At 35.0% G+C, this 55,909-nt stretch overlaps 1 long non-coding RNA gene and 1 other non-coding gene across 2 annotated transcripts; one reads left to right on the plus strand and one right to left on the minus strand.

The window, feature by feature from the left end:
• Positions 1-5,726: 5,726 nt before the first annotated feature.
• TRNAN-AUU (transfer RNA asparagine (anticodon AUU)) lies at positions 5,727-5,798 on the plus strand. The gene has a single exon. It is a non-coding gene; the product is annotated as a tRNA-Asn (tRNA).
• A 13,490-nt stretch (positions 5,799-19,288) lies between these two features.
• On the minus strand, positions 19,289-26,654 carry LOC138691831 (uncharacterized). Its single transcript, XR_011329971.1, has 2 exons — positions 26,470-26,654; positions 19,289-19,874 (listed from the first exon to the last, which is right to left on the minus strand). It is a non-coding gene; the product is annotated as an uncharacterized lncRNA (long non-coding RNA).
• Between the last annotated feature and the right edge of the window lie 29,255 nt (positions 26,655-55,909).

Consider the following 55,909-nt stretch of genomic DNA (forward strand, 5'->3'; position numbering starts at 1 on the left):
GAACATTAAATCCAGACGTTTGAGATGGACAGGGTATGTAGCACGTATGGGCGAATCCAGAAATGGATATAGAGTGTTAGTTGGGAGGCCGGAGGGAAAAAGACCTTTAGGGAGGCCGAGACGTAGATGGGAAGATAATATTAAAATGGATTTGAGGGATTTGGGTTTTGATGATAGTGAATGGATTAATTTTGCTCAGGATAGGGTCCAATGGCAGGCTTATGTGAGGGCGGCAATGAACCTCCGGGTTCCTTAGAAGCCAGTAAGTAAGTAAGTAAGTAAGTATTATTATTGTTATTATTATTATTATTATTATTATTATTATTATTATTATTATTATTATTATTATTATTATTATTATTACAGTTTGTACAATTTTAAGACTATTTTTCCGCAGGAATGCTGACGTTTGAATTAGAGTTTACGATCTAAGGTAAAGTCATTACAGTAAATATTTAAATGTTAGCCAAGATGTGACGCCACATCTCGGATTTACGCATTGTTGTCGTACGCAAGGCTCTGTATTGACTGCCTCGACTGAAGGACGTATATCCTGCAGGTGATTTACCCAAGGAAGGATACTGTGGGGAACTGTAATTTCCTGTTAATTTCATACCGGAGGTATTGATAACGACAGATTAAGGAATTATAATAGACTAAATTATTATATCCCGAGAAAACCAGTTCCGACACCGTCTGTGGTAAACACAAATCTATGTACTAACGGGATTTGAACCAGTGACGTTCTCAGTGTCCCGCCGACAATGCGTCCACAGACTCGATAATCACTGAACAACAAATTTTTGCTTTTTGTCTTACTCCGAAATAAAAATAGGTGAATATCTATACTAATAATAAATCTGTAGCCGACATTTTTCTGGTAATTTTCTATTTTCCAAAAATAATTGGTCCTAACATATATAATTAACCGCCCTGAAACCGAAAATCGCTTTTTTGAAATTTTTGTTTATATGTCTATCTGACTGGATGTTTGTTACCTTTTCACGCGATAATGGCTGAACCGATTTATATGAAAATTGGAATATAAATTAAGTTCGTTGTAACTTTGAATTTAGGCTATATGGCATTCAAAATATTTTATTTAAAAGGGGGTTATAAGGGGGCTTGAATTAAATAAATCGAAATATCTCCCTTATTATTAATTTTCATGAAAAATATTACATAAGAAAAGTTTCTTTAAAAATAATTTCCGATAAGTTTTATTCCATGTATAATTTTGATAGGACTGATATTTAATGAGATAAATGAGTTTTAAAATTACAATAACAACGTCATCTAAGGTGGTGTAATGAAATAAAAAACAAATGACTTCGTCTGTAAGGGGCCTTGGACAACAACAATCGAAAGCTATGCAACATAGCCTACAGATAATGTTTCTGTCTTTGTATGAAGTAATATCGGAAGCTAAATTAACCGATTTCTATAATTAATTATTAATTCACCATTGGAAAGTGTAGTTTCTCTAGATGGACATAATGCTCTAATGTTATTACAGTAACTTCTGGGTGAATCGAGGACAGGTAAGATTAAAATAACTTCTTATGCACAGAAAACTTGATAGGCATTCGTTTCCTGTATTTCCTAAAATAATTTTTATGACCAAATGAGTGGTCTCTGGATCAAAATGATCGCATTTTAATTTGTTAAATACATTTGAATTAAGTAACATAATAAACGATTTATCCTTCTATCAAACACGAATGTTCCCTGGATCAAATGTTCTAGTTTAATTACGTAATTACTTTATACCGATATTTATTTCTAACGGGTGCAGCGGAGCGCACGGGTACGGCTAGTTACTAATATGTGTGCCCTAAATCTGAATTTAAAATTCAAATTGTTCCATCACGTACCATATTCCGGGGAAAATGCTACTGATAAAATTACAACACATAGGAATTCAAAATTCCTCATAATGCTTAAAAAATGTGTACTGGATACAAAAATGATGTTACATAGTTTAAAGGACAACAACAATAAAAATGTTTCATGCGTATAATGAGAGATATCTCGGAATTTGAACTTACATTTAAAAGAACTTTCTGGATGACTTCTGTTTATAACTAGACCCGTGACTGTATTTTACAAGGAACCAACAATAGTCTGCAAGCATGCTGGATGATGATCTTCCTTTATATCGCCTTTCTATTTCAGATATTTCTTGATGAAATCTTTCCCCATGCTCGTCGCTTACTGCTCCAAAGTTAGAGGAAAGAAATCCAAGTGAGAATGTAAAAAGTGTATTTTGAAAGACATATTACACTCCATTTTGTGATATGCACTTAACATGGTTTCCACAACAAGTTCTATGTAGTTCTCTGCTATAGAATTCCCAAGGAAATTTTAGCAAATGTCTTTGAAAGCGCGTCATGTCATTCTTTCTGTAACAAAGGGTCAGCCATAACTTTATGAATTTGTGGACCGATGAAAATGCCCTCTTTTAATTTTCCTTCACTCAAACTGGTAAACGTTTCCTTTAAATAGTCAAAACCAGACCCTTGTTTGTTCATTGCATAGACCTCATTTTGAACTGTTATGAAATTTACTTAATAGAAGGGACCAATATCTGTTTGTTAGAAGTACAAAAGAACATGCCAAAAACCATAAGAAACCAGAAATAAGTCATAAACTCCTAAAATCCATTACCTTTTGTTTTGGTTTATACCCCCAACCCGCGCCAGACATTTCATGGGTGAGCGCTTATCGAAAAGTGAAATCAAGTAGAACCCCGATTATCCGTCACTCTATTAACCGATCGGCGGATTATCTGACTGTCTTCCTCACGCTTTTCTTTTTTTGCTGCAGAAAAAATACGAAGTTCTGTAGTTTATATTAGTACCGGTACTGTACGTATTTTTTCTAGAGAGCGTTATTTAGTACATTATGCAACGAGCCTATAATGGTAGTAATTAAGATGCGAGTATGTTTATGAAACGAGAGCAAGCTCGTTTCATAATTTTCATACGAGCGTCTTAATTACCATTATAGGCAAGTTTCATACGACGTTTTATGCTCGACCATATTTCTAACTTGAAATTATTCATAAGTACCTATTCATGTTATTCTTATCTGACTGAGGAGCGGAACTGACCTTGTGCAAGTACCTCGTAAATTGTGAGATGTGCGCAGACGCGAAAGTATTGATTTTTTCCGAGAAACAAATGTCATTGACCTTGGTATAATCTAGAGAGTAAACTAAACATTAATCTTGATATAACCTTGAAATAGAATTAGACATTGAAAAACGAGATGGCAAATTGTATTTATTTGAATATTATTTACAATTAACGCTAATTATTATAGTAACAGAACTGACTTTATTTCAAATATAAGTGATTTATTGTGCAATTGGTGAAATGAATTTGCGGGAATGTGCTTTGTGAAAGGCTGGAAGATGACTGTGAATTGATGTTAATTTGTGTGTTGTTTTTTTCGACTGAGTTTAATATTGTATTTGAGATTTCAATTTTATTTTGGATCGATTCTTCAACATAACTTTCTACGACAGTATTGGATTTCCAGCCTCCGTGACGTTTCGCTAGTTGTCTTTCGATTGCATATCCGAGAATGATCGATACTTGCGCTTTCATGTTGCTACAATGGTATATTCTGATTGGTGGAATACCTGAACTTTAATGAATAGGTGTACTTTAATGAGGTCCATTAAAGGGCTGTACCTTTCGGCATGGTCGAGCATAAACAATCCTTTACGAATGGCATTACACAGTAGGCCTATGTAGTAGAAATTCTTCTACCGTTGTCGGCAACATAAACAGTAGTTACTTATGGTGTTTTTCAACGTGTAAAATAGTTAAAATCTGCTTTCAGAGAAATATCCCCAAGAACTTCCTCACAACTGCAAACCTGTGCACCATTCAGTATCTCCTGTTTGAGTGGCCGCCCTGTATTACAGTAATTTTTTATTGGTTATTTTATGACACTTTTGCAACTGCTATGGTTATATAGGTCCCGCGCCGTGGCGTCGTGGTCTAAGGCATCCCTCCTAGGACTCGCGTTACGGAATGCGCGTTGGTTCGAATCCTCATGGGGGAAGAAATTTTCTCATGAAATTTCGGCCAGTGTATGGGACCGGTGCCCACCCAGCATCGTGATGCACTTGGGGAGCTACGATAGGTAGCGAAATCCGGTTGCGAATACCAGCTATAACGGCTGGGGGGATCATCGTGCTAACCACACGATACCTCCATTCTGGTTGGATGATCGTCCACCTCTGCTTCGGCATGTGGTCGTGAAGCCAGCAGCCGGCTGGTCGGTCTAGGCCCTTCACGGGCTGTAGCGCCACGGATTATTATTATTATTATTATTATTATTATTATTACTATTATTATTATTATTATTATTATTATTATTATTATTATTATTATGGTTATATAGCGTCTGAATGAGATGAAGGTGATAATGCCAGCAAAACGAGTCCAACTCCGAAAGTTACCTAGCATTTGCTCTTATTGGGTTGAGGGAAAACCTCGGAAAAAACCTGAAGCTTTGAAGTTAAAATCTCCATACCAAGCCCTGCAAAAATCAATAATTACGGCTTTGAGGTTAAAATCTCCATACCAAGCCATGCAAACATCAATAATTACGGCTTTGAGGTTAAAATCTCCATACCAAGACATGCAAAAATCAATAATTACGGCTTTGAGGTTAAAATCTCAATACCAAGCCCTGCAAAAATCAATAATTACGGCTTTGAGGTTAAAATCTCCATACCAAGACATGCAAAAATCAATAATTACGGCTTTGAGGTTAAAATCTCCATACCAAGCCATGCAAAAATCAATAATTACGGCTTTGAGGTTAAAATCTCCATACCAAGCCATGCAAAAATCAATAATTACGGCTTTGAGGTTAAAATCTCCATACCAAGCCATGCAAAAATCAATAATTACGGCTTTGAGGTTAAAATCTCCATACCAAGCCATGCAAAAATCAATAATTAAGGCTTTGAGGTTGAAATCTCCATACCAAGCCATGCAAAAATCAATAATTACGGCTTTGAGGTTAAAATCTCCATACCAAGCCATGCAAAAATCAATAATTACGGCTTTGAGGTTAAAATCTCCATACCAAGCCCTGCAAAATCAATAATTACGGCTTTGAGGTTAAAATATCCATACCAAGCCCTGCAAAAATCAATAATTACGGCTTTGAGGTTAAAATCTCCATACCAAGACATGCAAAAATCAATAATTACGGCTTTGAGGTTAAAATCTCCATACCAAGACATGCAAAAATCAATAATTACGGCTTTGAGGTTAAATCTCCATACCAAGCCCTGCAAAAATCAATAATTACAGCTTTGAGGTTAAAATCTCCATACTAAGAAATGCAAAAATCAATAATTACGGCTTTGAGGTTAAAATCTCAATACCAAGCCCTGCAAAAATCAATAATTAGGGCATGCACGACTGCCATCTGTTGCACTACTTGGGAACACTCTGAAAATACTTAGCCCACATGTTCATTATTATATTATCAGTAAAGTAACAAGTTAAGATATTTGTAAAAACTCAAATCTTAGATATTTAATTATGGTCGAAAAAAAAAAGTCGTAGACATCTTGCCTATAATGGTAATTAAGACACCCGTACGAAAATTATGAAACTCTGTTACACATCACTGTTCGTTAATAGAAAAAGCACAATTCAAGTTACACAGAGGAATTGAGTCGGGTGTGGTAGAGTTCCAGGGTAGCTCAGTTGGTAGAGCCTTGGCGCATTTAGCCAAGGTCCCGGGTTCGATACCCGGCCCCGGAACAATTTTCCCCTTGAAATTATTCAAATCAGCTTCACAGGGAGCTATACTTGAAAGCTAGATTTACATAATACACATCACTTTTCGTTAACAGAAAAACACAATTCAAGTCACACAAAGAGTCTGTGTGCACTCAAAGTTGGTTGCTTGACGGTTGTCAGCCCAGTTTGAGGTCTGTGGATATAAAGGGAGAAATTGAGTTAGGGGCTGGTAGAGTTCCTAGGTAACTCAGTTGATAGAGACTGGGCGCGTTTAGCTGAAGGTCCCGAGTTCGGTATCCGGCCCCGGAACGATTTTCCCCTTGAAATTATTCAAATCAGCTTCACCTGAAAGCTACAGTTCCATAACACACATCACTATTCGTTAACAGAAGAAACCACAATTCAAATGACTCGGAGTTTGTATGCACTCATTGTTGGTTGCTTGACGGTTGTCAGCCCAGTTTGAGGTCTGTGGATATAAAGGAACAAATTGAGTCGAAGTCTGGTGGAGTTCCTGGGTAGTTCAGTGGTAGAGCCTTGGCGCGTTTAGCCAAAAGTCCCGGGTTCGATACTCGGCCCCGGAACGATTTTCCAATTGAAATTACTTAAAACAGCTTCACAGGAAGCTATATATGAAAGCTAGATTTGCATAATACACGTCACTGTTCATTAACAGAAAAACACAATTCAAGTCACACAGAGTTTGTGTGCAGTCAATGTTGGTTGCTTGACGGTTGTCAGTCCACTTTGAAGTCTGTGGCTATAAAGGAATAAATTGAGTCAGGGCCTGGTAGAACCTGAGTGCGTTTTGCCAAAAGTCCCGGATTCGATACCCGGCTCCGGAACAACTTTTGTGCGAGATCGTGCGCATTTGCTTGATTTCCGCACAAAACCAATCCGCGGAAAGTGTAAAATTCCACATTCAGTATTCCCAACCTAACACACATAACAATTTCCCTCTTCTTACCGCTTAAGTGACATATTGATTTTACTGCTTTAGGCTTTTAACATATTATTTTTAGAGACGTTCAATATGGTAACAGTTATAAATTGGAAACTTACCACTGCAATTTCACCTAAATTGCACTGTTAATTATTGTTTTTAAATATTTACAAAAATTAAGTAAACTCTACAACTCCACTAAAGTTACTGCATTGGTGATAGTAACATTAAGGAAGCCGTGAAAAAATTAACAAGATTACAGATGCCGATGTTATTACTGCAATATGTTATATAAATAATATTGTTAAAATATTAAAATGAAAAATAAGCCATTACATAACCTTACCGTTTGTTTTAAGTTCGCATTTATAGACTGGGGAAAAAAAAAGACAGACGTATATCACGGCCTGCTGGAGTATAGTAAACACAGAAAATATTTTAAAGCAACAATGATGAAGATAGATATTTTTGTTTTGCAAATTTGCCGTCATTGAACAGAAACCAAGATGGAGATTTCATTGCAACTAATTAGAAATTCCTCTTTCAAGTATGTAATAAACGATCTTCGCATAAAATAATGTACGATACACGAGCGGTATGTTTCAACTACGTTTCGCTTTTTCAAACTTTTCCTCGAACATGAAAACTTCAACATACCGCTCTTGTAACGCATATTACTATTACCTTGAAATTATTCATAACATAATCTTATTAAAGAGTATAATTTTCTTAGTACAAAGTGTAATCGATAAACCAGGTTTCCAAAATATGATCTTGGTACAGAACATGTATAGTTGGATGCTGTTCTCAGCTTTTCAGGTTTCCTTTTTTGTCTCTTAATGTGACATTGGAAAATTTCCCCTTGCAGCTCTTTCGCCGTCCGTTGGATCCACGTAGCCAGACAGATGCGATGTCATTATTCTTCATATGATATTTCTTTGATGCCTTTCTTAGCCCGGTGGGCTCCGGGAACAGGAATATCGCGTTTATTGTGTCTTTGTCGTGTAGGATGTGAGGAAATTGATATGTTATGTGTGGTCTTTGCCTTTCAACCGTGCACACTTCCTTTTGCAGAGAGACGACTCCCGCCAAACAGCCGATGTGAATCTGTCATTTCATGTGAACACTACCTAATAGCAAACGATACTGGGGAACATGTCTGAGGTTGAGTCTACACTTCTGACGTAGGAAATGCGACAAAAGTCAAACGTGTTTGAATTTTTAACATGTTACTTTATCGACGGTAGATAAAGACAGACGGATACAGTAAAGCTGAAGGAACAGACCAAGGTTTGAAATTCTTCACTTAATTTTTACTAGGAGACAAAAATGTGAATGTGGAAGTTAAGAATTAGATTATTAATGCTGTAACAAATGTAATCTTCATCTTACGATGTTTGGTGACGTGTACAAGTCCGTTGATGTGACATATTAATGAATTTAAAGACTATTATAGTCACAATTCGATTCCCGCTCAAGGTTGTGAAATTTTTCTTTCATACCATGGCATGATTGTGATTATAATAGTATTTAAATTCATTAATATGTCACAGCAACGGACGTGAGCACGTCACCAAACATCGTAAGATGAAGATTATATTTGTAAAGTTTCTTTCAACCCATAAGCAGTGCTGACTAGATATCAGACGCTATGGACAGTACTCTATAACAGAGTCGCCATTATGAAAGGATAATTCCAAGCATTTGGCGTGAGACGAACTCGATAGCTCAGTGGTGGAGCGCCTGACCGGAGTACAGGAAGTCACAGGTTCGATTCCCGCTCGAGGTTTTGAAGTTTTTCTTTCATACCATTGTATTGTATTGTATTGTATTGTATTTATTAACATTCCATGGTATTCATACATGCTTACAGCTAGAATATGGAACAAGTCAAAAAACTTAATACTATTATAAAATCTTAATTTATAGTCACAGTCTAGATGAAATATATACAGACGAGATTTACAATATAGTCTACTAGTACAACACATAGTTTTAGTATCAATTTCATGAAGTGTTATTGAATGTCATGAATTCACCTACAGAATAGAAGGCGTGAGAGATTAGGTACTTCTTTAATTTGGCCCTAAATAATTTTATGTTTTGAGTTTCATTTTTTATATCGATAGGGAGGCTATTAAAAATTTTTACTGTCATATAACGCACTCCTTTTTGATAGCACGATAGACTTGCCGATTGAGTATGAAAGTCATTTTTTGACGTGTATTTATGCTATGAACTGTTGAATTAGTTACAAAGTTTTCACGATTACATACGGGGAAGACTATTAATGAAAAGATATACTGACAAGCCATGGGCATTATTTGTAGTTTTTTGAAAATAGTCCTACACGATTCCCTAGATTTGGCACCTATTATTATTCTAATTACTCTTTTTTGTAATAGAAATATATTGTTACTATCTGTAGAATTTCCCCGGAATATTATTCCAAAACTCATTACCGAGTGGAAGTATGCAAAGTATATTGTTTTTAAGGTATTGATATTTACTATCTTTTGCATAGATGTAATAGCAAAACAAGCTGAATTTAGTTTGGGGGTAATTTATTTAATATGATTTTTCCAATTTAACACATTATCGATTTTTAAGCCAAGAAATTTGGTTGTTGTTGTTTCTAATAGGGATCTATTGTTCATTATTGCGCAAGAAATTTGCGACGTTGAATTTGGACAGGATTTAAATTGAATTATGTTAGTTTTGTTACAATTTAATACTAATTTATTGACTGAGAACCAGTCACATATTTTGAGGAGAATTTCCTCTGTTGAAGATGGGAATGTGTTGGAGTTATTGGCTGTAATTACTATACCTGTGTCATCTGCAAATAATATGGGATGACCTACATCTTTTATAAGGGGGGCAAGATCATTTATAAACACTAGAAAAAGTAGGGGACCTAATATTGATCCTTGAGGAATTCCATTACTAATAGTTCCCCATGTCGATGTAGATTTCATAGTTGTATTGCATGGCATGATTGTGACTATAATAGTATTTAAATTCATTTATTAATGCTGTGTTTGGGGTAAGTGGATTATAACAGAAACAAGGAAAAGTTTGTAGAAAACGCTGCCATTCGAATTTCTTCTATTGCCGAGATTATTTTGTTGTGCACTTAACAAACGAATAACATAACCTTATATAGACACCGGCGTAGCTCAATCGGCTGAAGCGCTTGCCTGCTGGTTTGGAGTCACTCTAGAGCCTGGGTTCGATTTCCGCTTGGGCTGATTACCTGGTTGGGCTTTTCCGAGGTTTTTCCTAACCGTAAGATGAATGTCAGGTAATCTGTTACGAATTCTCGGTCTCATCTCGCCAAATACCATCTCGTTATCATCAATCACATCGACGCTAAATAACCGAGTAGTTGATACGCGTTGTTAAATAACCAACTAAAAAAGAAATATACTATTTTTGCACGATCATCATAATTTAAATTTAAATAAATGAATTTCATGAGGATAATTTCACGCTAACGTTTTTCAGCCAATCACTAAGCTTCCACTCCAATAATATAGGACTATGTTTTTTTTTTCGACTAACAACTAATTCAGTAGTTGGCCACTACAATACGCTCACAACATGGTTAATATCTCAAATTTGCATTTTTTGTACTATGGTTCTTTAAAAGAAACCTTCAATTGATCCTTTCAAAGCAGCTAAAGTTATAGGCCTAACCGGAATAATAGATGTAGGTATTCCAAATCTCTTAAACCTGGCCTGCACAAGGTTTGCGCTCTCCGAGCCGGCTCACAGCTCATGCGCGGAATGCGGATATTAGCTGCTCTCTGTGTAAGGGTGGACTGGAAGAAGGGGCGACCTCATACAAAATATACACAAAAGAAGTATTATTACGAATGTTTATGAAATGAATTCCCGTTCAGTGTTTGCAAAACTATCTTGGACTAATATTAATTAATAAATAAATATTTATTTTACAGAAATAATAGAAATTCTATAGCTACTTATATGTATGCACAATATCATTTTGTTATATTTTTATTTATCAGTACATCAAAAGGAGGTTTTATGCTATTGACAGCTGAAATGAACAGTAGCCTACTGATCGTAATGAAACATCAGTTACAGATGTTCGATGTATGCCTTTATTAAAGTTGATTATAGAAAACAGTTGCTCAGAAATATAAATGTTGAGCCAAACATAGCAATCATTTTCACAGCCAGCCTGTGTAGTCGTGGATAGTATTGCTAATGTTTAGTCTTGTAAAACTCAACCAGGCTAGTAGGATTATTCAAACGATCTTTAGCCCTTAGGTCACATTGAAGATCAATAAGTTCCGGCTGTAAATCGTTAAATGTTAAATGTTATGTTCCGTCTTCTAGATTCCTCCATACTGTACTGTAGCAGTAGGTAAGCAACGTGAAACAGTTACTGAGAATAGGCCTACACATTACACTCCGCTAGATAACTGAATGGTCGTTTCCCTCTCCTCTACCTATCGCAAGTCTATGTCATTCTGACGTATCTTCCTCTCCGTTTCGGCGAGCGTTAAACATAGCTCACCCCGCTCCGAAGGAGCGCGCGCGCTCGTTGAGCGCTGTTTGTGCAGGTATGTCTTAAACACATCTTTCATGAACAGAGTAGCGGTACCTCTTGCTCCAACCAGAAGTCCGATTACTTCAAGCTGTTTTAGTCGTTAGTTTTGGAGGGAATGGTTGGATTTATTCATTCATTCACTGTTATGCCCAAGGGCAGGTCCTTCACTGCAAACCCAGCTTTCTTCAGTCTTATTTTATGCCTTACTTTTGTTTCCTCATATGAGCCATATATGTATGTATGTATTTATTAACACTACAATTGGGTATACACCCGGTGGCAGTGATATATAATATACAATAATACCATTACAATTATACAAAAAATTAAATAAAATAAACCTAAATTTATTTCTAACTATAAATAAATAGATGCAATAAACCTTGGACTATAAATAAAAACTATTCTATAATAACGCGTACAATAAGTAAGAGTAAATCTAACTTATAAGTACTTCTATTTCACCCAACTATTACCAACTTAAGTAATTACATATCACATTAATTAATTACAAACCAACCTAATTACATATCATCTTAATTAATTACGTATCACCTTAATTTATTTACATATCAACTAAATTACATATCATCTTAATTAATTACATATCAACTTAATTAATTACAAACCAACCTAATTACATATCATCTTAATTAATTACGTATCACCTTAATTTATTTACATATCAACTAAATTACATATCATCTTAATTAATTACATATCAACTTAATTAATTACATGACACAACTTAGATAATTACACTGCACCTACAATTACATTTTAGTCTAATCTTCTCAACCTTTCCTTAAATGTAAACCTTTACTTTCTTAATGTTATCATCTGATACCTTTTTCTACCCCGAACTCTTCTCCCGTTCAGTATTCCTTTCAGTGCATCCTTCAGTAGGCAGATAGTGGGATTGTAAATTTTTTAAACTTTATTCACTTCTGCCGACTGTCCCTCATTCGTTTCAAAACCCACAGTGGGATCAATATTGTTAATTACTTTATGCTCGACCATGCCGAAATGTAGTAATTATACACCTGGTAGCAGTCCTTTAATGCATGTCATTAAAGTACATCTACTCATTAAAGTACGAGGTGTTCAGCCAATGACAAGTCAGCTTTGTACCGTTATAAAACCGCAAGTATCGATTATTCTCGGATATGCAATCGAAAGAGAATTAGCGAAAAGTCACGGAGGCTGGAAATCCAATACTGTCGCAGAAGGTTATGTTCTGTTACTATAATAATTAACGTTAATTGTAAATAATATTCAAATAAATTCAATTTGTCATCTCGTTTTTCAATGTCTAATTTGATTTCAATGTTATATCAAAGTTAATATTTAGTTTACTCTGTAGGTTCTTATAGGCTGTCAAGGTCAATGTGGACATCTGTTCCTCGGAAAAAATCAATACTTTCGCGTCTGCGCACATCTCACAATTTACGAAGTATTGCTTAAGGTCAGTTAGATACAAATAAAATGAACAATTTCAAGTTAGAAATATGGTCGAGCATAAAAAGTCGTATGAAACTCGCTTATAATGGTAATTAAGAAGCTCGTATGAAAATTATGAAACTCGCTTGCGCTAGTTTCATAAACATCCATACTCGCTTCTTAATTACTATCATTATAGGCTCCTTGCATAATGTACTATTTCGAAATCCCGTGAGTCTTGGATATTTTTTAACTTGTTTAGCAACAAGGTTAATATTGTATACACGTTGGTGACATGTTTCCTTGATTCCTTCACTCCGGGCTTAACTTTGAAAAGCAAACATCTTTACAAATACAGGGACATCATTTTATTTTTACTTCAATTTTTATTGTACCTGAGTTTTTGAATGTACTTCACTCCTACCCCTTCTACTAATGAAGTTTCAACTGTTCTCCAGACAGAATCAAGGCTGCTTATAGTAAACAGCACTGATTTACTGAGTATAGTACGTTCCAGAAATATGTTCGCGTTTTCCAGTGACGAAATAATTTTTAATATTGACTCATATTTTCGCACAGGTACTGTCCGTTTTCCTACGTCGCATCCCGATTTCCCCCACCTGCTTCTGCACGCCCCTCTATAAAAGCAGGGCTGTCTCAGCTCTTTTCTGAAAACATTAATTTCTGTTAGGAATTGGACGTTTACGTAATATTATACAATTGTTTGAAATAACTTCAATAAAAGGGCCTCGCTAAGTAATTAACTGTCACGTGATTTCCCTCCTTTCTACGATCCTGCGGCATAACCACTTGGACGGACAGTAGATAGCATGTCTGAGTAATTTTATCTGTGCGGGTCGGGCAGAAGTGAAGACTGAATTTACAGTACGTAAGGTACTCTTTTATAGAGTAGGTACAGAATTATTTCAACATGACTTACTGGTACGAAGGACGAAACTGGCAATTGGAATTAGATGCAATAGTCTATAGTGCGATAATATGCACAAAAGAACTGAAGCCTGTAGGCTATCGAAATGAACGGCCACCATTTTCAAAAATGTGTTTAAATATCCATATTATTATTATTTTCCAATTGAACTTCATTCTCTATATTGTACGCTAATTGATGTAGACAGTATAAAATACAGTGCATAATGAATACGTTCGCATGAATAGCTCAGTTCGTGAGTAAAACCACTTATTCTTAATACAGTACTGCATTTTGATTAAATAAAAACCCAATGAAAATTTTCGAACTCAAAATCGCGATATTTCCTAGTTTACGTAAATGGATGAAGTACTTTTCTTCCCTCCTATACCTAGTAAAGTGATTTGTTTGTGTTTTACTCCAGTATCATCGAACTCCAGCTGTGGAAGGGGGTAGCGAACGGTGTTTCCGGTTCGCTAAAGGTATAGCCAGGTTAATATTAAAAATGTTAGCAAAAATAAAATCATGTCCCTGTACATCCTAGTTGGTTATTCTGTTTTTTCTTTTCTTTTCGTTTTTCCAAAGGTTTACAATTTTGTACTTACTCGGTTTAAAAAATAACCGATTCATTTATTACCTCTAAAAAAATTAATTTCCCAATGGTGATGTTTTTTTGGACCTTCCAAAGGCCGCGACTTCTGCGACTACTTCTGTAACCGTAGTAAGAAAATATAGCAAACGTAACCGTGAGAGGTATTCTGAACTAGCAAATTCAATATCGCGAATATGCCATGCACTGGAGATTCCACTTATAATTCCATGGCGGACCTGTGCAAGTCCTTGCGAGATCAAACAAATGAAGGCATCCACCTATATTATCATTTCCCTGCCCTGGAAGTTGGAGTGGACTTACTAGTAGTAGTATTTCGCTTGTCAATAGAGCGCATGGGTCTCGTCCACTCCCTGGGGACAACTCCGTGCCCAGCCAAACTCCCGACACTTGACAACCCCAGCCGCTGGCGAACTTTCCGCTCAAGTGTCGAGGCTCATATATAATGCTGGTGCTTACATCCGCATCGGGTTTCTCACTGACAGCGTTGAAACTTTCTCAGACTGGCCTTTTATTCTTGTCAGTGTTTGGATTGTTTTTAGACCTGTACAGTGATATATACTAGAAACACAAAAACCGAAAAAGGATTGTTATTATTAGTAGTAGTAGTTTTATTTTGCCTGGCAGAGTTAAGGCCATAAGGTCTTCTCTTCCACTTACTTACTTACTTACTTACAAATGGCTTTTAAGGAACCCGAAGGTTCATTGCCGCCCTCACATAAGCCCGCCATCGGTCCCTATCCTGTGCAAGATTAATCCAGTCTCTATCATCATATCCCACCTCCCTCAAATCCATTTTAATATTATCCTCCCATCTACGTCTCGGCCTCCCCAAAGGTCTTTTTCCCTCCGGTCTCCCAACTAACACTCTATATGCATTTCTGGATTCGCCCATACGTGCTACATGCCCTGCCCATCTCAAACGTCTGGATTTAATGTTCCTAATTATGTCAGGTGAAGAATACAATGCGTGCAGTTCTGCGTTGTGTAACTTTCTCCATTCTCCTGTAACTTCATCCCGCTTAGCCCCAAATATTTTCCTAAGCACCTTATTCTCAAACACCCTTAACCTATGTCCCTCTCTCAGAGTGAGAGTCCAAGTTTCACAACCATACAGAAGAACCGGTAATATAACTGTTTTATAAATTCTAACTTTCAGATTTTTGGACAGCAGACTGGATGATAAGAGCTTCTCAACCGAATAATAACACGCATTTCCCATATTTATTCTGCGTTTAATTTCCTCCCGAGTATCATTTATATTTGTTACTGTTGCTCCAAGATATTTGAATTTTTCCATCTCTTCGAAGGATAAATCTACAATTTTTATATTTCCATTTCGTACAATATTCTGGTCACGAGATATAATCATATACTTTGTCTTTTCGGGATTTACTTCCAATCCTATCGCTTTACTTACTTCAACTAGAATTTCCGCGTTTTCCCTAATCGTTTGTGGATTTTCTCCTAGCATATTCACGTCATCCGCATAGACAAGAAGCTGATGTAACCCATTCAACTCCAAACCCTGTCTATTATCCTGAACTTTCCTAATGACATATTCTAGAGCGAAGTTAAAAAGTAAAGGTGATAGTGCATCTCCCTGCTTTAGCCCTCAGTGAATTGGAAAAGCATCAGAAACTGGCCTATACGGACTCTGCTGTAAGTTTCACTAAGACACATTTTAATTAATCGAACTAGTTTGTTGGGAATACCAAATTCAATAAGAATATTATATAAAACTTCTCTCTTAACCGAGTCATACGCCTTTTTGAAATCTATGAATAACTGATGTACTGTACTCTTATACTCCCATTTTTCTCCAATATCTGTCGAATACAAAAAAATCTGATCAATAGTCGATCTATTACGCCTAAAACCACACTGATGATCCCCAATAATTTCATGTACATATGGAATTAATCTTCTCAAAGGGATATTCGACAAAATTTTGTACGACGTCAACAAAAGTGATATTCCTCGAAAGTTACTGCAGTTAGTCTTGTCCCCCTTCTTAAAAATAGGTACGATTATGGACTCCTTCCATTGTTCTGGTACAATTTCCTTTTCCCAAATTGCAAGTACAAGTTTATAGATCTCGCTAGATAATGCCCTTCCACCCTCTTGTATTAATTCTGCTGGAATTTGATCAATACCTGGAGACTTGTACTTTTTCTGATTTTCTATCGCAATTTCGACTTCAGAAAGTGTGGGTTCCGGTATGAATGGCTCAGCAGTTTGTATTTGAATTTCGTCCCGATCATTTCTATTTGGCCTATGTATATTTAGTAGTTGCCCAAAATAGTTTTTCCATCTGTTCAGGATTGAATGAGAGTCTGCAAGTAAGTCACCATTCTCATCCTTGATCACGTTTACCCTTGCCTGATATCCGTTTTTAAATTCCTTTATACCCTTATATAAATCTGGAATGTTTTTATTCTTACTATTTGTTTCTACCTCATTCAGTTTTTCCTTCAAGTAATCTCTCTTTTTATTCCTAAGTGTACGACAATTGGATCCTGTAAGAATTTCAATTTTGCCTGTTTCCTTCTATCTACTACAATGGAACAATCTTCATCAAACCATGGTTTCTTTTTCTTAGTTTCATGATAACCTATGCTCTGCTCAGCTGTAATTTTTATATTATCTCGGATATTGTCCCACACGCTTTTAACATCTAATTCTTCCTCAGCTTCGTCAGCAGTTGCTAAAGCAGCAAACCTATTTGAAATTTCAATCTGATAACGTTGCTTAGTTTCCTCGTCCTTTAATTTCAAAATATTGAATCTACTAATTACTGATTAATAACATCGAATTTCTTTATTGCAGTAATCAATATTCATCGACGAGTATTTCAACTTCACAATGTCTGAATAGGTTAAATATTCGTTAATGTACAATTATTTACATTTTGTGATAGAATTTTAGGGATATATTATTTACATTTTTATTTCATTTACGAAATAGTCCTAATAAATGCCACTCGAGGTCTGAGATTTCCCAGATAAATCTCAGACCTCTTGTGACATTACTACAGATAATGCACTGCTCTCTTAAATTGACTTAGCATATTGGGGGTTAATTCAGTAATAATAAAATCCGAGGCACCACAGTCCAGGAAGAACCATGAGCGACCAGCCGGATACTGGCCTCACATCCACATGTCGAAGCAGAGGTGGACGATCACCTAACCAGAATGGAGGTATCGTGTGGTTAGCACTATGATCTCCCCAGCCGTTATAGCTGGCTTTCGTAACAGGATTTCGCTACCTATCGTAGCTCCCTAAGTGCATCACGATCCTGGGTGGACATCGGTCCCATACACTGGCCTTAATTTCATGAGAAAATTTCTTCGCCCATGAGAACTCGAATCAGCGCGCATTCCGTAACGCGAGTCCTACACAGGATACCTTACACCACGACGACACGAGTTAATTCAGTAGCTTTCCCAAAATGCGCTGTGAAACACTTCATATTAAATCATATTTTTTTTCCTCATAAAGGAAACAAATACGAGCAAAATTGTATTAGACTTTTTCGTTTGAAATATCTCAAAGAATAAAACCTTGAAATTAATTGTATTGCATTGTATCTGTTTACATTCTGTGGTATTTCTACATCACTTCACAGCTAGAATATTAAACATATAAAAAGAGCTCTTAATAGTACTACAAAATCGTATTATAATCGGAGCCTAGTTAATGACCTCACTTACGGTTCACTCTTTATATATTTCTTCTTCTTCTTCTTCTTCTTCTTCTTCTTCTTCTTCTTCACTTCATGGTATAGGCAATCAAATGCCTGTTCCGTCTTCAAAGTCCTCCAGCCATCGTTTCCTAGGTATGCCCACCGATCTTCTTCCTTTAGGATGATACTGCATTATTTGTTTAGTAAATCTGGTATCTGGCATTCTATCGACATATTCTTTCCAGTTTTGTTTAAAATCTTTTAATTCCGTCCGGCTGAATTCTTTGAAGATTTCGAGTAAGGAAATTTCCTCATTACGGGTATGTAAATGAGTAAGTCATGTGAAGGAATTGCCTTCTCACGGTTCATGACTTCCGGTAATTTTTACTCAAGCTTGTCTTTCTTTAGTCCTTGGTAATTCAATACCTAGCTACAAGGCAGTAGCGTTGAGGATGTCTTCTCCGCCTCTTCAGTCATTGAGATTCTAGATCTTCTTCTGCCATTAGAGCCGTTTGACATCTTATATTATTTTATGCTCGACCATGCCGAAATGTAGTAATTATACACCTGGTAGCAGACCTTTAATAGACCTCATTAAAGTACACCTACTCATTAAAGGTCAAGTCTTTCAGCCAATGACGACTCAGGTTACAACTGTTCAGCCAATGACAGGTCAGCTTTGTAGCGTTATAAAACCGCAAGTATCGATTATTCTCGGATATGCAATCGAAAGAGAATTAGCGAAAAGTCACGGAGGCTGGAAATCCAATACTGTCGCAGAAGGTTATGTTCTGTTACTATAATAATTAGCGTTAATTGTAAATAATATTCAAATAAATTCAATTTTTCATCTCGTTTTTCAATGTCTAATTTATTTTTAATGTTATCTCTGTAGGTTCTTATGGCCTAGCAAGGTCATTGTGAACATCTGTTCCTCGGAAAAAAATCACTACTTTCGAGTCTGCGCACATCTCACAACATACGGGACATTGGTCAAGGTCAGATACAAAGAATATTAATAATATCAAGTTAGAAATATGGTCGAGCATAAAAAGTCGTATGAAACTCGCCTATAATGGTAATTAAGATGCTCGTATGAAAATTATGAAACTCGCTTGCGCTCGTTTCATAAATATCCGTACTCGCTTCTTAATTATCTTCATTATAGGCTCGTTGCATAATGTACTATTATTACTTCAATTCGAGTAATTCGAGTGCAGACGTTTCACGCAATCAATGAGATTTCCTAAGTCCATTATCGCTTTTTTTTACTATTTTGAAGGTGATGATGTTCCTTTGTTCTAAATTAAGTTACAACATCACATATTTTTACTTAAATATTTTATTGCGTTCAGTTTTAAAGTTTACATGTTACAAATATAGTACAGAATTGCACAATAGAAATATTTGTGTGAAATTAATACTGTGTACTGGAAATAACTTAAATAGAAATTAAATAAATAACATATACCAAGTCAGTTAATTAAACAATTTTTTTTAAATCTCTTCAGTTACCCTTGCCAGGGATTTTAGATGCAAACTGCTCCACTGGGTTGGTGATGTTGGTAGGAAAGAAGGACCCGATGTTAAATGGATCAGCTGGGCTCCTTCTCTTCCTTTCAGCTGGCTTCTCTCCTTCTGCTGGAGCTTCGGTTGCTGCGGCACCACCCGAAGCTTCAGCAGGCTTTCCAGAGCCGCCGCCTCCCAGAAACGGAAGGTTGCTTCCTCCCAGGCACTGCTGTGCCGCAGAAGAGTTTGCAATGTTTAACCCGTTTATTTGGTCAATACCAGGGATCATGTTCATATTGTTTGTTGGATTCAAAAAATCTATTTGCGGCATTGCCATCGCAATGTTGCCAAGTACAGCAATGGTAGCTAACACAATGATTGCATTCATTGTTGAGTCGGATCTGCAAGGAAAAAGAAAATGTGTTATTAAATGACACACTATTTTCTTGGTATACGTAGGGGAGACTGTTGTACCTTTAAGGGGAGTTGGTCATTATCGCATGCAAAATAATGGTAAAAATAGCCTCTCTTCAAGCAGTCATAAATATAATACCATTTATCACAGCTCTTTCATTTTTTTAGTGATATATGTATACACATTAAGCTTTGAAATGAAAAAGAATGGTTACTCTAGAGTAAATCTTTATCCTTAAATTAATTTTTTTAATTAAGCACAATTTTTTTTATAAATCCACTACATGTCTGTGATTAGGTACATTCTATTCACTTATTATAGCACATATTGAGTTGAAAATTTGACCACTTACTGCTAATAGATACTAAAACATACCCTACTAAAATTATTCATGTATCTATAATATTATGGGCATAGGGCTTATAGCAATCATCACCGTCAATAAATTAAAAAGGAATTGAAGATTAGTATAAGCCGTATGCCCATAATATTACAGATATTTTAATAATTTTAGTAGGGTATGTTTTAGTATCTATTAGCAGTAAGTGTCCAAAATTTTAATTCAATGTGTGCTATGATAAGTGAATAGAGTGTACCTAATCACAGGTATGTAGTGAATTTATATAAAAAATATGATTAAATTCAAAAATTAATTTAAGGGTAAGATTTACACTAGATTAACTATTCTTATTTCATTTTAAAGCTTAATGTGTATACATATATCACTAAAAAAATGAAAGAGCTGTGATAAATAGTATTACAATTCTGACCGCTTGAAGATAGGCTATTTTTACCATTACTTTGCATGCGATAACGTCCAATTCCCCTTGGCTCATTCACAATGAAAATTAAACATAACGTAAACATTAACATAAGCACATAAACATATGCCACAAACTTAAGTAGCCAAGGCCCATTCACAATGAAAATTAAACATAACGTAAACATAACACGTGTGTGGAAACAAACATACCGAATCAACAAAACTACAGAATCTATTACATAAAAATAGAGAATTGCACAATGACTGATGATGCAGCTATTCAATTTATGTTTCTAATAACTACAATGGCATCAGTATATGGCTTCCAATACTTGAAATCGAAGAAACGGAGATGTAAAATAATCAACTTTTCGTCATATGATTCCATGTTGCGCGCCTAGCTATCATCACGGCCAATAGATCAAAATATTGCCTGTAGGCAAAGCCCATGAGATGTTAAACAAAAAGTGAAAACACGCTTTCCGCTTGTGTACTGTTTCCAAATCGCATAAACATAAACATGAAAGTTTGGAGTTTGCAAACTTTCATGTTAACATCTTATGATTAAGATTAAGTTTATGCTTATGTAATTCATTGTGAATGCTTTCATTAAATAACATGGACACAAGGTTTTATGCTTACGTTATGTTTATGTTTAATTTTCATTGTGAATGGGCCTTTAGCACAGTGTACCTTTGAACATTTTTTGTTTCTTAATTTTTGCTGCTACCTAGAGGACTCAAAATGAAGTAGATTGTAGAGAAAGCCGCTAAGTAGCTCTGGTCGTAGTTTCAGTTTGATTTATTGCAAAGTGTGAGTTCCGTGGACAAAAGAAGTTTTTTTAGTACCAAAAGTAATCATTTCGTTCATTGGTATATGTTTTCTAACACAAAACCAGATTGCATTTGTTAATATCTTTCAAGTACGGTGTGTTCCCTATCATCTGATGAGTAATAATATATTTTAATTTCCATGATTTATTTGACTCTCTTATTTTTCGGAGCCATATTTGTTTAAACGTGCACCTTTGAACACAAAACATCTTGTACCATGGAACATGTTCCAAATTACACGATACTATCGGTTTTTCTTTTTCTTTTATTTTAAGGTCATATCACGAAGTAAGTCTGAAATTAAAGAGGTCCCCAATTGATTCGGATGCCTTGAAGAAAGTTGTTGAAGGAGTTATTGCTTCTCCAGGAAATAAAATCTAAATCAGAGAAGCCTGCTCTGGTTTGTGATTGCAAATACATTTTAAATATGATTGTCATTTTTACAGCTATATTCCCTGCTATATTCCATGTGTTACAACTTACAAGAGTGTATGTTCCAAGGTACATGATCCTGTTGTACCTTTGAACACATTACATATCCCTTCATTTTATTTTTTCCATCCTTAATAGATCTGTAAAACAGGAAAATACATGCAGGAAGTTCTAAAGGAATCTTAAATAATTATTTCAAGCATTTTTTCATTTAAAAAATTTCATCTCCCAAAGTTAAAAAAAAATAAAGTATGAAAAGTGTTTAAAGGTACAACACACTCCCCTACTATTAACAACGGCTACACAGAGTGAAAATAATATAACTGTGCAGGTCTTAATAGCTTATGTCTTGGATAGTGAACAAGAAAAAATTATGATGCCATCCAAAAGTTCAACGGCTGTTATCCAAAAGTTCCACGGTTGCTGGTATGAAAAAATGGCTTCAACTATGGCTTAAAACTTTACAACAGACTAATTTCTCAGTACTCTGTTTTAGCTAACATAAGTAGGGGAGAGTCGGGTAGTATCGGACATCGGGTAATATCGGACAGTGCGTTTCTTTCATCTACCACCATATGGTAGTACCTGAATGACATGGTTACGTTTCTCTATGCGACATCACAGAAACGTAACCATGTCAATCAGGTACTATCATCGTGTGGTAGATGAAAAAAAAACTCACTGTTCGATATTACCCAATGTCCGATACTATCCGACTCTCCCCTATGATTAAATTTAAACTGAAAATTAAAGAAATTATTAAGGGGAATTAACATAGGGTTAAATAATTAATTGATAAATATTAATCTTAAATTATTATACTGGTTAATATTGGTTATAAACATTTTCAATTGTGATTGTTCTTTATCGTACAGACTCTTGTTTTTGTGATCTGTGCTATTTTATTGCTTATATTAATTTGTTTATTTTGTTTTCTTTCTACTTATCTACAGATCAGTTTACTCCCGACCACGAGCGTTTGCTCATACGGGGGTAAATTCCTTAATTTGTATTTCTGTTTTATGTATATACTAGTTTCTTAATTTATTTCTTTCAATGTAAATAAATTTTAATATTAGTCCGAAATCATTAATTTTCTCACAGAAATAAAATAAAATTTCTCCTAAATGTTAACACTGTTGTACTCGATAAGTACTATCCGTACAATTCCGATTTTCACTCTTATCAGAAATTGGGCTCGGAAGTTAATAACCTAAAAATGACCTCAAATTACCCATAAAATGACCTTAATATATGAAAATACGATATAAAAAACTACCACGATTTTAATAGTAAATTACAAACGAAATAATAGTATACTTCCATCTGTGGACAATACATTGTCACCAAAATCAATCACCATGTTGCAAAAATCTTTGCTAAAATACATTGTCACCAAACTCAGTCACTATGTCGCAAAAATCTTTGTATACTAAAATACATTGTCACCAAACTCAGTCACTAACTGTTGCAAAAATGTCGTCTGCTAAAATACATTGTCACCAAACTCAGTCACTATGTCGCAGAAATCTTTGTATACTAAAATACATTGTCACCAAACTCAGTCACTAACTGTTGCAATAATGTCGTCTGCTAAAATACATTGTCACCAAACTCAGTCACTATGTCGCAGAAATCTTTGTATACTAAAATACATTGTCACCAAACTCAGTTACTAACTGTTGCAAAGATCTTTGTCTGCTAAAATACATTGTCACCAAACTCAGTCACTATGTTGCGAAAATCTTTGTCTGCTAGAATACATTGTCACCAAACTCAGTCACTAACTGTTGCAAAAATCTTTGTCTGCTAAAATACATTGTCACCAAACTCAGTCACTAACTGTTGCAAAAATCTTTGTCTGCTAAAATACATTGTCACCAAACTCAGTTACTAACTGTTGCAAAAATCTTTGTCTGCTAAAATACATTGTCACCAAACTCAGTCACTAACTGTTGGAAAAATCTTTGTCTGCTAAAATACATTGTCACCAAACTCAGTCACTAACTGTTGGAAAAATCTTTGTCTGCTAAAGTACATTGTCACCAAACTCAGTCACTAACTGTCGCAAAATCTTTCTTTTGCTTTGCTTTACATTCGGAATTTTTACATCTGTACTAGTGAGATACAATATACTGACTGCGGGCACTGCGGCTAAAGCATTTATTCTATTGCATTGAATGGGGAAAGCACGTAACATAAGTGGCCAGTTGTCAAGGTTAATGCAACCATAAGGAAAATTCTTGTAAGACGCAATCGAATCGCGTAAGCAATCTGCAGTAGGTTCTGAAATATAGACTACGACTACAGCGTAAAAAAAGTCCGTTCATAAACAGAAAAGGGAAAAAAAATACAACAAAAAGTAGAACATTTCCTAAAAACTGACAATAAAAGACCGAAAAATGCAAAAAAGTGCAAAATAAAAGTAGACTGTATTAGTTCGTGTTGAAGTGAAATGAATTTGTTTTACATCCTGTATTATTCGTAATGTCTTAGAAAAAAAGATGATATTTCATCAACTTATTTGCAGTTTTTAAATGAAGAGCACAGGGGAAAAACGTGGTAAGTCCAAAATTATCGAGTTTCTGTTTTAGATGTCATATAATAGATCAGGTAGTGTAAATTTGTGTAGTTTAATTGTACAGAATAACAACCTCATTAGTCCAAAGAAATTTGAAGAATGATAACGCAAAGACAATACAATATAATAGATCTTTAAACTTTTAAGTTGCTCTCCTGTAAAAACAGTAAAACGTGACTTATAAGTCTTTTCTCCTGTACTCTTCATATGGAAACGCTCCAAATCCTCACCTTTTTTGATTTTCATTTGTTTGTTGCATATTATATAGTCTATGATGTTGATCACTTGTCTCTGATCAGAAAAGTCCCAAATTCACATTTCTTATATTTTCGTTATGTTGCCTATTAGAGTCTTAGATACTACACACTTATTCCTAATTTTAAAAACCCCCAACTCCACCTGAAATACATATTCCTGTGTCCACACAACACAATCGTGATTATAAGCTGTACTGGTAAATTTTTGCACTCAGAGATAAAGTCACAGATTTCTTAATTCGTTACCTGAGCTAATATCGGTGATATTTTGTATCGATCATGCAAAGGGTCAGAGTAAAACAAAATTAAAATTTTCTGAAAATGTTTGTATCTCGGAGTTAGGCTTTTTCTATATCTGATGATTCAATTAATTATAAGTAAATGATTTTGTAATAATAATTATTGTATTAGTAATAAAATAACAAGAATAATAATAACGTGAAAGAGTTGGTGGTACATAAGTAAGGAGAGGACTTTATGTAAATGCTAAAATACTGCTTAAAATGTAGGGCGGAAAGCGAAAAGGGATCTGTCGGAGAAGCAAAATGGATGGTTAGGAGCGAAAATATCGAATTCGGTATTTTGTCGATTATTGTAGCTTAGTTTGTCCTGTTCGAGCTCATATCGATTTAAAAGTTTCTTAAATATGTAAACTTATATCACAGTCTAGTACATACAATGAAAGAGTAATGGAACGGAGAAAAATTCTCTCCGGCGCCGGGACTTGAACCCGGGTTTTCAGCTCTACGTGCTGAAGCTTTGTCCACTAAGCCACACCGGATACAACTCCGACGCCGGTTAGAATCGTCTCAGATTAACCTCCAACTCTTGGGTTCCCTCTAGTGGCCGCCCTCTGCACTACGTCATAGATGTCTATGAACGCAGGACCGAAGTCCACACATGTGTTGAGGTGCACTCGATATGAGTGACTAGTTGGCCGGGATCCGACGTAGAGCTGAAAACCCGGGTTCAAATCCCGGCGCCGGAGAGAATTTTTCTCCGTTCCATTACTCTTTCATCGTATGATGACGCAGAATATCTGCATGGAAATATCATATGTGCTTCGGTACATTAAAATAAAAAAAAAATAAAAACAAATAAAAAAAGAAATAAAATAAAATAATATATAAAAATAATATATATAGTACATACAGTCACGAAGCTCAATACGTAGTAAATATGCATACATTAGATAGTTGCTCACCACTAGGATCGCTAATATCGCCTCATTACAGGTAATGCAAAATAGTACCGGCACAGTCTATTGTTTCTAGCACCCTCAAAACTCAAGCTTCGTGACTGTATATAGTAGCCTGTGGTTATAGCCTATGACAATGTAAAACTTTAAAGCTTGTTTTCTCAAAACTTCTTATTTCCGTAACAAATATTCAAACTGCCATAACTCATTCAATTTATTACTTAGAAACCTAAATTTGGTATAATTTTTTTTAGAATTTAATGCAGAATCTGAAAATAACATAAACTATAAATATTATATTTGCGACAAGAGATCCCTTTTCGCTTTCCGCCTCATAAATGTATCTTCGTTAGTATTGCTTTAAACGACTGTATATTCAAATAATTTGAAGTTTTTTTAACATTCAGCAAGCATATTTCCTTTAAATAACTTATACTACTTAATGACAAATACTCGTTATTTTGTGTGAAATTATTTACTTGCAACTATTAACAAGAAAAACCTCGAGCGTACTTACAAGTTGAGCGAAGCTCTTCCTTGAATATGATTCACTTCGTAAAGAGCTCTGAAGACAGAATGTTTTCCAAAGGGATATTCCGTATATTTATACTGACTTTACGAAGAAAAATAAAGTGTCGACGACCTTTTCTTCACGTATTGTCTCATTTCTTTCCGGGCTTGATAATGCACACGATATAAATTTCTGACAGCAAAGGGAGGAGTTCTGATAACAAGAAAAATTGTTCCAAAACACGAACTTGTGGAACGAGTTGTTAATTTATACTAATACGACAACAAAATGTGGGTTAGCGCGTGTGAGATACAGCATGCCACCAAAGCTTTCTATTTCAAGTACACAGCAATATCTTTGCATGCAGATAGTGTTCACACATAGTAATTCTGATAAAAGCTGGCCAAATCGTTGGAAACGGAAGGACAACATACCTGGCAATCGTGTTCCCCTGCGAGTCATGTAAAGTGAGCAGTTCCCTTACTGATTTGCTCAAGAAGTTCTTTAAATTTCAGTAAAATTAAAAATATATTAGGGTAGAGTAGCATAAATCGCACCGCTTCCTAAATGGCACCACTGCTAGTTTAAAACAAGTCACTGTAGTAGTGTAGCATCTAGTGGTGTTGTTACAATCTACCATATGAACTTCCACCATGTCACTTGATTTCTGCCACTTCTTTGTTTCTGCAGCGTGGTGATAGTGTAGGCCTATCTAACATAATTGCTCAGGTGGATGTATATTTATCTAACAAATGTAACTAAGGGCAGAATTCATAGTCGTCACTTATAAATGAGTGAACCCTTAAGTGGTTACTTATACTCATTTCTAATTCATAGTTGTCCCTCATTCACATAATGAGTGATTACTTAAGTGAGCTGATCTGTACCCTTAAGTGACCACTCATTTTCAAAATGGATACCGAGAATGATTTTGGGGATTTTGTGGAGTTTGTTGAACGAAATGAGGAAGGTATACGTGTCCCAAAAAGGTATATTAGAGACATGGAGAATTCTCTGGAAATGTATAGTGAACTGGAATTTAAGAAGCAATATCGTTTTCAGATCAATTCGAAGTTGTTGCTCTAGCCAAATTCATCGTTACTTATTTATTTATTTACTTACTTACCGGCATTTATTTATTTATTTACTTACTTACTTACCGGTACTTATTTATTTAATTATTTATTTATATCTATAACAGGGCAAAGCCCCAATTACAATAGACAGTACAGATATTTGTTAAAAAGACATAGAATTGCATATAATGTGAAAAAAGAGATAAAACAGATACAAATGTAATTATAAATTTAAAATAAAAAAAACCAAATAGATACTACCTAAATAAAAGACATAGATCTAGATATAAATGAAAAATACCAAATAAAATAAATTAAAAAGAGTTAAGTATAGATATCATAGCCAAAAATGTAAAATACAGGTATAATTGTCAAATTACAGAGTAAATATAACACTATGTTAATAAATTCAATATACAGTATTATGTAGTAGGCCTAATAGGCTTAATTTATTTATTTAAGAAATTCACTACTACAGAACACGTGTTCCAATTAGTAGGATATCTGATTATAACTATAACTAACATGCAACTAGAATTTAACATATCATGAAACTATTGCTGTATATAACTTATTCAGTACAATAATATTGATAACTCATTCTTATAGCAACTCCACATGTAGAGCTGCTTTCGATTAGTTCAATGAGAGTCAGCTTTTGTTATGACGTCATGTCCGGCAGCTGTAAGTGAGCACTCATTACGTGAAAATAAGTGTTGTCTATGAATTCGGAATTGACTTAAGGGTTCCCAAGCAAACACTTAATACTTAAGGGTTCACACATTTTATAAGTAACGACTATGAATTCCACCCTAAATAACGGATTTGTGTGCAAAGCAATCCACAATCTTAAGATGTTACTGGTTTAAGGAATATTAAAGAACATTTAACTTTGTACGATTTTAGAACATGTGGTGATTATATGCTAGAATGAAGGAAATAATGACTTATGACGTAGTTTCTCAATTCGCACCACTTTGTAGGTGCCCAATTCGCAACGGTGCGATATGAGCAACTGTAGCAATTCTAACCGTATAAAAAAGTCCCCAAAAATTTTAGCAGAACGAGGAATGCATCAGATGGGTGCAATATCAAGAGGTGAGAAGGGCGTTAATACAACACGTGTGTGTGGTACAAGCGCACCAGGCATTTTGTGCCTCCTATGATAATTTTTAAACGTCAAAGAGTTCTTCCTACATTATCAGCTAGCGCTCCTCCAGGATCGTTAGTTGTTTGCTCTGAGTCAGGTTACATCAATAGTGAACTATTTGTCGAATAGTCATACACTTTATTTGCCCCTAAAACCCGCCATAGAAAAAAAAATGCTGCTTCTTTGTATATCCACCTATTCGATCCATTCCAAAAATTCAGAAGCTATTAGATTATCTCGGGAAAATGGTGTGGTCTTGCTTCAGCTTCCTCGTCATAATACTCATAGGCACAGCCTTTAGATGTTTCTATCTTCAAACCATTTCAGACAGCGTATAGCATGAAGCAATTCTTCGGTGGCTTCGAGATAATCGTGGAGAAAAGATGACGTACAGTTTGAACTACCTGGTAAAGCACATGGCAAACGTGTAACAAAAAAAGCGCATTCAGGCAGTTTAAATATTAGGTAATTTTTGCTCTATTATTTCATCCTGCCTAAGGTTTTTCCGTGGTTTTCCTAAGGCGCTAAGACATGTCGGGATGAGCCCTAAAAGAAATGGGCCACGGACCTGCACTCATATCCCCATGAATCTCCCTAATTAACTCTAAATTAATTAACAATTACATCTCTTCCCCCTCTTCGCAATTGAGCCATCATATAGCCAAATGGCTGGTCTCGAAATTGAGACAAATCAACAAGGCTCATGACAACAATCACCTCCTACATAATAGCCAAATTGGCTAGTCTCTTATATGAGACAACTCATCCTGCCTGAGGTATTCCGTGGTTTTCCTAAGGCGCTAAGACATGTCGGGATGAGCCCTAAAAGAAATGGGCCACGGACCTGCACTCATATCCCCATGAATCTCCCTAATTAACTCTAAATTAATTAACAATTACATCTCTTCCCCCTCTTCGCAATTGAGCCATCATATAGCCAAATGGCTGGTCTCGAAATTGAGACAAATCAACAAGGCTCATGACAACAATCACCTCCTACATAATAGCCAAATTGGCTAGTCTCTTATATGAGACAACTCATCCTGCCTAAGGCATTCCTTGGTTTTCCTCAGGCGTAAGACAAATGTCGGGATGAGCCCTATAAGAAATGGGCCACGGACCTATATGCCCTTCCCCATATATATTTCTCTTTATTATAAACGACGTATGCCCTAGTTCAGAACATATAAATTGTCTATTAAATATACGAGGTCACTCAATTAGTCGCAAATTGAAAGGACAGGGACCTCTCAAATTGCAGATTTAGATTTCACGGCGCTTCTTCCGACGGCCTTCACATGCTTTGTCATCGAACAACAGACAGCGTCTTGCCATCCTAACGGCAAACATCAGCCAGCTCTTCCTCTTCCCGTTCCGTGATCACTTGATCAAATCTCAGTCCCCCTCGCGTATGTGGTACCTAAGAGTTTACGTCCAATTTCGGCTTCCCTTTCAAAATTTTCTAGAGTTCCTTCAGTGGAGCAGCGTAACCCGGAGTGAGACTAGTGGCCAACAGGCTTGGAGCTCACATATTTACTTTTGTACAGCCCCCAAACCCTTGCAAGGACGCGTTTTGCGTACCTTTTAAAATTTTTCCTCCCAATTCTCTTTCGATTTTTCGATTTTTTTTTCGCTCTATTATTTTCAATTTCATTTCAAACAGCGTTACTCTCTTTCATTAATTTCAATAAACTTGTAATTTGCATTTATTGCATTATCCATATTAAATACTGTTCAATATGTTCAATAGTAAAAGCTATCTTTCATCCTGTTTCCTGCAGATAAAGAGGTGCGATTTAAGAAACCGCAGGTGCAATTTAGGAAAATGGTTGCCTAAATGGCACCACTGACAAGTGTTTCGAAAATGTCACTCTAATTAAAAAATATTGAATCAAATTCAAGGATTCTTTTTTACATGAAAGCTAAATGTTCTGGGAATGTATCTCTGTAAAGGAATGTAGAAAATAAAAATTGTATTGTTCAATAAAAATTATAAATTCTAAAGTGGTGCGATATAGGTAACCTTACTCTATCACGACGAAGACGCGTTTCCTCATTATAAGTTAGTTTTACTTCGGAGCAATTCAGTTGGTTAGTCATATTGCAAATGATATTACTGTTGAAAAGTTATTCAACAGACATACATAAAGACTTAAACTCTATTTCGATGTGTGCTTACAAATTTGGATTCAGGCTGAGCACAGAGAAATCTCATACAATAGTGATGAGTCATCATCTTCCTAGCACTATAGACAGCAAGAATATACATAGCATAAAGACTAATAATGAAATTATTGATTACAGTGAAAAAAGTAAAAGAAAAAAATCTTGAAACCTTTATGGACAGTGATTTTAACTGGAACACTCGAAGTACTCATATATCACAGGAAATTGTAGATATAGAGGCTAAAAAAATATTCTATGCAGTCTATAAATATAGGGGTCCCACAAGGATCCATATTGGGTCCTTTTCTATTTATAATTTTTGTAAACGATTTACCAACTGCCATATCTGATAAAATTATTTCATACACAGATAATACGACTACTTTGAAAGCTTTTAATGACACAGATATAAATATGGCAAGCACATTACATACTTTATCTGAAAGGTTAGTGCTAATGATCTATGTCTCCGTCTGAGTAGAACTCAAATTTTTGTATTTAGTCTTTCTAATAATGTTGGCAGTGATAAATATGCTGAACTTTTAGGCTTTTATGTCGATAGCAAACTTACCTGGAAGGAACATAGTCGAGCGTTGAAACAATTGATTCCTGCCAGTGCCTTATTAAATGCCTATCATGGTTTTTTCAGTGTAATTTGAAAAATGGAGTTTTATTGTGGGGAAATAATGCCACTGCAAAGGATGTTGTTCTTCTTAAGGGTCTCTCTCTCATGTAATATTATTAATACAACTTATTTATTTAATCTAGTGAAAATAAGGTCATCAGGCCTTCTCTGTCACTCCACCAATACAGGTACAATAATACAGGTACAGAGACAATATCACAAAAAGTACAAGTACAAAATGTAAATCATCATCTTTTCCGACACTACAGCTCATTCAGAGCCAGGGCTTAACAGAAAGAAAAATTAAGAAGAGAAAAGTGCAAATACTAGTACAGATTGTATTTATTTAAAGTTTCTCAATCATATGACTTATCATTTTGTTGCAAATGCAAATTTATCATTCTGTTGCAATGATAAATCATATGATTGAGAAACTTTAAATAAATTTATAATCTTGAATTGACTTATCTGAAAATCAAAATGAATTGAAGAGTTCGCGGAAAAAACGATGAATGTCACAGTTTTCTTAAGGTTGATGTCAGTATCTAATTCAATGGATCATTGCGAAATTTAATGTTGTTCTTATGAAAAATGGTAAAACGGAGAATAATTACCACGAATACAGTAATCCTTTCCTTTATTTTCTATAGAAACAGCACTACATCTTGCAGTTACAGACTCAATTAGATCATTATCTAATCCTTAACAGAAATGTGACATTCATCGTTTTTCCTGCGAACTCTTACTTACTTACTTACTTACTTACAAATGGCTTTTAAGGAACCCGAAGGTTCATTGCCGCCCTCACATAAGCACGCCAGTGGTCCCTATCCTGTGCAAGATTAATCCAGTCTCTATCATCATACCCCACCTCCCTCAAATCCATTTTAATATTATCCTCCCATCTACGTCTCGGCCTCCCTAAAGGTCTTTTTACCTCCGGTCTCCCATTCCTGCGAACTCTTCAATTGTAAAATACAAGTACAGAGATAATATCAAAACAGGCATAAGTACAAAATGTACAGTCATCATCATCATTATCATCATCATCATCATCATCATCACAACCATCATCATAATCATTTTCGATGCAACAGCTCAGTTAGAGCCAGAGTCTTATGGAATATTTATTTCCTCCGTTCGTCTTTCAATAAAGTCAACCGCCATCAGTTTCGAATCCTCAAAATGTATAGATCGTCTTCTACACTATTAAGCCATTCTCTGCCTCGGACGGAGTACTTATTGGCTTCACTCTGGTTTCGTGTTCAGAACCTTCTTCGGTACTTGGCGGTTTTCCATCCTTCCCACACGTCCCAGCCATCTCAAACTACGTGTTTTTATATCAGCTATAATAGTCAGAGATTTGTAAAGTTGCTTCAGTTCAGCATTAGTTCTGCTCTTCCATTCGCTATTAATACATACAGCTCCAAAAATCTTGAGGAGTAACTTTCACTCTCACGTGTTGAGGAGATTCTCAACTTTTTTTTTGTTAGTGTCAAGCCAATGTCCAAAATTCTGAACGTCGCTGTGGAGTAACGGTTAGAATGTCTGACTATGAAACGAGCGACCCCGGATTCAAATCGTGGTTGAGATAAGTTACCTACTTGAGGATTTCCTGGAGATTTCCCTCAACCCATTAAGAGCAATTGCTGGGTAAATTTCGGCGTTGTACACTGGACTCATTTCGCTGGCATTATCACCTTCAGAAGATACTGTAGATAACTATAGCAGTTCATAGTGTCGTAAAATAAACCAATACAAAAAAACTCTGAATCTTACATTACTACTGGCTTGATGATTACACTGAATGACAAAAAAACATTTTCGGTGGATATCTTGGTACCCAACAGGCGTTCTAAGACAACTGAAACATGCCGATTCCAAATATGCAAACCATTTGTCTCTATTACCCACCGTTCTTGAGATATACGACATCAATCATTATGTGTGACAACACACAGACAGGAGTTTCAGTAGAGCATTTTTTGCTACATGGAGTACTAATGAACATGGCTTTAGCTAAGAAAATGATGCAAATGTGCCACATGGCACATAATTATAGTAGTAATATTTCAGTACCATCCTGTAAGTCTTGGAAGTGGCTGTCTGCAATGGTCTTCCTCATTTGTAGACCTATAGAAACACCTTCTTTCAATTTCGCGTAACTCAACTCTGGAAACTTGTTACACAGGTACCAAAAAGCATCTGAGTCGTCTAGTACCTTCACGAAATTCTTCTTGAGCCCCAGCTGTATATGGAGCGGTGAGATGATAACTTTGTCATGCTCAACCCACGGCATACGAAGGCTGCATTCTATTTCTGAACGGCCAATTGTTCATTGTGATGGTTCTTTCTATCTCTGATGTCCCACTCGCAGATGAAGCAGCAGTACTTGGTGTACCCTGTCTGCATTCCCATGAGAATAGTGGCAACGTTTAAATCACCACAGATACGTCAGTTGCCCTCGCGATAACGTATTTTTTCAAGAAATAGCGACATGGTTTCGTGCGTATCTTTTAGGTGCGTAGAATATGCAACCGGTACTGACCTATGTCTGTTTCCATTGTGTAATAATATTATTTACTACCTTCAAACTTGTCTTAGGTGAGTCTATGAACAGACGCCATGTTTCAATGCTGTGTTCCACCCCGAAGCTTGACATAAGATCTTGAATGTCCATGCATTATCAAATTGTATCACTCATTGCAAAGAACTTCACAAGTTCTTTATGTCTGTGCCGAAACTATGAAGTCGTTGTAACCGGTGCAAGGAAATTAAATTGTTTAAGACGTGGACCGAGCAGTTCAGCTTGGCCTTTTGTTAGTTCCAGGTCCCGTACGAATCGCAAAGTTGAGCATTATTCATTAAATGAATATCTTCTCCAGGTTGGTGGTAGGCAGATTCTGGGTCGTTGGTAGGAGATGAAAGAGGACTTTCTTCTTGCGTTTCTTCATTAACTGTGTATTCTGCAGGTGCTATTGGTATTCGAAAAGTGACGGGGTCATGTGAAATTTGTTTAGAAACTGAAGGAACGTCTGGATACTTCACAGATGCACTAGTTTTGTAGGAGAATTCGGTAACGTTTGACAAAAAGAAATAACAGTCTGTGGTGTGGTTGCTTGACTCACGCCATATCACAGGAACTCCAATTGTCAGATGGTTGTTGTTCTTCGCCTTCCTTTTCCAACCGCACAACTTGCATGCATAGATCAAACAGATGAACTGTGGTGCCCACGACTTAGCACTATCCACTTTCGAATCAAAGTATAGTTCATATTATGTTTGCTTAAGAAACAGTGTAAAAGTTTTCCGATGGAATTTGTCTGTTACATAGCCGCACACGTACCAAAACACATCTGGTGAATTTCTACATCATCTGGAAAAACGACAAAAAAAAAAAAAAAAAAAAAATTCGACGAACCGTGTTCCATGTAAAAATAAAATTTCGTCGATTATTTCAAAACCTGACGTGATAGCGCAAAAAGATTTTCATATTTGAAATCAGCATGAAAAACTACATTAGGAATAGTAAACGTCATGTCAGATATCTACCACTTGTTTATCAGTGTTATCTTACATAGCAAGAACTTAAGATGGAATGCTACCAGTGGGCATTCAAGGGTATTTTGGAAGCTGTAATAACATCTAATTCCTGCTCCTAGCCTTGCTTTAAACAAAATACACAACAAAATATTAATCACTTATGCTTCGCCATAGTGATGTATTAGGTTTAGTACATAATATTGAGGGGTCTAGTTCAGTGACAACCTAATCGTTTTGCTTTTGACACATTTTAAGGATTTTAAATACACCTGTCTCTTATCTGTAAGGATATGACAGTGGTTAATTTGACAAGCCTTTACTTTACATGCTGCTTAGTTTAATTGCTTGGTAAAGTGTTTAATGAGACAGTCAACTAAACGTGTAAATGTCGGTTATATTTTAATTAACCATTATTTAATAAACCACGGTTAGAAAGTAACAGTTATTAAAGTGTAATTGCAGTGACGCATTTGGAATCGACAGTTACTTGAATATAGCTGCTTGCTTGGGTCTGATACTCAAACATTTAAAAGCGTATAGAGTTTTAATTGGGATACGTGAGAGAAAAAGATCTTTGGAGAGGCCGAGCGTAGATGGGAGGATAATATTAAAATGGATTTGAAGGAGGGAGATATGATGGTAATGATTGGATTAATCTTGCTTATGAAAGGGAGCGATGGCGGGGTTATGTGAGGGCGACAATGAACCTCCGGGTTCTCTAAAGTCATTTGTAAGCAAGTAACATACGTAAATTATTATAAATAATAAGTTAAATTGTTCATTAACTTATATTTATGTAAATAAGGTACTTGGATGGTACCCTGTGTACTTACCTATGATAAATAAATAAATAAATAAATAAATAAATAAATAAATAAATAAATAAATAAATAAATAAGTAAATAAATAAATAAATAAGCAAATAAATAAATAAGAACAGAATAAGTAAATAAGTATGATAACTAAATAAGTAACTAAGTAAGTAAATAAGTAAATAAATAAATCAATAAATGAATGAATGAATAAATAAATAAATAAATAAATAAATAAATAAATAAATAAATAAATAAATAAATAAATAAATAAATAAGTAAATAAATAAGGAATGAATAAATAAATAAGTAACTAAACAAGTAAATAAGAAACTAAGTAAGTAAATAAATGAATGAATGAACGAACGAACGAACAAACAAACAAACGAAAATAAATAAATAATTAAATAAATAAATAAAAACTGAATAAGTAAATAAGTAACTAAATAAGTAACTAAGTAAGTAAATAAATGAATGAATGAACGGACGAACGATCAAACAAATAAAAATAAATAAATAAATAAATAAATAAATAAATAAATAAATTCATAAATAAGTAAATAAATAAATAAGCAAATAAATAAATAAGAACAGAATAAGTAAATAAGTATGATAACTAAATAAGTAACTAAGTAAGTAAATGAGTAAATAAATAAATCAGTAAATGAATGAATGAATAAATAAATTAATAAATAAATAAGGAATGAATAAATAAATAAATAAGTAACTAAACAAGTAAATAAGAAACTAAGTAAGTAAATAAATGAATGAATGAACGAACGAACGAACAAAAAACCAACAAAAATAAATAAATAAATAAATAAATAAATAAATAAATAAATAAATAAATAAATAAAAACTGAATAAGTAAATAAGTAACTAAATAAGTAACTAAGTAAGTAAATAAATGAATGAATGAACGGACGAACGAACAAACAAACAAATAAAAATAAATAAATAAATAAATAAATAAATAAATAAATAGTAGCTGCCTTGGAATTCCCTTAAGACACAGCATGGGTTTCTATATACGTTTATAAAAATAATTCCAGAGTTAGAGAATATAGCTTAAATATAATATAATACATTTATAAACATATAACTTTACTTCATCAATTTTAAGACATCAACACGTTTTTAATTTTCTTATTATATTGCTCTGTGTCACACATTAAAAGTTGTGGATGTAACGTAGTTACAGAATTCAAGACCTTCGCGGAAAAAGGATGTAACATCAGATTCTTGAAATGTGTGATGTGGTGGAGAAAGTAATTTTAAAACATTTATTTATAACAATAAATTATTGTGTTTAATGACTGAATAATCTTGTATCCTAGTTTGGTCAAATGGTTTCGATAGTAAAATATGTAGTCCTAGTAAAATGTGCCCTTGAAATTATTTTCCTTTCTCCTGAACCACGAATTTGTTCGTTGCATCCTTATTCCGAGGAGGTCTTTATACAACCGAAGGCGAAAATAAATGCTGTGCTTTGAGCAAGCGGATGTGAAGCATTTAGGTTCTACTAATGTTAAATTATTATTATTGCGCTTTGTGCCATGGTCATATGCCTGTAATATAGAGCCTATACTTATTTAGATTTCTGTGTTAAAATTTGAACAGCGTATATTTATAAATTTGTTTTATTTGAAATATATTAAATTCAGAATAAATTAATTTAGTTGAATAATTAAAAAGTTTCTTTAAACGGTTTTTAATAACTTTTAGGGCCGTATTCATAAATGAGACTTTGGATGAAGACTTCCCAAAGTCGACTATCATAGTAAAGTTTAACTTTATTAAAAGTCTTATTCATAGACAATACTTCTGAGACTTTGACTTTGACTTCGGTAAGTCGAGATTTGACGATCTTGTTCTAATGTTGGCAATCACAATTGCTGCCTCCTAAACGTTAAATTAATAGATAGCTGAAATAAAGTAGGCATTGCCACAATCAAAGCCATCTTTCGAGTTACAAATTAATGAAACAATTGAACAACGGTACATGTTAAGCGATTGTTAACCGTTCTTGCAGCTTTACGTAAGTAATTCCACGGCTTAGTGTGAAACTAACGCAAGTACAAAAAATGACATTTTTAGGTCTTTACACCAATCGATAATAATTTGTTCTTCTACTTGGCCACAAAAAATCGTAAATCAGTTCGAACAGTCTCGTATAAAACACAGTTCGTAACTACAGGGACATCATTTTATTTTTACTTCAATTTTTATTGTACCTGAGTTTTTGAATGTACTTCACTCCCACCCCTTCTCCTAATGAAGTTCAACCGTCCTCCACACAGATACAAGACCGCATATACAGTCATAGTAGCCTTACGATCATAGTAAACAGTTCGTTCCAAAAATATGTTCGCGTTTTCCAGTGACGAAAGAGCTTTCAATATTGAATCATTTTCGCACAGGCACTGTCGTGTATTTGCGTACGTCGTATCCTGGTTTCCCCTACCAGCTTTTATTCGCCAGCTAGTGGCTGGGCTGTCTTAGCTCTTTTCTGAGAACATTAATTTATGTTAGGAATTGGACGTCTACGTAATATTACACAACTGTTTAAAATAACTTAAATAAAAGGACCTCGTTAAGTAATTAATTGTCACGTGATTTCCCCCCTTTCTACGACCCTACGACATAACCACTTGGACGGACAGTAGATAGCATGTCTGAGTAATTTTATCTTTTCGGATCGGGCGGAAGTGAAGATTGAAATTACAGTGCGTAAGGTACTCTTTTATAGAGTAGGTACAGAATTATTTCAACATGAGTTACTAGTACGAAGGACGAAACTGGTAATTGGAATTACACACATTAGAACTGAAGCCTGTATCGAAATGAACGGCCACCATTTTCAAAAATGTGTTTAAATATCCATAATATGATTATTTTTCAATTTAACTTTATTCTCTATATTGTACGCTAATGTGCTTTAGGCAGTATAATATACACTGCATAATGAATACGTCCACATGGACAGCTCAGTTCGTGAGTAAAAACACTTATTGTTAATACTATACTGTATTTTGATTGAACAAAAACCTAATGAAAATTATCAAACGCAAAATCGCGATATTTCCTAGTTTACGTAAATGGATGAACTATTTTTCTTCCCTCCTATACCTAGTAAAGTTATTTGTTTGTACATTACACCAGTATCATCGTGGAAAGGGGTAGCAAACGGCGTTGATCCAAAGGTATAACCAGGTTAATATTAAAAATGTTAGTAAAAATAAAATGATGTCCCTGTACAAAACATGATGGTATAGTTCATATGAAATAGTATTGCCTGTTAAGAATTTTGTTGTGAATAAAACATCGATTGTAGTTATGTTAGTTTCACATTAAGCCCTCAAATTATTTCATTGTAAAATAATTTTATTCTGAAGAGATGGAAGATAAGATGCCACCAATGACAGACATCTGTCCATTCTTATTATTATTATCTTTAATTTCTCTAAATAGATTTACAAAACCTCTAATGGCAATTACATTAATATTCTCATTATAGAAATAGAAATATATATATTCTCCCTGTAACATAGTCCTAGTAAGCTTATATTAAATTAATTTTCATCATTTTACTAGCTATCTCAAATATTAAATTAATTATAATTCATTGAATTAAATTAGCTCATAAATTAAGTTACTACTTTACCTTATAGATTTATCTAAATTTAAATAAATGTGTAGTGAAGATTATTGCTGGAGAACCTTTTAAGTGTAGTGAAAATATTTGTAATTTAAATTTATGTATTGTATTGATTAAGGCTGGTTGAGTGGAAGAGAAGGCCTTATGGCCTTAACTCTGCCAGCGAAAATAAAACATTATTATTATTATTATTATTATTATTATTATTATTATTATTATTATTATAAGAGAGACATTGTCCTGCTGACATTTGGCAGAGTTATTCCCTGCATGTTGGCAGAAACTACATAAAAATTATCTGAAATCTATCTGAAATCAAATTGCAGAAAACATTATGACGACTGCAAAGATTATAAATTAACTACATTTCCAAGTGTATAATCTATCCTCTATAGAATTAAATAGTCAGAATCAATATTAAGCTACCAATCCTTAAGTTTACCTGTAGCATAAAATCGCGATGAAATAAACTGTATTATTTATTGGTGGAACAGATATATTCCTCTTTGATTATTAATAAATGAAAGTTGAAACATGACGAGGATATTTAATACTGTCTGTTTATCAAATCTGTACCTTGATTTGAATTTATAATCTATATTAATACTCTAAGGAACATGAGCGGCTTTAATAATCTCCTGGATATCTTCAATTTTCTCGGAAAATTCAACAGTTTTCCAAATATCAGCCATTTTCTTTATGTCCATCAGCAAAAATCAAAGTCAAAGTCTAGATTTTCGGCGACTTCGAAGTAAAGTCACGATTAAAGTTTACTTTCGTCAAAGTGTCGACTGTGAATAGGAAAATGGTGACTTTGTATTTTCCGAAGTCAACTTTGGTCCAAAGTCTCGTCTATGAATACGACTCTTAATAACTTTTTTGGACGATCATGACTTCATTCTCTATTTACCATTGTTTTTTGTTTACATCCTTCGTAAGTTGAAAAAACCGCAAGTTTTGTGGTTGCTATGGAGACAAAATACATCACAGTGCATTTATAACTACTTACCACATTAGTGTGCGGTAAGTGGAAACAAATGGAGCCTTTAAAAAAAATATATATTCATTTTTCATATTTTGTTTTAGACTTTTCCGATATAAACTTAGTGAAACCGATCCTCATCCTTCCTTAATCTCATGTCTTCATTCATTTCTTTTGAGGTAATCATTGAATGATTACAAAACTTTTAATTAAACTCATGTTATATTGATGAGATTAATACTAATTTCATTACCAGGAACAAAAATGACTGTTTACAGTGAAGCAAAATAACCTACATACTGCCTTGACAACGACGTTCAAACTTTATAAATTTTTGCTTATCAAACATATTTTTGTAGCATTCAAAATTAAAAATAAATTTATTAAATTACCATCGTACAAAAAATAGTGTGCAATACACATGTGTTAGGTGCGTAACAGAACCTCAGTTTGCCTCGTTTTCTCAAATTTCAAATTTCAAATGTCAAATTTCATATTTCAAATTTATTCACAATTTAACATTTGAAGTGATACATATGAATAGATACCCGAAATGGGCATATGCTCGTGCTCGGGTACAGTCCAGTAGTCTACATAAATTTTACAGGGTTCAAATAATAATGCTGAAGATAGAAATAATAGTAACAATAATAATAATAATAATAATAATAATAATAATAATAATAATAATAACCGTGACGGAGATGATACAAAGATAGTAATACAAATTAATTAATTAATAAATAATAATAATAATAACAAAACAAAAATATTTACATTAATAAAATAAATACTAAGAAGGATAAAATAAAATATAAAACCACTTAGCGAGAGTTAACACAACTTAAATAAGCATATAATAACCAGGAAAAAAATGACTCGAAAATCAACAGAAAAGTTCGTTGTATCGCAGACGACAGCAACCGCCGTATTGACATTGTGCTATGCATTATTGGTAGTAGGGGGGAGCCGAAGGTCTACGTAACTGCCGTTCTCTTCGAATCTTCTCATACAATCATGGGAAGTTAATGCTGAAAAACAAAATGTCTATGAGTCAAACTGTTCATTATTACCAGGGTAAATACAAATAATACTGAAATATATTAACCTAGTTTCAGTTATAGATCTCCCCTTGGGTGCAAGAGGTATCATATCAAAATATTTTATGAATGGCGGGGAAAATATAAATTTCAAGAACTGTCTAGTGACAGAGATAGTGACAAGTACAATCAAGTGTATCTGTGGCGATGATAAGAAATCATTTGAGCCGTTCAGAGCAAAAGTGGTGTAAGTCAAAACTGGGTAATGATGTTTAAAGTAAGAATTCTGTAAAATACAGCGCAAAGTAGCAATTAGGCCTAATAGGACCTTCTTGATATCCACTGACTGCTAATAGTTTAAATAAAGTTAATATTAATTGCTACTCTGCGCTGCATTTTACAGAATGTTTACTTTAACACTCATTACCCATTTCTGACTTACACCACTTCTGCTCTGAACGGCTCATTTATTGGAGATATACACTGTTATTAATTAAGAAAATGATCTATTTATCTTCTTCTTCTTCTTCCTTTCAAGGATTGGGTTTTTGTTCTTCCGTCCATCTCTTCCTTGGACGGCCAACGTCTCGTCTGGCGGTAGGCTTATAAAAATATGCTTGCCTCGGGAGACGTTCAGGGGACATTCTCTTGAAATGGTTATATCATGTATTCTGGTACTTCTGAATCTCTTCGACCATCCTTTCACACTTCAGTTGTTTCCTTATATCTTCGCGTTTTAGTTTATCCCTCCGTGTTACACCAAGCATTGATCTCAGGAATCTCATTTCCGAAGTCTCGATCCGTCTCTTATATTCCTCCCTCATAACCCAAGTTTCACTCCCGTATTGTAGGGCGGGTTTTGAGATTACATTATACATCTTTAACTTTACTTCTGTTCTCATGTTTTTTCCTAGGTATCTCCTAATACAGCCATTTAGCTTATTATACTTTTGCACATTCTCCTCTAAATCTTTATTCATTTGGTATATAGATATAACACATCCAAGGTATTTAAAACTATTTACTTGTTCTATTATATTTTCATCTATTACCACTTTAACACTTTTAATTGCCTTTCCCTGCATTGCCATTGCTTTGGTTTTGTTCTTGGAGATATTCATGTTGTATTTTTTCAAAACTTTATTTAACTTTGTTATGTTTTCTTGTAGTCATTCTTCAGAATCTGCTAGGAGAACCTATCTATCTATTTATACTAGTAGCTGGCAGGTTGCGCTCCCTAAGAACTCTCAACACCATATACTTGTCTTCATTTGGATTTGTAGCTCTTGGACGACCCGAACCTGGTCTTCTGGTATATTCTAGGGTCTCTCTATACCGTTTTATGGCATCATGGGTTGTGCTTCTAGCCATATTCATAACATTTGCAATGTAACGTACACTGCGTCCATCATCGTAAAGGGTTACAGCTCGAGCCACATCTTCAGGTCGCATCTTGTTTTAAGACAAATGTTACAACCCCACTTAAACTCAGAAAATGTAAAAATAAAGAAATAACGAATGATAACGATAATGAAGCACAAAATGGTTGAGACAAAATTGTTATAGCTGAGATTCCGAAAGCAAAATTGGAATATTTGGTTTTAATGGCTTGTTTATAAAACAAAAAACAATCAACAATGTATACACGTCTCCATAACAACAGATGGCTACCATAATATTGTATGAGAAGATAATGTTTTGCAAAATACCAGCAAATATTAAAGTGTCCGGTTTTTTTTTGTCCCTGAGTGTATTATTATCTTACATAAGTTTTATAGCTTTCAGTAATATATACTATATAGCCGCCACTCAGTAAAATATATAAATAAAAATCTAATTTAAGTTATTCTCTACATCTACTAATATAAACCCAAAACGTTACATTTTCATATAATCAATATAGTATTAATATGTATAATTAATGAAAAATAGTCACAGTACGGCATTAACTACAATAATATTTCATTTCTAATAGTAATCATGTCATATGTCATCAAACCACCTCAAGTTTTGTAGTTTTTAATATCCAATACACAGCTGTACCCAGAAAATTACACACCACAGAATCGAACCTGTAAATTATTTTTAGTAAGTTAAGTTTTTAATAACCAATTTAATTTGAGCTCTAAATATGTCAGCATTCTTGCAGATCATGGCTTTCGTGTAATATTGTTTACTGTAATGTGTGTTTTGTTTTATTCTGAAATGCAACACGGCCGACTTGATGCTCGCTTCGCTTCTCCTGAATGCAATTAGCTAGTTCTCAAAACTGACGACAGATAGATTTTGGAAAATAGGAAAATTATGTAGTAAAATTGACATTTAACTAAAAACTATTATTTTTCCGAAAAACTTTGGGTTCCAAGCTTCAAAATGAGGGGCCATTTATTAAAATCCGTTCAGCCGTTTTCCCGTAATTTCCATTACCAGTTCAAATTATATATATAGATTTATTACTAGCCGTACCCGTGCGCTCCGCTGCACCTGTTAGAAATAAATATAAAGTAATTACATAACTAAAATAGGACGTTTGATCCAGGGAACAACTTTTACAACAGCGCAAGATAATCTGCTTCGCTCATTACCCAATTTTTTTTTTGCATTGCATTTATTGCATATATAATTTATGTATTTTAATACGATTCAATTGAGCATAGTTAAAATTTGAATTATAAAATAATGGATTGCTAAGCTAACGTACTATTACTGCATACTAAATCAATATACTCTCGTTGTTCGTTAATTCTCTGAGAATAAAATGAGTGTACATAAATATTATTTTAAGAAATACAGAAAACGAATGTACAAAATAGCCTATCAAATTTTCTGTGCATAAGAAGATATTTTAATCTTACCTGTCCTCCATTTACTCAGACGTTACTGTAATAACATTATAGGATTATGTCCATCTAGAGAAACTACACTTTCCAATGGTGAAATAATAATTAATTATACAAATCGGTTAATTTAGCTTCTGATATTACTTCATACAAACACAGAAACATTGTCTGTAGGCTATGTTTAATAGCTTTCGATTGTTGATGTCCAACGCCCCTGTTTCGATTGTTGTTGTCTAAGGCCCCTTATAGACGAAGTCATTTGTTCTTTATTCATTGCACCGTCTTAGATGGCGTTATTTTAATTTTAAAACTCATTTATCTCATTAAATATCAGTCCTATCAAACTTTTGTAAAGAATAAAACTTATCGGAAATCATTTTTAAAGAAACGTTTGTTATGTAACATTTTTCATAAAAATCAATAATAAGCGAGATATTTCGATTTATTTAATTCAGGCCCCCTTATAACCCCCCTTTTAAATAAAGTATTTTGAATACCATATAGCCTAAAATCTAAGTTACAACGAACTTAATTTATATTCCAATTTTCATATAAATCGGTTCAGCCATTATCGCGTGAAAAGGTAACAAACATACAGACAGACATACAAACAAAAATGTCAAAAATGCGATTTTCGGTTTCAGGGTGGTTAATTATATATGTTAGGACCAATTATTTTTGGAAAATCGAAAATTACCAGAAAAATTTCGGCTACAGATTTATTATTAGTATAGATAATGTTATTGTTTCCTCGATTCTGTTATAATGTACTTACCACACCTATTGCAATATACTATAATGGATTAAGATTTGTTTTTTTCTGTCATTTCGTAGTACATGAAGCAGCAAGAAGTGTGTTACGATAACAGAATCGTTGCGAATTTGTAAACAACACTGTTTACATTACAAAGAAGTAGAAATCATGACACGTTTTCTGTTCACGGAAAAATTGCCGTAAACAGTTCTCGGAAAATAAAAATTTTAGTAATCGTAAAAGGCGAATTGTAGGTAACGGTTACAACCTACTTTGAATGGATCGCGTGATACAGCCTTGGAGTACGTACTGTGTCGTTGACTACACGCCGGTTGTGTTCCACGTGTTGCGCACTCCCTCTTCCTTGTTTTCCCCTTCTTCCACTCCAGAGCACATGCGAGAAAAGTACAAATATCAGCACAAAGCACTGTTTTTCCCCTTGTTCGATGCCATGTACGGCTGTCAGCACCTGCATCCTACAGGTGTATACAAGAGCAGAACTAGAGAAAGATTTTCGAGCGTAAAAAGAGATCTGGTGCACGTCATTCTAGGAGACAGGAGTCCTTACTATGCACGTCAGCCACGATTCAGATTGCATTCGAGTTAAACTTTGGAGTTTACAATGGTAGAAGTATTTGCATAGCGATCTATACCTAGAAATGAACAGTACAAAACAAACAGAATCCATAGTAAAGAGTATTACGCAAATTTCAAGGGGAGTATTATCTCTATTATTGTATTTGTACAGGGACATCATTTTATTTTTACTTCAATTTTTATTGTACCTGAGTTTTTTAATGTACTTCACTCCCACCCCTTCTACTAATGAAGTTCAACCGTCCTCCACACAGATCCAAGACCGCATATACAGTAGCTTCACGGTCATAGTAAACAGTACGTTTCAAAAATATGTTCGCGTTTTCCAGTGACGAAAGAACTTTCAATATTCAATCATTTTCGCACAGGTACTGTCGTCCATTTGCCTACGTCGTATCCGGTTTCCCCCACCAGCTTTTATTCGCCAGCTAGTGACTGGGCTGTCTTAGCTCTTTTCTGAGAACATTAATTTCTGTTAGGAATTACTTAACATTATACAACTGTTTAAAATAACTTAAATAAAAGGGCCTCGTTAAGTAATTAACTGTAACGTGATTTCCTCCCTTTATATGACCCTAGGCATAACCACTTGGACGGACAGTAGATAGTATGTCTGAGTAATTTTATCTTTTCGGATCGGACAGAAGTGAAGATTGAATTTACAGTACGTAAAGTATTCTTTTATAGAGTAGGTACAGAATTATTTCAACATGAGTTACTAGTACGAAGGACGAAACTGGTAATTGGGATTAGGTACAGTAGTCTATAGTGCGTTAATATGCACATTAGAACTGAAATCTGTATCGAAATGAACGGCTACCATTTTCAAAGATTTGTTTAAATATCCATATCATGATTATTTTTCAATTTAACTTCATTCTCTATATTGTACGCTAATGTGCTGTAGACAGTATAATATACACTGCATAATGAATACGTCCACATTAACAGCTCAGTTCGTGAGTAAAAACACTCATTGTTAATACTGTACTGTATTTTGATTAAACAAAAACCTAATGAAAATGATCAAACTCAAAAGCGCGATATTTCCTAGTTTACCTAAATGGATAAACTACTTTTTTCCCTCCTATACCTAGTAAAGTGATTTGTTTGTATATTACGGCAGTATCATCGAACTCAAGTCGTGGAAGGGGGTAAAAAACGGCGTTGATCCAACGGTATAGCCAGGTTAATATTAAAAATGTTAGTAAAAATAAAATGATGTCCCTGTATTTCTGGTGGTGTGGAAGAGAAGGCCTGATGGCCTTAACTACACAAGAATAAATAAATAAATAAGTAAATAAATAAGTAAGTAAATAAATAAATAAGTAAGTAAATAAGTAAGTAAATAAATAAGTAAATAAGTAAACAAGTAAATAAGTAAATAAATAAATAAATAAATAAATAAATAAATAAATAAATAAATAAATAAATAAATAAATAAATAAATAGTGATGCCTGTGCGATTAAAGAATTTCAGTGCAAAAATTTAGTTAAATATTTCTATATTATAGACTTATTAATTTGTCTTACAGAATAATATCTGTGATATTGACAATTAATATTTAAGGAGAAAAATTCGCTCCGGCGCCGGGGATCGAACCCGGGTCCTTGGTTCTACGTACCAAGTGCGGTGCCCCAAGCGCTCTTACCACTGAGCTACGCCGAATTCCATCCACAGCACCGGACCGAACGCCTCTCCTTCGCTGTTCCCCTTTGTTTTCTCCTTAAATATTAATTGTCAATATCACAGATATTATTTTGTAAGACAAATTAATAAATCTATAATATTCTCATAGCTGCAGTGCATATATTTGTACAGATTACTGTGCACGTAACTGCGGAATCCCGGCCAAACAAGTCACTCACCTGAGTGCGCTCTTAATAAAATGGCAGTTGACATTGGATACATTCGTCAACATGTATGCCTAACTTGGAGTCAGGCCGAAAGGGAAACAATGAAGGAGAGAGGTTCGGTCTGGTGCTGTGGATGGAATTCGGCGTAGCTCAGTGGTTAGAGCACTTGGTACATAGAACCAAGGACCCGGATTCGATCCCCGGCGCCGGAGCGAATTTTTCTCCTTAAATATTAATTGTAAATATTTCTAGGATTTTAGTGTTCAGGGTGGAATAAAAATTGCCATGGTTATACCAGCGAATAGTGATTATATAGAATGGACACTGAGGGAATTTTCCTGTGTTTTGTTTCTCTGTGCGGCGGCGTTAGGTTCCACTTTCAAGCGCTAGAGGTTAAGGCTGGTTCACAATAAACCGGGAACGGAAATGACGACAACGAGAACGTAAGTATTGTTAAAATAAATGTATTTAAATGTGAGCATTCACAATTAACTATTGTGAATGCTCACATTTAAATACATTTATTCTAATATTATTTCCGTTCTCGTTGCCGTTGTCGTTTACGTTCCCGGTGTATTGTGAACCAGCCTTTAGTGTAATCGAGCACACGCTAAAATAATAATTGAATATAAGAGTTGAGACACAGGATCCAAATATCGCCTACTTTTTTGCATAATCCAGTAACGCTTTGCTTCAAATAAATTCAAGTTAACAGGTTTTCCTTATTTCTCAGTGACAAACTTACTTACTGGCTTTTGAGGAACCCGGAGGTTCATTGCCGCCCTCACATAAGTCCGCCATTGGTCCCTAACCTGATCAAGATTAATCCAGTTCCTATCATCATATCCCACCTCCCTCAAATCCATTTTAATATTATCCTCCCATTTACGTCTCGTCCTCCCCAAATGTCTTTTTCCCTCCGGCCTCCCAACTAAGACTCTATATGCATTTCTGGATTCGCCCATACGTGCTACATGCCCTGCACATCTCAAACGTCTGGATTTAATATTCCTAATTATGTCAAGTGAAGAATACAATGCGTGCATTTCTGTGTTGTCCTGTAACTTCATCCCTCTTAGCCCCAAATATTTTTCTAAGCACCTTATTCTTAAACACCCTTAACCTATGTTCCTCTCTCAAAATGAGAGTCCAAGTTTCACAACCATACAAAACAACCGGTAATATAACTGTTTTATAAATTCTAACTTTCAGATTTTTTGACAGCAGACTGGACGATAAGAGCTTCTCAACCGAATAATAACCGGCATTTCCCACAGTGACAAACTAGTTGCAATAATATTTTTTATGAAACAATTTCATAATTTTATACTTTATGGCATGAGTCAATTTTTAAGGAACGATGGAAGCGAGTTTGCTAATTTTGACGACAGCAATAACTATGTAGCCTACCATTATAGACGTGTTTCATACGTTATTTTTTGTAAAACAGCATTATAAAACAATTGAAGAGTCCACTGCAAGAATGATGGATGTCACTTTCTTTTCGAAAACGAACCAAGACTGTCAATGCATAGCTTAAGACATATAGAATGTACATACAGAGTTATATGGCATTAACACTGATAGTCATTGTCCAGTAATGATCGGAAAATCACAGTTAAGTTTTGAACGCTAAGCATTTTAAACTTTCAATTGCTTCTCCTGCAAAATGTATTCCAAATGACATTCATCATTCTTGCAATGGACTCTTCAATTAATAAAGAAATAACATAAGATATTTGAATGATGGTAGTTTGATATCATGGTCTATGAAGAAAGAGGTTGCTATGGCAACAATGATGTATTAAATATTATAGCATTGGCAAATCGTTTCATAATGTTAACTTTATGGAACAAGTTATGTCGTCATAATAGAAGTCATGACGATTTAGTTGGCATGGTAATATTTTACGACTCTGGTACAATAATGTGGCATAGTATGCACGATTTTCACTGATGTTAAAGACTGTTCATAATGCTGGAATACAAAAAAATGGTTTGCTTGGTGATTTTTTTTTTGTATTATGTAGATTAAACTGAAAAATTAGAAGGTTGAGTTAGCACCAGCTAGAAATATTTTACTATGGTAAATTATTTATTATATTCAGAAAAATTTATGCTCTCCACTGAACATTTATTACGACAACGGCTACAATGCATTGTACGAAGTCCAATCTGAGGGAATGACGTGTTAACACATCTCTTTTTACGCTCGGCAATCTTTCTTTATATCTGGTCTTGTATACACCTTTAGTATGCAGGTGATGACAGGCGTAGATGACGTCCCACAAAGGGGGAACAGCAATGTTGTACTGATATTTATGCTCTTCTCGCATTTGTTTTGCAGGTAGGACTGCTAACAGGTGGAATGGTTGACTTATTGTTTCTGTGGGTAGGGTTCTGAGTAGCGAAAACATATTTTGTTACACATGTGTGAAACAGTGAAAGAAAGTGTACAGTTTAGACATGAATCAAGTCAGTGAGTTAAACATAAAAGTCTAATATCATTGTAGTCTTTTGGGAACCGGTTATGAGGAAATTAGCATACTTACTTACAAATGGCTTTTAAGGAACCCGAAGGTTCATTGCCGCCCTCACATAAGCCCGCCAGCAGTCCATATCCTGTGCAAGATTAATCCAGTCTCTATCATCATACCCACCTCCCTCAAATCCATTTTAATATTATCCTCCCATCTACGTCTCGGCCTTCCTAAAGGTCTTTTTCCCTCCGGTCTCCCAACTAACACTCTATATGCATTTCTGGATTCGCCCATACGTGCTACATGCCCTGCCCATCTCAAACGTCTGGATTTAATGTTCCTAATTATGTCAGGTGAAGAATACAATGCGTGCAGTTCTGTGTTGTGTAACTTTCTCCATTATCCTGTAACTTCATCCCTCTTAGCCCCAAATATTTTCCTAAGCAGCTTATTCTCAAACACCCTTAACCTATGTTCCTCTCTCAAAGTGAGAGTCCAAGTTTCATAACCATACAGAACAACCGGTAATATAACTGTTTTATAAATTCTAACTTTCAGATTTTTGGACAGCAGACTGGATGATAAGAGCTTCTCAACCGAATAATAACACGCATTTCCCATATTTATTCTGCGTTTAATTTTCTCCCGAGTGTCATTTATATTTGTTACTGTTGCTCCAAGATATTTGAATTTTTCCACCTCTTCGAAGGATAAATCTCCAATTTTTATATTTCCATTTCCTACAATATTCTGGTCACGAGACATAATCATATACTTTGTCTTTTCGGGATTTACTTCCAACCCAATCGCTTTTCTTGCTTCAAGTAAAATTTCCTTGTTTTCCCTAATCGTTTTGTATTTTCTCCTAACATATTCACGTCATCCGCATAGACAAGAATCTGATGTAACCCGTTCAATTCCAAACCCTGCCTGTTATACTGAACTTTCCTAATGGCATATTCTAGAGCGAAGTTAAAAAATAAAGGTGATAGTGCATCTCCCTGCTTTAGGCCCCAGTGAATTGGAAAAGCATCAGATAGAAAGTGACCTATACGGACTCTGCTGTATGTTTCACTAAGACATTTTAATTAATCGAACTAGTTTCTTGGGAATACCAAATTCAATAAGAATATCATATAATACTTGAGAAAATTAGTATTCAGTTGAATATTGAAATGCATGTTCCAAGAAAACGCGAAGTTGGGTTTTTCAGAGCAAATTTACAAATGTTAAGTTACTTATTGTTTTGTTGCGTAACATTGACGGTATGGTAGTTTAATTAAAGACTGGTAATAAAATGTGTGACAGATAGACGTGGCAATTATGCATTTAGTGACGGCAGAAGCAGTTTACTGTTACTGAGACTTTCGTGCAATTACGTGCATAATTCTGTGATTCCAATGAAAAATGTGATGTCATGTCTGGCAGTTTTGCAAGAGGGAGCATTTAAAGTTTCAACGACCGTATAAAATCATAGTACTCATGTTTAACAACAACGGGTTAGAAAAAAAATATTAGAGATATGCATGTCATCTTTTGCCACAGTAAACATGCTACCACGATGCATAACATGTCGCAGGGATTCTAAGTTCCAGGGAGGAATTTTCTTGCTTCTGCTAATTTTTTCATTCATCACTCTGTTGCTCTGTCAAATAGTTGAAAGAGTAGGCTAGAGAAACTTCTGGGAGAAAAAAAATATCCACAATTCAATGTAACCTGTTGTAACACAAGAATGCAATTAAACATCCACCAAAATACCTGGATAAATATTAAATATATCTGAAAGAAAGGAATTTGGAGGGATAAAAGATCCTGTGTCTGGACCAGGTTTGCAGAACTGGCGAAGAGAGGGGTGGAAGCATGGGGAAAGAATTTTTTCCCCCTTCCACAAGACCGAAGCATTCAGTGAAGTTTCTGTGACTTTTGGCAAGCACACTGAATACATATCTCTTCTTTTGAGTTACGTGTTCCGCCTTCTGACGTCTGCTAGAATTGTAGTACAGTTTTGCAACCCTGGTCTGGACAATGGAGAATTAAAAAAATAAAAACTTTATGACAAATTTGAAGAATTATTGGAAAAATTAATTCCATAAGCCTGGAAAAAAGTTAGACAGGTTTTGACGCAGATAGGGGCGAGAAAACTTAAGCCTTTCGAAAGAAATGTAAAAAAAATAAGAACATTCGGCCGTCATTTTGTGATAATTTTGAAGTTAATGCAAACATTCTGAAACACGGCAACTCGAATAGTGGCTGTTTAATTGAAGGGCACAGAACCAAAGGCGACCAACCCACAATTTTGTATTGTTCATTATTAAGCCTTTTTTCAAAAATATACATTGTTGTTATAGATTCATGATATTTTTTTGTGTTTATTCAATGTAGACCATTTAAAATAAATTGTGAAACCAATCATTTTTGTAAGGATCCTTTAAATATCAACTCTTATTTACTCATTTTGTAAATGTGGGTTAGTTGCCTTTGACTCTGAGCCCTTCAATTGAGCATGTGTTGTCAACATTGTGAAGTGAGAAACAGAGCTAAAAATTGTTAGAAATGATTATATACATAGTACATACATGCCGCGCCATATCGTCGTGGTCTGGACAATGGAGAATTAAAAAAATAGAAACTTAATGACAAATTTGAAGAATTATGGAAAAATTAATTCCATGAGCGTGGAAAAAAAGTTAGATAGGTTTTGACGCAGATAGGGGCGAGAAAAATTAAGCCTTTCGAAAGAAATGCCAGAAAAATAAGGACATTCGGCCGTCATTTTGTGATAATTTTGAAGTTAATGGAAACCTTCAGTGGCTGTTTAATTGGGCATGTGTTGTCAACATTTTGAAGCGAGAAACTTAGCTAAAAATAATGCAAATCTAGCCTTTCAGGTGAAGCTCCCTGTAAAGCAGATTTGAATAATTTCAAGGGAAAAATTGTTCCGGGGCCGGATATCGATCCCGGGATCTCTGGTTGAACGTACCAGCGCTCTGCCAACTGAGCTACCCGGGAATTCCACCCGACACCGTCTCAACTTTTCTCTTTATATCCACACAACTCGCGTGGGCTGACTAAACGCCAGAGACCCACATCGAGTGCACATCGATACCCGGCCCCGGAACAATTTTTCCCTTGAAATTATTCAAATCTGCTTCACAGGGAGCTTCACCTGAAAGACTAGATTTGCATAATATATATACGTCACTGTGTACGTTAACAGAAAACCACAATTCTAAGTCACACAGAGTTTGTGTGCACTCGATGTGGGTCTCTGGCGTTTAGTCAGCCCACGCGAGTTGTGTGGATATAAAGTGAAAAGTTGAGATGGTGTCCGGTGGAGTTCCCGGGTAGCTCAGTTGGCAGGGCGCTGGTACGTTCAACCAGAGGTCCCGGGATCGATACCCGGCCCCGGAACAATTTTTCCCTTGAAATTATTCATAGCTAAAAATTGTTAGAATTGATTATATACAGAGTATGTACATACCGCGCCGTAGCGTCGTGGTCTGAACAATGGAGAATTAAAAAAATAAAAACTTAATGACAAAAGAAAAAAAACAGAATGCGACTAAAGGCCCCGTTACGTCCAAGTTCCTACATTCATTTTCAAATATTTGGTCGATATCCCCACGTTAGTTTTTACAGTATGCATACCAATGGACTATGACATATCTGAAAATCTCTTTGTTCTTTGTTATTATCTGTACCGCTATCTCGAGTTTCAACTAATGTCTGACGCTGTAATATTGACTACCTATGCTATCTACTTACATAAATTTAAATTATGATTTAACGACTCTCTGAACTGCAGAGGGTATAGCCTATCAGCATCACCGTTGTGCCGGAATTTTGTCCCACAGGAGTTCTTTTGCATGCCAGTAAATATACTGACGTGAGACTGTCGCATTTAAAGACAAATTAAATTGACCTGTGCAGAGATCGAACCCGCAACATCGAGGATAGAAGGCCGGCACTATTCCAACTACGCTACCGAGGACGACTCTACTTACGTCCAGTGTTCACTCAGAAACAAGTTGTATGTGGCAGCGGGTGAATGTGATTAGCAAAATGGGCTTGGATAAAATCGGAATCTGAATTGCTGCGAGAAGTGAGAGACCAGTAGTGATTTCATAATCAGAGTGCACGGCGTATCACAGTAGCAATACCCAAGAAAATCTAGCCTTTTTGGGAGGGGTACATAAAAACTCTTTCCGATGCCAAGTACAGTTACGTGCAAATCATAGGTGCTTGCAAAAAAAGTGGTTTCATTATTTCTAAGAAAGGCATCTTGTGTGTACCTAATAAGAGTGGCAAATCTCGGATGGGATTAATTCCAGAGTGGAAAAAGCAAGCAAATCCACCTCCAGTCACAAGTCGCCGCACCCGTCGAGATGATACAAATTAATTTCATTCGAGATTTGCCAATATTATTAAGTACACAAAAGATACCCTTCTTAGAAATGACGAAACCAGGTTTATTGCAGGTTTCTTTTATTTTCATTTTTGGCATTTGAAAGGATTATTATGTACCCGTCCCAAAAAAGGCTCGATTTTCTTGGGAAATTCTGCTGTGAGTCACCGTGCGCTCTGACTATGAGATCACTCACTACTGGTCTGTCACCTCGCGCCACAGTTCAGCTGTCGTGTGACTCCTGACGCATATGACGTCATTCAAATTCGTTATCAGAGATCGGAAACAACTTCGTACATACGCTTGGGGAGAAAACTATGAACGAATGAATCGTGTTGAATATATTTTTCGAGTCATAATTAGTCTAAAGTTAATGGATCAAACCGTCAGCAGATAGTACAAATTTAGACCGTCCCAAGGTAAACGGTAATATCGTTTAATGTATTATATTAACAAAAGAGGAACAGAAGAAGAAATAAATAGAAAGAAAGACAGAGATAGAAATAAGGCAGAGACGAACAGTAAAGAAAGGTCAGAACCTGCGACAGCTGAGGATATAGCAGAGGTATTAGATATGATTAAAAAATGTGGGGATGTGATCAAAAAGTGCAAGTAAAGTGAAACTGGAAAAGATCGAGAAGTATAGGGGAGAGAGGAGGTGTATAAGCAGATGTGTAGAGATAAAGTATAAGTATTTATATGAAGTGAGAATAGTGAGAAAGGATTAGGTGTAAGCGGAATAGTGAGAATGTGAAAGTGAGCGCAAATAGGAATGAGTGCAAATAGTGAGAAAGGGTTAAGAGAAGTGAATAAGTGATTGCATAAAATTAGTACTAACATTTAAACGTTGGATCAGTAAATTAATATGAGAGAAAGATAGGAGAAAAGGTCAAAGAACAAATAGGACAAATAATTCGATATGATAATTTATAGAGAAAAAGTGAAATTGAGGGGTTTGAGGGAAAAACCAGGCAGCTCCAATTTTTGTCATTTTTTGGTTATTTATGCACAAAGGACAAAAAAATATGCTCTATCGTTTGGTCGAAGAAGCAAGTAGTTTCAAGAATTACATTCACAGTTATAATTAGACTTCGTGGAATTGCCACGAGAATCGTAATGTTTACTGCGCACGCGGTATAGATTATATGAGAAGGGGGCGTGCAACGGATGGAGAATGTCTCTGATGTAAACACTGAGCAGTATACTGCGGTTACAATAAAACCTGTATCCTGCATTCAAGACATATAATGAATGATCATTGAAGTAGCAAATGTCTAAACATGTAAATACACAATTATTTTGTAGTGAGATATATTAACTTTTAAAATGCAATGTAAGATACATCATTCTTGAATATATGCATTGCAGTGAAGAGTTACTTACATTTTGAGCGACTGCAAAATAATCTCCTCCGATGGTCACTTAAACAGTTTTTATATTGGGAAATGTACATTCAACATC

The sequence above is a fragment of the Periplaneta americana genome, chromosome 16 (assembly GCF_040183065.1).
Source record: "Periplaneta americana isolate PAMFEO1 chromosome 16, P.americana_PAMFEO1_priV1, whole genome shotgun sequence".
NCBI lineage: Eukaryota > Metazoa > Arthropoda > Insecta > Blattodea > Blattidae > Periplaneta > Periplaneta americana.